The sequence below is a fragment of the Beta vulgaris genome, chromosome 3 (assembly GCF_026745355.1).
Source record: "Beta vulgaris subsp. vulgaris cultivar EL10 chromosome 3, EL10.2, whole genome shotgun sequence".
NCBI classification, from domain to species: Eukaryota; Viridiplantae; Streptophyta; class Magnoliopsida; order Caryophyllales; family Amaranthaceae; genus Beta; species Beta vulgaris.
The window spans coordinates 5,474,089-5,544,649 of NC_079204.1; the positions used below are offsets into that span (position 1 = coordinate 5,474,089).

At 35.3% G+C, this 70,561-nt stretch overlaps 10 protein-coding genes across 13 annotated transcripts in view; 7 read left to right on the plus strand and 3 right to left on the minus strand.

Annotated features, from left to right (window-relative positions):
* The first annotated feature begins 1,152 nt into the window (after positions 1-1,152).
* LOC104888322 (hevamine-A) lies at positions 1,153-2,559 on the plus strand. The gene is made up of 2 exons (XM_010673257.3): positions 1,153-1,614; positions 1,910-2,559. The coding sequence occupies exons 1-2, from the start codon at positions 1,264-1,266 to the stop codon at positions 2,495-2,497; spliced, it is 939 nt and encodes a 312-aa protein (XP_010671559.2). The 5' UTR covers positions 1,153-1,263; the 3' UTR covers positions 2,498-2,559.
* A 1,230-nt stretch (positions 2,560-3,789) lies between these two features.
* LOC104888323 (acidic endochitinase) lies at positions 3,790-4,880 on the plus strand. Its single transcript, XM_010673258.4, has one exon. It carries the CDS (start codon positions 3,877-3,879, stop codon positions 4,780-4,782), a length of 906 nt encoding a protein of 301 aa, XP_010671560.2. The 5' UTR covers positions 3,790-3,876; the 3' UTR covers positions 4,783-4,880.
* Positions 4,881-10,418: 5,538 nt separating this feature from the next.
* On the plus strand, positions 10,419-11,459 carry LOC104888324 (acidic endochitinase). The gene has a single exon (XM_010673259.3). The coding sequence runs from the start codon at positions 10,498-10,500 to the stop codon at positions 11,407-11,409; it is 912 nt and encodes a 303-aa protein (XP_010671561.2). The 5' UTR covers positions 10,419-10,497; the 3' UTR covers positions 11,410-11,459.
* Positions 11,460-22,085: 10,626 nt separating this feature from the next.
* Positions 22,086-23,277, plus strand: LOC104888592 (hevamine-A). Its single transcript, XM_048640894.2, has one exon. It carries the CDS (start codon positions 22,250-22,252, stop codon positions 23,156-23,158), a length of 909 nt encoding a protein of 302 aa, XP_048496851.1. The 5' UTR covers positions 22,086-22,249; the 3' UTR covers positions 23,159-23,277.
* Positions 23,278-29,501: 6,224 nt separating this feature from the next.
* On the plus strand, positions 29,502-33,831 carry LOC104888325 (hypothetical protein). The gene is made up of 2 exons (XM_048640895.2): positions 29,502-29,775; positions 31,374-33,831. The coding sequence occupies exon 2, from the start codon at positions 31,625-31,627 to the stop codon at positions 33,503-33,505; it is 1,881 nt and encodes a 626-aa protein (XP_048496852.1). The 5' UTR covers positions 29,502-29,775; positions 31,374-31,624; the 3' UTR covers positions 33,506-33,831.
* A 329-nt stretch (positions 33,832-34,160) lies between these two features.
* LOC104888326 (pyruvate kinase isozyme G, chloroplastic) lies at positions 34,161-42,526 on the minus strand. The gene is made up of 12 exons (XM_010673261.3): positions 42,140-42,526; positions 40,566-40,853; positions 39,357-39,522; positions 38,274-38,408; positions 38,018-38,128; positions 37,847-37,935; positions 37,153-37,215; positions 36,885-37,060; positions 36,642-36,750; positions 36,389-36,537; positions 35,512-35,620; positions 34,161-34,646 (listed from the first exon to the last, which is right to left on the minus strand). Exons 1-12 carry the CDS (start codon positions 42,368-42,370, stop codon positions 34,539-34,541), a joined length of 1,734 nt encoding a protein of 577 aa, XP_010671563.1. The 5' UTR covers positions 42,371-42,526; the 3' UTR covers positions 34,161-34,538.
* Positions 42,527-45,149: 2,623 nt separating this feature from the next.
* On the plus strand, positions 45,150-55,534 carry LOC104888327 (uncharacterized). 3 transcript variants are annotated; one of them, XM_010673262.4, is made up of 19 exons: positions 45,150-45,510; positions 45,609-45,761; positions 45,854-46,013; positions 46,853-47,162; positions 47,463-47,597; positions 47,673-47,865; positions 47,958-48,088; positions 49,023-49,235; positions 50,166-50,332; positions 50,582-50,660; positions 51,357-52,007; positions 52,126-52,487; positions 52,813-52,878; positions 52,964-53,068; positions 53,466-53,711; positions 53,873-53,941; positions 54,086-54,298; positions 54,661-54,777; positions 54,884-55,534. In XM_010673262.4, exons 1-19 carry the CDS (start codon positions 45,411-45,413, stop codon positions 55,362-55,364), a joined length of 3,951 nt encoding a protein of 1,316 aa, XP_010671564.2. In that variant the 5' UTR covers positions 45,150-45,410; the 3' UTR covers positions 55,365-55,534. The 3 variants fall into 3 exon arrangements, with proteins under 3 accessions (XP_010671564.2, XP_048496853.1, XP_048496854.1); XM_048640896.2 differs by lacking the exon at positions 45,150-45,510 and having other exon boundaries at positions 45,628-45,761; positions 45,859-46,013; XM_048640897.2 differs by lacking the exons at positions 45,150-45,510; positions 45,609-45,761; positions 46,853-47,162 and having other exon boundaries at positions 45,897-46,013.
* Positions 55,535-58,451: 2,917 nt separating this feature from the next.
* Positions 58,452-61,281, plus strand: LOC104888328 (hypothetical protein). The gene is made up of 3 exons (XM_010673263.3): positions 58,452-58,856; positions 60,035-60,115; positions 61,159-61,281. The coding sequence occupies exons 1-3, from the start codon at positions 58,487-58,489 to the stop codon at positions 61,182-61,184; spliced, it is 477 nt and encodes a 158-aa protein (XP_010671565.2). The 5' UTR covers positions 58,452-58,486; the 3' UTR covers positions 61,185-61,281.
* Positions 61,282-62,921: 1,640 nt separating this feature from the next.
* Positions 62,922-69,085, minus strand: LOC125495443 (receptor-like protein EIX2). The gene is made up of 5 exons (XM_048640109.1): positions 68,867-69,085; positions 67,718-68,419; positions 64,218-64,373; positions 63,399-64,152; positions 62,922-63,313 (listed from the first exon to the last, which is right to left on the minus strand). Exons 1-5 carry the CDS (start codon positions 69,083-69,085, stop codon positions 62,922-62,924), a joined length of 2,223 nt encoding a protein of 740 aa, XP_048496066.1.
* Positions 69,086-70,170: 1,085 nt separating this feature from the next.
* The window catches only part of LOC104888330 (protein trichome birefringence-like 13), a 5,492-nt gene continuing 5,101 nt past the window's right edge, over positions 70,171-70,561 (minus strand). For both annotated transcript variants that reach the window (XM_010673266.4, XM_010673265.4), the window contains one exon: positions 70,171-70,469. In XM_010673266.4, the coding sequence (XP_010671568.2) occupies positions 70,206-70,469 (264 nt within the window). In that variant the 3' untranslated portion in view covers positions 70,171-70,205. The remainder of the gene's footprint in view (positions 70,470-70,561) is intronic.

Here is a 70,561-nt window from a genome sequence, read left to right on the forward strand (position 1 = left end):
TTTTAAAGGTGAGATGAAGTTCCTTGCATGAAAAATTGAGAAATCCTCCTTGCAAGGGGTGAGACTCAACCCCAAAATCTCTGGGATCGGAGGTGATGCCAACACCACTAGGTTATCACCTGCTGCTGATGTAGATCCTTTAATTGGATGGGCATAAACGTTATTCTATTTTTGTTTTATCATTTTCGTTAAAGATATAAGTATAATAATATAGTGAGAAATGCAAAGTATTACAATTTGATATGTATCATCTATTAAGGCTAAGTAGAAGTGTTACAATTAAATTAGGTTGACTAGAAAAATGCAAAGTATTGCGATCAAAATCGGAAAGAGAGTAACATTAAGTTGCGTATTGAAACAGGGGCCTCAAGAACTCCACAACAACAATGATCAAATCGCAGACATGTATCATCTATTAAGGCTATGTCCGTAACTTAATCTATCCCACGTCATTTTAGTCAAACAAACAAAAAAGAGGGGCCTCAAGTGGATGCTAGTGTGCTCGAAAGAGCAGGCTTTATCCCCACCAAAGCATACGGGTTAAAATGGAACATAAATCTTGCCCAAGCACATTTCGTGCTCGACCAAGCACATTTTATATGTATACGCGCTTGCCTGGCCACGCACAAATCACAATAGAGCTATCAATGATGTCTTGGCCTAGTGGTTAAGGTTGATGTGCTGTAGACGATAGGTCACATGATCGAATCCCCCCTCTCCTTCTTTATACTTTGTACTGCCTTCGTGGCTCATATGAATCAACAAATCAAAATGGAGCTAATACTATGCCACATCTAATTGCCCGTGCATACAATTTCGTACGAGCCTCCAACATGATCCCCTTTAGATAGTTAAACATGATCAGGATGAGTTTACTGTTTACGCTCGATTAACAAGTCATAATACAATTGTAGGAGTAATTAACCAATTATTACTGTTGGTTACTAGGTACCATATGACCATCTATCACTAATAATTCTTATATTTCCACTAAGAAAAAGAAAGAAAAAACTGATTGGTCCACGTCCACCTCTTTAATTATAACCGAATAAGTTTCACCAGTTAAGAATCAAAATTAATATTGAATAATGTAGGACATTTCTTATTAATTTGTCATCCATAATTCTAGGAAAGAAAGCTGGACTAATTAAGTACATGACCTCTTTGTGGCTTGTGCATATAAATAGCTTACAACATTGTACATAATGAGCATCAAAAACCAAACATACATCCTTAGAAGATACAATACAGTACAAACTAAAGATGTATGTCCTTAAAGTCGCATTAATCCTCTTGGTATCCCAATTCATTAATCTCTGCCATGGTGCTGGGATTGCTACTTATTGGGGACAGCATGGTGATGAAGGCACCTTAGCTGCCGCCTGCGCCACCGGCAACTACCAGTTTATTAACATTGCTTTCCTAAATGTATTTGGCAGTGGCCGTACTCCTCAGCTGAATTTAGCTGGCCATTGCAACCCAAGCATTCCCGGAAGTTGTAGTAGCATAGGGAATGATATTGCAACCTGCCAAAGTCAGGGCATTCGAGTGCTTCTCTCTTTGGGTGGTGGCCTTGGTACCTATTCCATCTCTTCCCCTGCTGATGCACAACAGGTCAATTCTCTTCTTTTTCTACTGATATATGCATTTCTATTTTTGTGCTTCTAATCTACATATTGCAAAAAATGTCTTGCAACATTGTCACTTTTGCATTAGATGTTACTTCTATACTAACCATGAATGCGACATGATCAAGATCTTGTTATATTCATCTCAATGTGAATTTTTATTGATACGTAACTAACATTATTACATCAACAAGACCAAATGGTCTGTGTTCAGGTCCATATAGAATCTGTCTGTTGTAAAACTAATCAAATTACTGTTGTGTATATTTTATATTCAACAGGTAGCAGACTACCTTTGGGACAACTTCCTCGGTGGATCCTCAGACGCACGGCCATTTGGGAACGCAGTGGTGGATGGCATAGACTTCGACATTGAGCTCGGATCAGGACAGAACTGGGATGCCTTAGCAAGGGCACTCAACAGACGCAGCACAAATCTAAGAAAGGTCTACTTATCAGCAGCACCACAATGTCCTTTCCCTGATGCACTTCTTAGTAACGCTATAAACACCGGTCTTTTCGACTATGTTTGGGTGCAATTCTACAACAATCCGGGTTGTCATTATGCCAATGGCAATGCCAACAACCTTATAAGCTCTTGGAACACATGGAGTGGAGTCGATGCAGCCCAAATCTTCCTCGGAATACCTGCTGCACCAGCTGCAGCTGGCAGTGGGTACATTCCACCTGATGTACTTATATCTGATGTTTTGCCAAGTATTAGAGATTCCCCTAAGTTTGGAGGGGTGATGCTTTGGTCAAGGTTCTATGATGACGGATATAGTTCCGCCATCCAGGGTAGTCTGGATGGCGGATCTAGTACTGGACTTGATGTATCAATTGGCATACCAATCATTGGTATCCCTTAAGCACCAACAACTTACTCTTCATGTAATTGATTTTTTCTTTCTCTCCCTTTGGTTGTTTTGTCATGTATCTAAACTAAAGACATGAATTTAGCATGGCTTAGTTTGATTACTTGTAATAAGAAGCCTTAGATGCTTCCTTGAGTTGATAATTGAACGAGTTATTTTTATTACGAATATTGAGTTATATGGCTTAATGTCTTTTATATATCTTAAATGACGTATGAAAAGATTATTAGACAAGAAGGTAAGAGCAGATGAAGAAGTGAGAACAGTTGTGAGTTTAAGTGAAAAGTGTTAGGCTGGAGTGGGTGGAACTAGACAGAAGTGAGTTGAACAGAACTAAACTGAAACTGCCGAGGGCTAAGAGTGATCAAGTGTTTTTACTCTAATAATGAATAGAGTGAGTAATATAATCATAATGAATCATGTAAAATTAATTTTTTTTTGTGCAACGTATCTACTAACAGTAAGTCTTGGTTGAATTGTGTTCACAATGATTTTTTGTGCACCAGACTTGTTCAAATTATTTCTATCTCTTTTTTTTATCATCGGTATCATTTTTTTAGATATTTATCGAACTTTATTCTGACAAGCACAAATTATAAAAATTAGTAGGCCAATATGACTCAGCCCCGATCTACCAGGTACATGGGCCTGTTCCATGGTTAGGCTATGGTTTGGACTTCGTTATGCTTTAGCCGTCATAGGCCCAAATAAACTTTTTTGACAAAGCCCAAAGCTCAAAGCTCAAAGCCCAGTAATTACAGTTACAATTGTCATCTTCACACAAAAAAGAAAAAATAAAAAGAATATAATGGACTAATCACGCACTGAATGAATGAGCACTTGGAGATATAAAATGATATAAGCATATCTAGAAGGCCAAACTAAAACAAAACCAATTTGAGTTCCTTAAGCTACTATTTGACATTTTTACTTTTGGATGAGGAAAGTCAGCCATCAAATTTTGTAGAGTCTAACAAAAGTTTAGGCTATATTCTTATTTATTATTTACTACTATTTAAGTACTCTTTTAAATAAATAAATGAGGAAGAAAAAATTACCCGAGGTAAACCTACATGACATAATAAATAAACATTAAATCATCTACATCGATAACTATCGTCTAATATCACAACTCACAAATCACCTGAACTTATAAAATATGTAAAATTTTATTAGAAGTTTGGGAAAAATCAAAGTCAATACATGCAAAAGAATTGTATAACCACTTGATTACCATTTATCGTGAATCATGATGGTGTCTATAAATATAAGAGTCTCATCTATACCTAAAGTAAGCAAGACCATACAAACCATAGAAAGTGAAATAGTGGGCACTATCAAAACAACTTATCCAAATTGTACCTTGACCAAATATGTCTAACAAACTTCACCTCATTTTTCTTTTGATCATCTCCTTTACCTTCATCTTGTTATTCACAAAATCTTATGCTGGAAGCATATCTATCTATTGGGGCCAAAATGGCTTCGAAGGAACCCTTAATCAAACATGTGCAACTGGTAGGTACAAATTTGTTAACGTTGCGTTCCTTAACGATTTTGGTTATGGTCAAGTTCCATCACTTAACTTAGCAGGCCACTGCAACCCATCCGCCGGCGCGTGCACGAACGTAGGGCCGCAGGTCGAGTATTGCCAGTCCTTGGGGATAAAGGTCATGCTATCTCTTGGAGGTGCTATAGGAAACTATGGTCTGTCTTCTAAGAAAGATGCAATGAGTTTTTCACGTTACCTATGGGACAACTTTTTGGGTGGTACGTCGAGTTTTAGGCCTCTAGGTAACGTTGTGTTTGATGGGATCGACTTTGCTATTGATCAGTCTAAATCAACACGTTACTGGGATGACCTAGCAAAATATCTTGTACGTTATAATATAGTTGGAAGAAAAAAGGTGTACCTAACTGCAGCTCCTCATTGTCAATTTCCTAACAAGAAGTTTGATAAAGCTCTTAGGACAGGGCTGTTTGACTATGTTTGGGTCCAATTTTATGAAAGTCCGTCATGTCAATATAATGATGGTGATACTTCAAAACTTCTAAATTCATGGAAGATATGGTCTTCAACTCGATATATAAGGAGCCTTTTTATGGGGCTTCCAGCCGCGCCATGGGAAGCCGGAAATGGGTATATTCCGGCGGATATATTGATATCCCAGGTGCTTCCTATCATAAGGATGTCGCCGAAATATGAAGGAGTGATGTTGTGGTCAAAATATTGGGATGATACTACTGGATATAGTCCAGCTATTGTAAGCAGCGTATGAATTAAGTGTAATCTTCTTCTCAATTTGTCAAACAAATAATATACTACATGTATAATGATATATATATTGTGTATGATATATACTATATGTTTTATAAATTGTAATGTTTGACATGCTATTGCTATACGCTACAGCTACAGCTACTACTTGATTGTTCAAAGTTCAAACATACAACAAATGAAACGAAAGTCAACGTGGACCAGGTTAAGTGAAAACAACTTTGAAAATTCATTTAGGAATCAATTATTCTATGGATAGAGTCATAGAGATCATATTCATACAGGATATTAGCTACTATGAAATATGAATGATTCTAGCAAGTTCTAAATAGTGCAAAATCTTGTAGAAGAGGCCAAAGAAACTTACTTACACCCTATTTTTTTAGCTCTATTTCAGTTTAGTTCAACTCAATTCTACTCAAAAGAACATAGTCTTAATTCGAAAAGTAAATATAATCAATAAGGAGTTGAAAGGATTTTGGATGTGATCTTCTCGTCATTTTTAAAGTTTGAGCATCTAAACAAAAGTTTTGCAATAGTCAGAACATCGCTCAGACTACATCACTTCCTACAAAGTAGTTGCTTGATAGTAAACATTTGATATTCTCAAATGCAATAACGTATTGTGTCGGACTCGTCCGATCATAATCTTTGGTCGGACGACTTTCAGTTAGTATTAATTTTTTTTAGTTAGTCTTAATTTTTTTCAGTTAGTCTTCATTTTTTTTCAGTTAGTCTGAATTTGTTTTCAGTCAGTCTTCATTTTTTTCAGTTAGTCTAAATGAAAGTTACCTCTAAATGAAAGTAACTTAGGTCTAACTGAAAGTAACTTAGGTCTAATTGAAAGTAAGTTAGGTCTAAATGCAAGTAAATTAGGTCTAAATGAAAGTAACTTAGGTCTAAATGAAAGTAACTTAGGTCTAACTGAAAGTAAATTAGATCTAACTGAAAGTAAGTTAGGTCTAAATGAAAGTAAGTTAGGTCTAAATGAAAGTGAGTTACCTCTAAATGAAAGTAACTTAGGTCTAACTGAAAGTAACTTAGGTCTAACTGAAAGTAACTTAGGTCTAACTAAAAGTAAGTTAGGTCTAAATGAAAGTGAGTTACCTCTAAATGAAAGTAACTTAGGTCTAACTGAAAATAACTTAGGTCTAAATGAAAGTAACTTAGGTCTAAATGAAAGTAACTTAGGTCTAAATGAAAGTAAATTAGGTCTAAATGAAAGTAACTTGGGATTCTTAGTTTTATTATTCTTTCATTTAAATACTAACTAATATTAAAAAAAAACACTAACCTCTGCTTTCCTCTCACTTTCTCCTTCTTCTTCATTCCTCTTAGCTGATTTCTTTCTTCTTTGTTAGATCAATAAAGAATGGAGACTGAGATTAAGAATTTCATGAAAAATAGGATTTATGAAAGAACTTAAGAATTTCATGAAAATCTTCTAAGTCTTATCTTCATTAAGAATTTCATGAAGATGATGAGCCGAAGCTCAAGTATCAGAGAATGGGAGGAAGCTTATTTTTTTTGTTGTCCATTATTGACGCTACTTGTATTGCTGTGAGGAGATTTGGAGAATATAATTTCCTAATCCTATAAATAGTTGGGATCATTATTCCATGTGTTGCTTTGTCTTGATGTATTTGGGGTTAGCAAACTTGGAATTGGCAACGTGAGGTTGATCTAATAACGACAGACTTCCATTGTGGTGAGTGACTGGTGACCTAAAAAATGAAGCAGAAAGAAGATGTATTGGGCTCAGCCCGTCTGACAGTAAACAATACGTCAGACGGTCTGACCCAATACTTTCACTACAAATTAAATGCCCTACTAAAAGCATTGAAGATCAAACTATATACTACCTCCGTTCTTTTTTAGTTGCAACGTTTGACAAATTGCACTATTCATGTTCTCTTATTTGACCACATTTATTGATTTATATGTTAAACAAAATATAGTCATGGGGTCTTGTTTGATTCGTTTCGATGTAAGCTTTCATAATATCAAATTTTTATAATTTTTACTTACATACAATTAGAGATAAAACGATTTGAAATTGTACATTGGCAAGCGTGAAAGTCAAAACGTTGCAACTAAATAAAAACAGAGGTAGTATCAAAGCATCATGTTATATAGTTGTTCAGAAACCAAAGGCTCGTTTCATGTTTGAGATTAATCTTGGACGTCAAGCACCTACAATAGAAATTAGACAATTTTCGCCATAGTATAATCAAGAAGAGTTTCATCAGAAGAGATTAATAACCACTTCCAAACAATGACACAAAGAGAGAAGCAAATAAACAAAAATAAGCAACTTATACTTATATAAAGTGCATATATATTAATTATTTAAAATTAAGAAAACTACTAAAGAAGAACTTTGACTATTTCCAAAACAAAATAAAAAAAAAGGCTAAATTATGATGAACCGTTATGAGGGTGGTTTTGTAAGAGACTCTTTACTTTTAATTTAAAAGTAGGCGTGACCCAAGCCCAATATTAAAAAGAGAATGGACCATCTTTTTTAATATAGTGACTATTTTAATCTATTTAGTGATTATTTTAATCTATTTAGTAACCAGTTTAATCTATTCATTAATAACATTCTTTAATTTATTTAGTGACTGATTTAACCCATTTAATGACTAGTTTAATCCATTCTGTAAGACTGTCAGACTATTTTTAAAAATTGTTTTGTTCTAATTCGAGATTAAAGGGAAACAAAGGAAGGAGAAGAGAATGGACGACTAGGATAGTGCAAGATACCTAAAAATAGTGTTAAGTTAGAGAGAAATTGAATGGACTTCTTAGGATAATGTAGGCTTGAATTGTCCAATTTAAAATTAAAATTAGACTGTTTATTATAATAATTTATATATGAAGGGAAGGAGGTGCTTGTAGAGTTCGAGACGGTCTAAAATCTTCTAAAAACGGCCTTCAATCACTAAAATCAACCCTTTTTTTTTTTCTCGGTAAGAAAGAAGTTGTATATCACCAAAACTATTTACAACATAAGATCAATTGTCTAAACAACTAAACTTCACATATGCAAAATCAACCTTCCCACCCTTGACCATCTCCCAAGAAAGAAAGTAAACACTAAAATAATATTAAGGATAAATACAACTACTATCATGACCATAACTATCTATTATATACACAAATGAAACCTCTTCACATTTTGTATTGTTATTGTTAGCCAAGTGCAACACACAAAAAAATGCTAACATATTGTTCTGATGATATTAATTTGGTGATGTACTGCACTACATACTGCTGTATGAGTGGGATGCCAATACACCAATATGTTGTAAATTTGTGATCTATAATAAGTCAAACGTCTTCCAATAACCTTTATTAATTTTGCCCTAGATTGATATAATTTCTAGATAGTAATGATATTAAGATAGTTGAATTTACTTTTTAGGTCAACCTATTAAGCAATAGCTTATTTTTCAGCAACTTTTTAGATGAGAGCCTTTATTTTGTAATATTTATGATAATAATACTAAATACAACTTAGTCGAGTAGTTAAGACTTTAGTATTTGTACTTGAGGTCTTGGGATCAAATCCTATACTACACAATTTCTAAATTTTTTATTGTACATGGATTATATGAACTAAAACTTCCTAGGAAGAGCGCCACGTAGCACAGTTTCTTGTTCATGCACGTCTTTTGATATTTTTGTATAGATTCTCCAACATAAATCGTGGTTGAAGATACTGATAATACTCTCATTCATATTTAAGACATTTAGTGCATATCTTCCAATATATATATTTTTTGATCTATATGAGACACAAAGGCGGTACAAAGTACAAAGATGGGAAGGGGGGATTCGAACCTCTAACCTATCATTCACAACACCTCAATCTTAACCACTATGCCAAGACATCCTTGATGCATATCTTCCAATATATACATTATTTTTTTTTTGAGGGGACATTAATTATTGAGTTATCTGGATGTGTATAATAAAGGATATAACGTAGTTTTACTAAAATACATCTATAATAGTTATCATTATTTGATTTAATGTAACGTAGTTATCATTGAGATGGAAGTAGATGCACTCAACGTGGCTAAGGCGGTTGAGAGAAGGAAGTTTGGTCTATCTCCCATGGATTTTATGATGAAGGACATCTGTGTTTTAAGTGATTATTTTATTTCTTTTAATATTTTCATGTTAAGCGGGCAGACAATTGTATAGCTCACTTTATAGCTAAACTAGCTCTTGTTCAAGGTCTAGAACTGATGTTTGTGGATGATTTTCCGCAAGATGTGTTAACCTTGACGGACATTTGTTGATATTTCTTAATAATATTATTGCTTGTTCCCCTCAAAAAAAATTTATCATTATTTGTTATATTTTGGTGAATGATACTTTTATATCTTAGTTTTATTTCTTTTAGATTGAATCGAATTAAAGTAAACTTAATTTTTCAAAATAAAACTAAATTAAACTGATAAATTGAGTTTAACTGAATTGAGTTGAATTAAATTTAATTTTTTTATTAATGAAATTACTCGTTCAAAAAAAAAAAGATTGAATTTGTTTAAAATTGTCTAAACTAATAGAATTTTCATTAATTTGGTCTAAAATATTAAGGCCCTAAGGGCCAATGGGCCACCGTCCATCCACGGCCATATGGGTTATAACTTTGAATTGGTCTTTCTAACACAATTAAAGCATGTCCGACTTTTGCGCGTTGGACAAGAATTTCCCGCCATTTTCAAACAAGTTGCTTATTAGGTCCCTGTGTCAGTCGGTTCCTCACCATTTAATTATTTATGGTAATCAATGTAGAAAATCGACATTTAAAAAACTTGTTGACAAATATCTTAAAATTATAGACTAAAAGGATACAAAAAGAAAATATATGAATGATATAATGTAGAAAATTGTATAAAAGGATACATATAACAACTTTTAAATCCTTATCGAACTTGTTTACAAACTATTCGAGTCACGCTTGCCGCTTGTCCTAATTCGGCTCAACTCGTTAAGTTATCGAACCAAGCCCAAATTCAAGATAACCTTGAACGAATCGAGCTTTGACCGTGTCGAGCCCAAACTATTTGCGAACATACATACATAAAATTATAGACTAAATTCAAAAGTAAAATTAACTAAAATCAAATTTCCTAATATTTCTGTTTTTTAAAAGTATGTAAGAAGTCAAATATTCAGTCTTCGATCAGGATCATATTATTCATCACCAAATGTATATATTTAGTTTACACATTAGCAATATATCGTACTATAAAAATAATCTAGAATTTAAATATAGCATACTATTAGCATTTTTTTTATTATTTATATGAACCATATAGACAGTAGTTAAAGTAAAAAAGGAAAAAGAGATTCAAACTTGTGATCTATTGTTCACAGCACCTCAATATTAATCACTAAGCCAAAACATTCTTAATATACTACTAACAAATTGCATCAATAAGAAAGTCGGTAAGTGCTAAATTCATCTTAAGCAGGCTGCAGGCCGACGCGCACCAAACAGAAAAGCAGGCCCCACCAATAATTGCTCCCACACAAAGTCAAACGTTGACCATCCTTTGGCACGTTAGAATTTTAATAACCATAATAAACTCTATATAATGACCACTTGAACAAGCCTTAGCACATATACCACCTTATCTCCCAAAACATTATTTTTGTTATCCACTCTAAGGTGTAAGCCACAACCACAACCATAATAATGTACACTACAAAACTCCATCTCATTCCTCTCATCCTCGTCCTCCTTCCTTACCTAGCCCAAGCTCGCTCTTATGGTGGCCGTAACGGCGGCATCGCCATATACTGGGGCCAGAATGGTAATGAAGGACGTCTAAATGAAACTTGTGCCACTGGAAGGTACAAATATGTTAACTTAGCCTTTCTTAACATTTTTGGAGGGGGACAAGTTCCCTCCTTAAACCTAGCTGGTCATTGTGACCCAAGTTCTGGTGGGTGTGTTGGCCTATCTAGTGAAATCAAGTTTTGTCAATCACAAGGTATTAAGCTTCTTCTCTCCCTAGGAGGTGGTATAGGGAACTACTCATTCTCATCTAGGGAGGATGCCAAAAACTTTGCCCAATATTTATGGGACAACTTTTTAGGTGGTCATTCAAACTCTAGACCTCTAGGAAATGCAGCGTTAGATGGTATTGATTTTGATATTGAGTCGGGTTCAACCTTACATTGGGATGATTTAGCACGATTTTTACATATGTATAATCGTAGGAACGGAGGGAGGAAGGTGTATTTAGGTGCGGCCCCTCAATGTCCGTTTCCTGATAGATATTTAGGCACGCCTTTAGAAACAGGACTATTTGACTATGTATGGGTCCAATTTTATAACAACCCACCATGTCATTATAATGGTAACATTACTAACCTTATTGACTCATGGAACTTGTGGAGCTCACGAAAGTACATAAAGAAGTTGTTCATGGGGTTGCCGGCTGCCACTCAAGCCGCCGGACGTGGTTTTCTACCACCAAATGTGTTGACCTCTCAAGTTCTCCCTATAATTAAAAGATCACCTAAATATGGAGGAGTTATGTTTTGGTCCAAGTATTGGGACGATCAAAGTGGATACACTAGACAAATTGTCAACTTTGTTTGAAATGTGAAGTTGTATTTCATAATAGTAATATACTTATAATATTGTTTTTATTGGTATTTCTCATCATAAATAAATGTAAGTTTGGAAGATTTGAAAATATGATCATCTATATTCCATCTATGACAGTGTCTTTAGACTTCAGTAGTTGAATGTAGCACAAAACGTATAAGAAAGTTGACTTTTCCTTCCCCTCAAAAAAAAAGTTGACCTTTTCTCTATTTTCAAAGCTCTATCTTTTAGAAAGGATAATAGGGTTGCGGGTGTTCTAGCTAAGAGATTAAATAACTATGGTTGCATAAAAATATTTTGTAGTTTTGTTTATTACTGATAAAAGATGTATATAATAGGGCATAGACTATAGAGTTAGCTAAGAGATTTTTAGTTGGGAAAATATCATTTTGTGACTGAAGATCATTGAGGTAGGAAAGTCGTTGGTCTTTCAAAGAAATTTTGTCCTCTCGTGTTTTGGAAATGGTAAACATATTCTTCATGAGAGTTTCCATGCTAAATAGTTTTTTAGATTTTTTTAAAGTTTATTGATTTACACATCCTTAATTCCACTTCTGTAATTCTGTAAGTGAGGTTTTCTTTTTTCATGATGCAAAGTGATGGCTTCCAGGTTTATTTTACCAAGAGGGTTTATTCTCTAGTGGCTTCTTATTGTATTATGTCTTTTCCTAAATAGTAAGAGATCACGGGTTCAAATCTTGTTACAAGCTAATTTTACTTTTGTTAATCGACATGACTTATGTACACATTGGACAATTCTAATGGAGTAACAGAGGTGACACGTGGCGTGTATACATTGTCACACACGCCTTTTAATATATTTGTATAGATACTACTCCCTCCGATTTTTATTAGTTTACTCGTTAGAATTTTAGGAGAAATAGTATTGTGGGACAGAAAAATTAAAGAAAGAGAAAAATCTAATTTATATTAAATTCATATGTGTGTCATGAAAAGTTAATGAGCCCATTCCAAAAAAAAAAAAAAATGAGTAAACTACTAAGGGACAACCCAAAAAAGAACCATCTAACTTGTGTGGACCCGGTTTACATTAACATTAGTGTGCACCAAGCCAAAAAAATATATCGTTACTGAACAATCTACTATTTCATGCGAAAATCCAATATATCATTCAGACCCACACTATATTATGCAGAAACCCGCTATATTATTCATACATACTTACTATATCATTCAAACACACACACTGTATCATACATAAACTCACTATATCTTTCAGACACACACTATATATTGTGCAGAAACTCACTATATCATTCACACACACACTATATTAAAGCAGAAACTCACTACATCATTCAGACACTCACTATATCATAAAGAAACTAAATCATTCTATATGTTAATTAGAACACGTATCATGATATATACTACACAACTTAGATCTTCCTGTATGTCAAAATATTTTAATTAATTCATCCATCATATTGTATATAATTCCAATTGATGTTTTCCGTTAATAAAATAAACTATATTGTATATACGCTCACTATATCTCCGTAGAACTCACTATATGAAGTTAATATCAGTTACCAACTCGTCCATTTGAGTTTTTTTTTTTTATAAAAAGAACACGGATAAACTAATAAAAATCAGAGGAAGTATATCATAAAGTTAGCTCTCCATAATATATACATGAACTTCTCCTCCATCTAAGGAAGAGGGAGTCTAGGCGCCATATTATGCTTCCAAGTACTAAAAAGATGAGAGAGAAAGTTCTAGAAAGAGAACCTCTAGTCCCACAAGAAAACCCAGATTGCGATTTCAATTCCCCTAACCCTAAAAATTCCCCCAATTCAATTAGCTCTCCTCCTCCGTTAAAATCAGTTGCTATTAACCTTAATTGCTGCCGAAAAGCAGTAACCTTTCATCTTCTTCTGGTAATTCAATGTCTAAGCCTAGGCATAGGCAGTAGGTTTGCAGGGAATTATCTTTCCCCAAATCAATTGCATCCTCAGTTTTGTAGCTATAATCTAGCGAAATTATTTCAATCCCCTGTTATTATTCCTAACCTCTCTTATTTTTTGGGTTTCTAGTCCGAATTTGTCCACAAATCTTCTCAAAGCAACTTCATCTGGGTTAAAGGTTTCGTGTGCCCTCCAATTAAGTACAAGCCAGCTGGCTTTCTAGGGTTCTCTTTCTACTTTGCATTTATGGCGAGTGAGAGGTTTCAATGGGTTCAGAGAGTTTTTTGTCAGATAGAGCTTAAATTAGGTGCTAAAGTGGCGATTTCGCCGGATTTATTGTGTGCTTGGTTGGTAAAGCATGCAAGGGTTGGTAATGATTTCTTCCTCTCCTCTGGCGAAGCATTTAATGTGATGGAATGCCTCAAGTTTTTGGCGGGATCGAGTAATTTACCTCTTCAGATTTGTCTTCAAGTCCATAATCTCTATATAAGTGATTCCCAGGTGATATCTTTCTACTCACATGCTCTCTTCCTTCCTTCTTTTCGTTCTAATCTGATAGTCTTTCACTCATTCAAAAGTTGGTTTTCATTTATGATGGAAAAGTCTAGTAACTTTAAAGAAGCTCTTTTATCAAACCCTAACCCTAATAATGAAAATGTGTTATCTTCTGCTGATAAGTTAGGTTTCTCTAGTGAAGGGTGCTCCCAAAATGACCCTCCCCACCCCCCCTCTTTCCCTGAATCTCTTGTGTTAGACTCTCTGCCTCAAGTGCAGAAAGATATTGTGGAATTGTCTAAAACTTGCCTGTTTGGCAAGATGCTTTCTGCTCCTCTTGATATTCGTACCATAATTGCTAGGACTAAGGCTGATTGGAAAATCATCAAAGGTGAGGTTAATTTTATGCAAATGGGTAATGGGTGGCTGTTGTTAAGGTTTGCTAACCCTCAAGACCTCTCCCTCATCTGGGAGGAGCATCCTTGGCATATCCAGGGAGACCTATTTGTCCTATCCCCATGGAAGCCCTTCTTTGATCCCTATTTGGAAGAGATCAAATGGGTGGACTTGTGGGTAAGGATACCTAGACTTCCAACTGAGTTGCTGAATTTTGATTCCATTGCTAATCTTCTAGCCTCTAATGATATTGGTGCTCTCATAAAACTTGATCAAAGATCCCTTCTTCGTAATAAAATTAGGTTTGCAAGGGCGTGTGTCAGAGTTGACATTCAAGGTCCTCTTCTTGAATTTGCTGAAGTCAGTCGTATTGGTGATTTAGTGCATGGTTATATTATTTGGTATGAGGACTTCTCCTCTGGCTGTTCATTCTGTGGTGAGTCAGTGCATGTGATAGAAGCTTGTCCCCTCTTGAACTCTCCTAAGAAGGAGATTACTATACAACTGTTAAAGAATCCTAAACAGAAAACACTATATGATACTCTTGCCAAGGCAACTGGGCAAGCTTGTCATGCTACCACAGCTGAGCAAGCTAATGTGGTGCATGTAAAGCCCAAGTTCCTTGCTAAGAATTCTGCTGCTAAGTCTCTCTCTAATCAATTTGCTCCTGCATCTATTTCTGCTGGCATTCTTCCTACCCCGGCTGTGAAGGGGGTGGTTATTCATGATTCTGGTAAGGCTGTTCCCAAGTCATCTGTTGCTGTTCCTGCTGTCCAAGGAAAAGGAAAAGGTAAAATGCATGTTGTTGAGTCTTTCTGTTCAGATGGGTCCTCTGATGATGAGGCCGAGGCTGTTTCTACTCGAGTCTCTCCTCCTTTTGCTCCCATGATGGGAAAGAGTGTAGGAGACACTGGGTTAGCTCACCCCCCCAAAGCTCCATCCCCGATTCAGGTGTTTTCTGCTTCTGATTTATTTGATGAGAACCAATTTCTTGCTCTCACCTCTGCTGAGGCTCCTGATCTTGCTGGTATTTGTTATAATGTCAATGATGATGCTACTTTCTGCATTGAGGAGCAAGATGATATTTCCTCTGGTGAAAACAATATCATTGCTGGCTCTTCTTTTCAGTCTATTCACTCTGGTAGCTCTATTGTCAAGCAGATTGAAAGGTTGGGGGTGGATGCTGCCCACCCAGTGGAGCTCTCTTCCCCTTCTGGTTCAGCAAAAAGGAGGGTGGTAGACATGGAGGATGAGGACGATGCCTCTTCAGCCCTGAAGAGGAAAAGGAACTAAAATCTGATGATAGTTGTTTTTGTAGTCACTTCCCCACCCCTAGTTATTAATTAATAATGTCCATTGCATGCTGGAATATTAGAGGTAGTGTTAGAAAAAATGCATTGGCAGAAACGAGGGACTTTTGTAGGCATCAAAATATCAACATCATGATGCTGTGTGAAGTTAAAACTCAATCCCCCCCCCCCTCTCAGGCTATGATTAGCAAATGTGGTTTCCAGTTTTTTGATGTAGTGCCCACTGTCGGGTATTCTGGTGGGTTGTGGCTAATGTGGAAGAAATGCTTTGTTAATCCTTTTGATTTGACTGTCATCTTTAAAGCTTCTCGTTTTATCTCTTGTTTAATTCACTTATTAACCGCTGCTAATGTTAGTTTTATTATTATTTTTGTATATGCTCCTGCTCAAAAAGAATTTAAGCATGAATTTTGGTTAGAACTTATAGATTATGCGTTAACGTTATCTCTCCCGTTTATTGTAATGGGAGATTTTAATGAAATTTCCTCTCCCAATGATAAATCTGGAGGTGCCCCAATGAATTCTTCTAGATTCGATACTATGCATTCTATCTTAGCTCAGCTCCCCTGCATTGAACTTCCATTTGATGGGCAGCAGTTTACTTGGCGAAAAAAGAAATCTGGGCTGGGCAATATTTATGAGAGATTGGATAGGGCCTTGGTCTCTTCTTCCTGGCTTTCTTTATTTCCTCAAGCTAAACTAACGCATAATATTTTTACGTCTTCGGATCATTGTCAAATTACTCTAAATTATTTATCCACTCGACCAAACAAAGCTCCTCCGTTTAGATTTGAGAAAATGTGGTGTTTAAGAAAAGATTACGATAATTTAGTTAAGAAAACTTGGTGTACCCATTTTGTGGGGTCTCACATGTTCCGACTTGTTAGCAAATGCAAACTTCTTAAAACCAAGTCTAAACATTGGAATAAATATCAATTCGGAAATGTATTTCGCCAATTAAGAAAGGTTGATGAGCAACTTACTACCATTCAATCTCAAATTCTTGCCTCCCCCGATAGTCCTTCTCTACAAGAAAAACAAGACCGTCTGCTTACAAAACGATCTAACCTTCTGTCTTTTGATGCTGAGTATTGGAAACAAAAAAACAAATCTGATTACCTTTTATTAGGCGACTCTAACTCCTCCTATTATCATGCTCATGCTTCTATTCGCCGCAATCGTAACCAAATAAAACTACTCAACCTGGATAATGGGACTTCTATCTCGAATCCAGAAGAGATAGCTCAGGAACTAACGAATGGTTTTAAAGGCCGCTTTGTGTCTGATGTTAACTCGTCCTTTGATGCTACCCTTGATTTCTCACTCTTAGACCCTATTATCTCGGAGGCAGATAATGCTGTTTTAACAGCTATTGTCTCTCCTGAAGAGATTAAATGTGCTCTTTTTGACCTTGCGCCAGATAAGTCCCCGGGTCCAGATGGTTTTCCGCCCTTCTTCTTCCAAAAGTATTGGACGCTTGTTGGTAACAGCATTGTTCGGGCTGTCCAAGCTTTCTTTCATTCTGGACGAATGCTTCGAGAAATTAATCATACGTTTCTGGCTCTTATCCCCAAAATAGATAATCCCTCTTCTGCAAATCACTTCCGCCCTATAAGCTTGTGTTCTACTATTTATAAAATAATATCTAAAATTCTCACTAATCGACTAAAAGATGTGCTTGGTCAAATTATTCATCCTCTGCAAGGGGCTTTTGTCCCAGATAGGCTAATCCAGGATAATATTTTACTAGCCCATGAAGTTTTCCAATCCTTTAAAACTAAGGCTGGTTCTGCAGGTTGGATAGCTATTAAGCTGGATATGGAAAAAGCCTATGATAGGCTAGAATGGAACTATATTTTTACAACTCTGGAAAAATTGGGTTTTGCCCCGACTTGGGTGCAGTGGGTCAAGGCTTGTATTACATCTTCTTCTTTTTCAGTTTTGGTTAATGGAATCCCGGGGGAACAATTTTTCCCTTCCCGTGGGATCCGTCAGGGTGATCCTCTATCCCCTTATCTGTTCATCCTGTGTGCCGAACTTCTTGCTAGGCTTCTCTCTAATGCTTCTAATAGCCCGACTAAACCTATAGGAGTTCCTGTGGGCAAGACGGGTATTAGAATTCCCTTTCTAACGTTTGCTGATGACACTATGATTTTTGCGAAAGCTTCTAACTATAGTTGTTTGGTTATTCGACAAATTTTAGACAAATATTGCGCTATGTCAGGGCAAGTGGTTAATTACCATAAGCCCGCTTTTCAGTGCACAAAGAATATCCTTCCAGAAAGCAAATGTGATTTTGCTTCGATTTTAGGAATGTCGGAATCTAACTCTTTAGGTGACTACTTGGGTTGTCCTATTATATCCTCAAAAGTTTCAAAAGAAACTTTTAGCCCTGTTCTTAATAAAACTATTAACCAACTTCCAAAATGGAAGGCTAATGCCCTTTCCCAAGCGGGACGATCTGTCCTTATTCAATCAAATTTAGCCTCTAAAGCTAGCTACCAAATGCAAAGTTTCCTTCTTCCGAAGTCTATTCTGTTGCATCTTGATAAAACTTATAGAAATTTCTTCTGGAACAAGGAAAATTCTAATAAATCCCCGAATCTTATTGGGTGGGACCGGATTTGCCAACCAAAAGAAGTTGGGGGTTTGGGTTTCCGGAAAGCTTCGGTTAATAATCAAGCTCTTCAAATGAAACTTCTTTGGAGAATTATTAAGAATGATAGTAATCTTTGGGTTCAATTGGTGAGGAAGCGCTATATTAAGGATAAAAGTCTTTTTACAATAAAAATTTCTAAGTCCGCCTCCTGGCAGTGGCGTAATTTACTTACTCTTCGTGATCTCTTCAAACAAGGTCTAAGGTGGCAAATTGGGGATGGGAAAAGTGTCAAGTTCTGGTCTGATAACTGGTTATTTCAATACCCGATTTGCTTTGTTGTCACCCCAACTCCTGATACGGTCAATATTCTAGTCAGTGAGTGTATCACTGACGATGGTTTCTGGGACTCTTCCCTGCTGTTATCCCTTGTCCCCCCTCGACTAGTCTCTCTTATTACTTCCCTCTATATCCCCTGTAATGGGCAAGGGGACCTGCTAGTGTGGGGCCTTACAGCTGATGGTGAATACTCTGTTAAATCAGGGGCTCTCCTTGCTCAAGGGAGTCTGCCTGTTAACCAAGAAAAGATTGAATTTTCTTGGATTTGGTCCTTATCGGTTCCCCCCAAAATCAAAAATTTTCTTTGGAAAGCCTGTAATGATGGTCTTCCTTCTAAAGTTAGGTTGGAAAAAAGTCACATTTTCCTTCCTCAGCAGTGTGTTTTCTGCAATTCACACTCTGAATCTATTGGCCATCTTTGTTTTGCGTGTCCTTTCACTTTAAATATCTTTCTTCACCTCAATGCTAGTTTTGGTTGGCCTGTCCTCCCCTCCTGCCTTCAGACTATTGACCTTACTTCGTTTCGGTCAGCCCTTGAAGCTTGCCTCTCTTTGTTCTCCAAATCCCAGATAGTGCATTTTTCTTTCGTTTGGTGGTTTGTTTGGTTTTTTCGAAATAAGCTCATTTTCAACGACGAAATTGTTTCTTCTAGAAAGGCTAGCTTTATTGTTAGTAGTTTTGCTGCCACCTGGTTTAAGGCTTCTTCGTCTGATTCTGCTTCTGCGCTTTCTGTTAAGGGTAAGTCTAGCATTGTGTCTAAGAAGCGTTCGGGTCCTAATCTTTGTTGGGATCCTCCACCCCCTGGCTTCTTTAAACTTAATTTTGATGGCTCTAAGCGTTCTAATGGTTCGGCCTCTCTGGGTTTTGTTATCCGGGACCATGCTGGAGATGCTATTGTAGCTGGTGGTCGGCATCTGGGTTCTAATGTCTCTATTCTCCAGGCGGAAGCTTGGGCTCTTAAAGAGGGTCTCTCTGCAGCGTCTTCTTTGAATATTTCGAAAATCTTTATTGAAGGCGATAATCTCTCTGTAATTAATGCTATTAGGAAGGTTTGGAATATCCCATGGGAGATTAAAAATATCATTTCTGATATTATAACTAATTTAGCTTTGTTTGATGATTTTCAGGTTCGCCACTGTTTTCGTGAAGCTAACAAGGTTGCAGATGAGTTGGCTAATCGGGCCCATAGCTTTCCTCAGCCTCAGTGGTTTCACCCCCCTTTTGATATTGATTTCTCCTTGATCATCCGTAAGGATGTTTTAGGTTGGCCTCCTGATTGAGGAGGTCTCCTAAGTTTCCTTTCCTTATCAAAAAAATAAAAAAAGGAAGAGGGAGTCTAGCTACTTTGAAATCTGTTGTAATTAAATTCAAAGTATTCCCAACAAACATACATTTAGGCGCTAACAAGTAACAAGTAACAAGTAAGAAAAATAACAGCTCCTAGTAAGTATACTTGCTAGACAAACCATAAGACCTACATACATTAATTAAAACACCACTTTATCAAATTCTTATGAGACTTATGATCAAACCTTTAGAGTTTAGAGGCTACGTTAAAATATATCACATTGATCTTGATTCTTGCAAACCCTACGTAATAAAATAACACACCATCTTCGTTTCATATTATTTGCAACGATTTAACCTAAAACATGAATAGAAAATGTCTAATCGTTGCAAATAATATCAAACGACACTTGTTAACTCATCTCAGCAACTTGATCAACTCTTCTAGTAAAAGCAAAAAGAGATGAAACGAAGCCACTAGGAGGAATATCAGAACACATTGATATATAATAAAGCTGATCAATAAGATAATGTTCCTCTTCAGGAACCCTAAAAGTTGCATGAATACATGAATCATAATTCGATTCATGGCCTTCATCTATCCCATGATTAATGAAAACCTGATTAATATTATCGACACGAACAAAAACACGATCGTTTTTCGGCTTTTGAATGTACAAAGAATCAGAAGAATAATAATCTTGTGAAAGCAGTTCAAATGTTGCTGGTTTTTTTTTTTGTCAAGAAATTAAAGAAAGAGTTTCACCGTACCTGGAGCTCCAATTCTTGCAGTGTGATTGTCAAGATTCGAGTAATTAAGTAGAGACAATGGATACATAATGATGATGATTATGATGACTATACATATATGTAGATCCAGGATCATCATGTATAGTCATCATAATCATCATCGCTATATATCCGATCCATATTCTTGACTTTCAAGCATATCAAATAGCCATGCTTGAAGAGAAAGATGCAATCTTCGAGTTCTCATCTTCGAGTTCGTCATGGAGACGGGAGATGAATGGGGTGGTGGACGGTGGTGGGGGTGGTGGTTGAAAGGAGCTAGTGGTAAGGTTGAGGAATCCATTGATTTTAGGAAAAATAATACGAGGGAATTGAATTTAGGGTCTCAAGTACATATACTAAAGTTTTAACCATGAGGCTAAGTTGTATTTAGTGTTATTATCATAAAGTATTATATTAATAAACGAAATTTTTTCTTACCCGGGACATAGCCCGGACCTAATAACTAGTTTACTTATAAAAGGAGTTTTACCATGTAGGATTAGGACTTAGGAGTTTGATTCCTAGTATAATTCCTATTTCCTAAGAGTATTGTGTTACTACTCGTGTGAGTGTCTTCTATTTTGAATTTTGATTGGGTAAACTTTCAGACAAATGTGGCGCACGAGACTTGTAAACTAATTTTTTTTTTAATGGTTCACCGGTTTGGCGGTTTAGTACCACATTACCACCCTTTTATTCTTTTATATTAAAACTAACGATTTATGTACGTGATACGTGCCTCACTTTTTTAGTACATAATTTATAACTTTTTTGGACAAACAAAGTAAAATTTGAACATCAAACATGTTTTTTGGGCTAGCTAATTTTGTTGATAAACCTCTATCACTTAACCAAACCCGTCTTTTATTATTTATTTTATTTATACTTTCTTTAATATTTTCTAAATTAAAACTGGTGAGCGATAAAAGAATGTTACGCAGATTTATCAAGGATTTCTTTTTTTTTATCAACAAAGTATTTGTTTTAATTAAATCATTTCACTTTGTTAATTGATTGTATTTTTCTTTTTGCTTTACTACTTGATTGTGTTTTTTAATTGATCAAATATTTTATTGATACAATTTTCTTATATAATAATGTGAGATAGTTTGACAAAGTTGATTGATGAATATGACACAAAACCAAATGATGCAACTAAAAAAGTATGGAGGTAATATATCATAATCAATTCCTCGTTATCAAGATAGGTTACTATTTACCAAGAATGTCTTGGCCTAGTGGTTAAGATTGAGGTGCTGTGAACGATAGGTCATAGGTTCGAATCCCCCCTCCTCTTCTTTGTACTGTGTACTGCGTTCGTGGCTCATATGGATCAAAAGAAAAGATAGGTTACTATTTACTTCACACATTAGCAATATTCGTGTAATAAAATTATAGTATAATCTAATTTAAAAGGCTTATTTTAAATTGAAAAATAGCACCAGCAAGAAAGCCGCCGGTTAATGCTAACTCCATCTTATATACATGTCGTCGAGTCGTCGTGCACCATCCGCTAGTTTAGGCACCCACACATGTATCATGTTGCTGCTGCACTATATCAAACGTTGACCATCTTTAGGAGCACTAAAAAAAACACATACACTACAATCTATAAATATTGACCACTTAAACAAGCCAATGCAACATACCATCAAATATTTTGTTATACACAATACTTAAGCCATAACATGTACACTACAAAACTCCATCTTCTTCCTCTCTTTCTTGTTCTCCTACCTTTCCTCGTCCAGGCACGCTGTTATGGCGATCGTCGCGGCGGCATAGCCATATACTGGGGCCAGAATGGAAATGAAGGACGTCTCAATGAAACTTGTGCCACTGGAAGATACAAATATGTCAACTTAGCCTTTCTTAACATATTTGGAGGGGGACAAGTTCCCTCCTTAAACCTAGCTGGTCATTGTGATCCAGGCTCTGGTGGGTGTGTTGGCCTATCTAGTGAAATCGAGTTTTGTCAATCACGAGGTATTAAGCTTCTTCTCTCCCTAGGAGGTGGCATAGGGAACTACTCATTCTCATCTAGGAAGGATGCCAAAAACTTTGCACAATATTTATGGGACAACTTTTTAGGTGGTCATTCAAACTCTAGACCTCTAGGAAATGCAGCGTTAGATGGTATTGATTTTGATATTGAGTCGGGTTCAACCTTATATTGGGATGATTTAGCACGATTTCTTCATAGGTTTAATAGGAGGAGAGGAAGGAAGGTGTACCTAGGTGCGGCCCCTCAATGTCCATTTCCTGATAGGTTTTTAGGCACGCCTTTAGAAACAGGACTTTTTGACTATGTATGGGTCCAATTTTACAACAACCCACCATGTCATTATAATGGTAACATTACTAACCTTATCGAGTCATGGAACTTGTGGAGCTCACGAAACTACATAAAGAAGTTGTTCATGGGGTTGCCCGCCGCCCCGCAAGCCGCCGGAAGTGGATATTTACCGCCAGATGTGCTGATCTCTCAAGTTCTACTTATAATTAAGAGATCACCCAAATATGGAGGGGTTATGTTTTGGTCCAAGTTTTGGGACGATCAAAGTGGTTACACTCAAGAAATTGTCAACTTTGTTTAAATTGTTATTTTGTATAACTACAATATCTGTATTCTCTTAATAATTGGATGTAATAAGTTTGGAAGATTTGATCATCTAGCTATGAATGCGACTTCAATAATAGTTGAATATTTATGTAACACAGAGATTACAAGGAAGTTGACTTTTTCTTTAATTTCGCACCGCTGACTTTTTTTTTTTATCTTGGATATACTGTAATTCAAAGCGTGCGCAACAATACCAATTACCAAGTGGATATAACTTTTACTGGGCTTTGTAACTTGTTAGTATTCATGATGGGCCTACATTAAAACTGTGTGTTATGACTGTTATCCCTGGGCCTGGACCTGGACTGTAAAGGTCAATCGGGCCCCTATATACACATGGCACACTGTTCCAACAGAACAAGAATTATGGATCTCTGACTTTTAGTGTGGTTACAATTTCCTTAGGTGAGAGTGGAACAACACGTTTTCTGTGTTTTTGGCGCGACGAGTGGATGAATAGAAATGTCCTCATTTAATTTATTTTCGGAAATTGAACAGGCGAATAAAGGGGATAAACAACATGTTACACGGCAATGTTTTGGTTGTATCTTGTTACTTCTATAATTCTATATAGTACTTCATATTTCATAATATATTATATATCTAATGGTTCAGGGTTACAGCCTTACATGATTAATTAGCTACCTTATTTTGCCTTCATAATCTAGCAATCCTCAAGTCATCTCGCTTCATAATTAATTATCAATTTGTTTCAATGTGTATTTATTATAGATAATTATCTTTTTTCCATTTTTTGGTTAAAAGGTAAGTATTTCCAATTATTATATCACATAAGTCTTTTTAGAAAACGTAAAAACAGCATTTCCAAACTACTACATAAATCTGTACAATCGTAACCAATGAAAACATCATCATTTCCGAACTTAAACAATATATTCCCATAAGTACATGTAAATTTGATAGAAGTAAAAAATGGGTCTGGGTTACCCAATAAGGAGGAGGAGAGTTCAGTCCACATACAAATCCAAATGATGTTCTATAATAAAACCAATTGACAATAATAGTAGTAGCTCCTCTATCTTATATTGTGATACTTTTTTATATTTTTCTAATGTGACACAACTCACATGTGCACAACATATATAGAATTCAACTGCATATTTTACCAACTAAGCAGTCTAACGTACTACACCACAATCCTTAAGAACACAGTCTCCTAATCCCAAGGAAGCACTTGGAATCCTCGAGCATGATATTATTAGTATTTGTCCCATATATGTTGGCAACAGTAATAAGTTATCTCCGTCAAAAGGTTCCTTTTCCGATCCCAATATACTAATATAGTACAATCCGACTTGCGTGGACCCGGTTCACACTAAAAATAGTGTGGACCAGGTCCAGTCATGTGACCCGTTATATCACTTTAACATACACTATATCATTTTAACATACACTATATCATTATAACATACACTATATCACTTTAACACACCCTATATCACTTTAACATACACTATATCACTTTTAACATACACTATATTACTTTAACATACACTATATCATTTTAACATACACTATATCACTTTAATACACCCTATATCACTTTAACACACATTATATCACTTTAACATACACTATATCATTGTAACATACACTATATCATTGTAACACACACTATATCACTTTAACACACACTATATCACTTTAACATACACTATATCATTTTAACATACACTATATCATTATAACATACACTATATCACTTTAACATACACTATATCACTGTAACATACACTATATCATTTTAATATACACTGTATCATTTTAACATACACTATATCACTATAACATACACTATATCATTTTAATATACACTATATCATTTTAACATACACTATATCATTTTAACATACACTATATCATATCAATATACACTATCATAAACTCAAGTGATATGGATCGGGTGCACACTAATTAGTGTGCACCGGGTTCATATTAGTCTTTTTAAATATAGTATTATAACATATAGTAACTAATAGTGCTGCATTACAATTATAAGCTCAAAGTTAATTAATAACATTACCAATAATGACGCTATGATGACTGATGAGGCTATTTGAGGTATTATCACATACTTATAGGAAAAAACTTTGTCGATCCAGTACGTAAATGATCCACTACAAATACACATTTAGAATAAGTTAATTACAAATGATCAGTTTAAAAATTGTTTATTAATTAACTATTTGTCTCTCGTAAATAGTGTGTTATCTACCCAGTGGGTTTACTAAGCATTCTCCTAATTCATATATATAATCACATGACAAGTACTTCCTCGTTCCTACCTCCTGGGGAAGTACATACGGAGGTCCTCGAGCATGCATGACACTAAATTATGTTCCTCTTGGACAACACTAGTACATTATTATGCCATGAGAAGCTTTTTCTTTTTACCAAGTTGGTGTTGTTTACTCATCTTATATAATTTTTGACCTCTTTTCATATTGATATTCTATATGCTTTACCCTTTAATAATTAGGAAACATATATTTATGATTTATGAACCAAGTGTGTAAAATTAACTATGATTGAGCAGTTTATGAATATCTTCGCAGTGGACTTGATTTTACAAAGATGATGAAAACGTGAATTCCAGTTGTTTATGCGTTGGAGAGACCGTTTCCTATTTTGTGCCGAAACTATGTATAAAGCACAAGTCGAAACGGGATTAAAACTTTCCACCATGCATCCTTGTACATGAAATATAAGAACGAACTTTGATATAAGACTGGTCATTATTGGCATCATTAATTAAGATTATGTTTGTTCAACTTATTTTAACCTATTTTATAAATAAAGTAAGATCTTATAAGATAAGATCGATCAGATAAGATAACATGAGATAAGATCAGATACATCATACTATAATCAATGAATTAAAGCTCCACTCATTGAGCACTTAACACTACTAGTTCGGAGTTATTTGGTGGTTGTGGGCATGTGAGCGTGCATGTTTAGAAGCATATGTCGGGTGGAAGACGAATTTTAAACTCCTACTTGTTATAATTCTATTCATTCTACTATAAGAATGATTGAATTAATACTCGTAACGTACGTTATTAGATGGAGCCTTAAAATAAGAATTCTTAGTAGTCATTAAATAATGAGTTTTACTCTTTTAGACAACTATAACTACGTACTATTAAGTAGTAAAGTATTTTAGGAGGAAGACATAGAATAGTGTCTAAGCAATTAAGCATATATGATTTCAATGTAAGCACACAAGAATGATGTGGAAAAGATACTAATTATAATGATATACTAGTTTATTACACAGTTGACATCTTGTATGGTTGTTTATTTGATTCCGATATAAGTTTCTATAACTATTGGCAATACATATAACAAATATTAATAGCATAATTTGGTTGGCAAAATTTATCTACATTTAATTATAATTAGAAGACATGCAATTAATTGCATGCTATCTTACGGATTCGGTGCCCATATCCGACACAGGTACGTATTTAAGCGTCCGACTCTGTAATTTTATGGAACTTTTCAGTCAATTATGTCTGAGTGTCGAGGATCTAATACAGATACTTAACTTGAAATGAAGAATCCAAGTAACCGGGGTTGTATATTAATTATTATACGCATGCAAGATAATCTCTTATGTACGTGGTTGAGTTATATGCTAATCGTTGCTGAATATTTTAAATTGAATAATCTCTTTTCCTTATTCTTTTATTATATTTTTCCCGTTATATAAAAATTGAAGTTCATTTTTTCATTAGTCTTTTCCGATAGATCAATGTAAAATTATTTTTGTAAATTCAACCATCAAACTAAACTTTTCATTGAGTTAGTAATTCGACATTATCGATATTAGAAATAACATGATATAAAGGTTATGAATTCAAATATTATTCAATATCCATCCATGTAAGCAATAAAATGACAAACATAGAGCAAAAAAGGGCAAAAAGGCTAATTAAAAAGGAGATAAATCGAAGTTATAATTCCTTAATGAACTAGGAAGGCGGCAAGAAAGTAAGAAATGAAGACAATTATTGACGTGGCCAACATTTTTTTGACTTACTTTATTGTATCATACACGTAAGAAAAGATACCTCTTTTATTTCTGATTTCATTATCAGAGGTGGAAATATGGAAAAGTTGATAATATATGACACATTGTCAATATTTAATATTTATGTATTTCGCACCTTCAACGGTGGCAAGCCGCTTCTTGTCATATGCCCACGTGTTCTTTACCATCAATCTAACTTCGTCATTGCTGACGTGTATTTATTTACTGTACTTATGTAACACAGTGATAGTACGGAGAAAGTATTGCCAACTCATAGTAAAATGTCAAAATGGTATCTTATAAAAATTTTCGTACCAAAAGTACTCTATTTTGATATCGAGGTTACATTTTGGTATCAAATGACTCTATTTTGGTACCACTTTGACTTAACTTTGGTATCAAATTTTTATAAGATGTCATTTTGACATCTCACTATACGGGAGAGGCCTATCAGCCTATCACATTTCAACAGTATATGTACTAGAAAGTTTGGATCTCAATATCATTGAAACGAGGAAAGCCTCTGAGTTAATGGCTATGTATGGACAACTCAGAAAAAATTCATCTTACGATGAGTTCTTGAAAAAGGAAAAAAAAAAAAAAAATTCAAAATACCAAAGCAACTTATTGTACATTGCAAGACTTCAATGTCATTTCGTCTTGTTTTTTTACTCATGGGATAGTTGACACATTATCTTTAAGAATAGGTTGGTTCACTTTATTGATCAGGAAACTAAAATTTTCATTTGTGAAATTCACTTAAGGTCTAGCCTCTTCATTTTATTTTTAGTTCAATTCAATTGCAATCGATTCAGTTCAGTTCAACTCCGATTATCATTTCTATGGAGTATAATTTAATTCAGTTTAACTGCAATCTATTCAGTTCAATTGTTTTATGCCGAAAAGAATAGGCTCTTAAACATATTTTTGCCTTTTTCTAACTATTTTTACCTCTAAAGTCCAAAAACATCAATTTATTCTCTATTAATTTTCCATCTTCCTCACTTGTGTGTTTTTTTTTTTAACAAGGCCCACACTTGTGTTTCACAACTGAAATTTGCTCATCACTTCCATTATTACTTCAAAATTTTGGAGGGTAAACAACCAATTTAAAATTATTAGGTTCAAACTTAGCGTATTTCACTTACATTAGTCAATTTTCATCATTATTCTCATCATCAAGAAAAAATAAATCCTCTGTTTTTTTAGTTACTACACCTTTTGTTTTCACATTATCCAATGCATTTATGTTGATGAATAATATCTTTAATTATGCATAGTCAAATATATAAAATTTTGACATAATAAAGATATACATTAAGATGGTTTCACTTGATTATGTTATTTCTTATACATAAATAATAACAAATCGAATCAGGTTAATGGGTAAATAATAATTATTAGCAAACGTAGCGTCTAAAAAAAGATACAAAAGAAGTGTATATTACATAGTCTATTAAAAAAAGGCAAAATTGGTCTCAACACCCTGAACTATAGCGCGCGTGCACCAAATAGCCCCAACTACGGCTTATATCCAGAACACCCCAAAATACGAACCTCGGTGCAGTATGTACTTTTGCCATAAATGAGGCCGGCGCCCGAAATTCTCACCGGATTCTCCCCCTTTCTTATTTTCTTATTTTTTAACCTAATTTTTTTACTTAAACAAAAAGTAGGCATGTGCCGTCATTTTTTCCTTCCTCAACTGAACTCAACTGAAGACAAAAACTTTATTCCCCAAATTCCCTCTTACTTCCCCAAAATCCCTTGTTTTCCCAAAAGAACCCTAAATACTAAAAGATTGAAATTTGCATAACAACAATGAGTTTAGCTTCAACTTCAAGTTTCAAGAAGAATTCAAATACCAATTTAGATAACAATAGGGTTCACTATTGACATTGATTGTCCACAGTAGTCCAAATTACTTGGAAGTTCAACAACAATAAACGAAAATGCTTCTATGACTGCCCAATATCTAGAATTCGACTTATAAGCGATAACGGGCACCGATCTCATTTATGATACAAACTGCATCCAAATTCTCACTTTCACGTATTCTGCCTATAAATCTTTATTGAAACTATTTGATACACCCGTGCTACGCTATAATTCAGAGAATTGAGCCTAATTTAACCTTAAAAAAATGTTAGCATATACTAGTACAGTAGTACTACTCCTATCATATATTCCTATGTAGTTCCCCACACATATTTGATATTCCTTAATTTTTCCAAACAAAAGCCCCCTTCATACCGGTCAAAAAAAAAAAAAAAAAACCCCCTTCATATCTCTGATTACACGACACACAGCCACCACAATACATCCCCAGATTCTTAAGCTGCTTTTTTTTCTCTCTTCTTTTTTCTTCTTCCTCTGTAAAACCAACAAAAATACTCTCATCACTCTCACCGTTTCTCCTCATCTCTCTCCGTATCATCTTCTTCCGCCGCTTAAAAATCGCAACTTCTGATTCGAAATACCATTTTTGTTATCCTATTTTCTCTCGTATATCTTTCAAATCTTTCTTCTCAATTTAGGTACTCATTTAGGTACTCAAATTTCTTATTTATAGCTTTTTTTCATATCAATTCACTTATATTTGATTGGAATTTTTTTTTTTGTTCTGATTCTTAAGTTCTATTATATTGTTTTTTATGTTGTTCTTTACGAGAGATTTGTTTTTGTTTTTTTAAAGGTTTGGTTATTGTAATTTGTAAAGTTTAATGGCAAAATTTGATTGAATTTTGTGGACCTTAAGTGATTATAATACTCCTGTTTTTTAATAGTACTTTTGCTTATGTAGTGATTGTGTCTGATTGGGGGAATATATTTATTTCAAGAAACCTACTCCTTCAATATTGACAATGAAGTAATTGTCATTGTATGTAGTACACAAAGATAGACTTGTGGTATGATATACTCCCTCTGTTTCCTAAAGATCTTCCCACTTAGTGTTCCTACAGATATCAAAGAAAATCAAATTGTGTGGGGCATGATGTGAGTAAAGTAGGAGAGAGAAAGGGGTTAAGATAAATAAACAAATAAAAAGGGATTAAAGTAGGAGAGAGAAAGGGAGTAAAATTGAATTAATAATGTAATGGTGGACCATATGATAGTGACATGAAGGGTAAATAGGAAAATTTGTTTTGCCAAATAAGGAATAAAGCAAAAGTGGGAAGATCTTTTGGAAACACCCTTAAACGGAAAGTGGGAAGATCTTTAGGAAACGGAGGGAGTATAACAATAACAATAACAATGTCAAAGTCTTAATTGCGTAAATTGAACTTGTAACGTGACAACTAAATCCATACGAAGTTAGTAAACTAGTAAAGTAGTATGTTTAAATGTATAATAAGGGATCTTGTGGACTGTTGATAAGATATTCTTTTCCGGTTGTGTTTGGTTTGAAGGAAAACATTTAATTTTATTGGACGTTATATTGTGATGGAAAAATAGCTATGGAACTTTGCACAAGAAAGGAAGAAGAGAGGAGGAAATGGGAATTTTTTTTCTTATAATTGAAAACTTCTTTAAACCAAAATATATGTAATTTCATGTTTATAGATGAAATTAAATGACTTCTTTTTGTGAAAAGGATTTTCATTCCAACCAAACATAGCCTAAGGAGTAAGGAAGGCCAAATATGAAACCACAGTCCTTATCTTCCTCCACTTGATCCCCATCCCTTTGTTTGAAATAGAGCCATACAATGGAGAAAAAATTTGGAAGTTTCAAAGAGGAATTTGTACGAAACGAACACGGCCTTCAGATTTTGTCTTGCTTACATTTCTTTACCTAGCTAGTATTCATACCTCTTGGTTAAACTAATGTGTATAATCTTGTCTGAAGTTTGCTTTTAGGTGCTTAACTATGGATGATTTTGGTTCGATTGAAGGATTTCATTGCTTTGAGTAACTGTGTTTTTGGTGTTCTTAAGTGGGCATGATTAGTTGTCATTTCATAGTCGTAGGATCACAAAAAAAAAAAAAAAGAAATTATCTTACACCACCATTGTACCTTATAACATTGAATCGAAGCACTTTCTGTGTTTGTGCTTCAGTTTCTTCTGTTTGGTCCCTTTCTTATTGTACTTCATACCTGTGTGTTTAAAATTAGTTGGTTTCCTTGTTGACAGAATGCTGAATGCAATTTGGAGTACTCTGAGTCTCTGTTGATGTAATCTGAAATATCTCTTGCTGGTTGAGATTGTTGTCATTCAAGACTTGATCATGGACCGCAAGGATACATCGGGTTTTGTTAGTGGAGGAGGTCCAGACAGTTTCTGCACATAATATAATCCCTTCTTTGTTTATACTAGTTGGAGTGGCTTATAAATTTTATGTTTAGACTTTAGTTAGATGAATATATTCTTTCAAATAAAACAAGATGGACGATATCCGCATGCCTTTCATGTGGAATTCTTTCTTGATTACTTGCAACGATTCAAAGGAAAGTGAAGTGGACTCGAACCACTCTGCAGATACTTCCTTGTGCCTAAATTCCCAGAACTTTGTGGCTGTGGGACCTTATCTGTATGATGCAGGAGCTAGCAAAAGAAAACGGAATGCTGCTGATGAAGGTCTGAGTTTAAAGCATGAAGTCTCTCTGGCCCTTGAATTGGGTAGTTCAAGTAGTTCTTTAGGTAGCAAGACGAAGTGCGCTGCTGCTGAGACTGCCACAATTTCTCGAATACATGTTGAAAATCAATCTCCAGTTGATATCTGTCTCGACCTTAACATTGATTTGGGTTGTAAGAGAGTATGTAAGGACACAAAAAACTCTAGTAGCAGCCTTGAAGTGCAAGACAAGGAGAGAGCAAAGGTTGACCTTGAGTTAAGCTTGTCTACTGGAGCAACGGAATCTGATCTGACAAGTATTACCCTGAATTCATCACTTGTTCAGAATGTTACATCTGGAATCGAGCAACTTGTGGACGAAGGATCAACATCCTCAAAATGGAAACGAGGACCCATTGTTCCCCTTATAGATAGGTTAAATGCAAATCTAAGTTCAGGTGTCACAAATGTCCCAGCTGTCTCGATCTCTTCCCCACTGCTTGAAATAGATGCTGCTACTTCTTGTTTGAAACAGCAGCGCAAGACCTCAGTTAAGACTTGTCAGTTTCCAGGTTGCCAAAAAGGCGCTAGAGGTGCTTCAGGTCATTGTATCTCGCATGGAGGTGGACGGAGGTGTCAGAGAGATGGTTGTCAGAAAGGAGCAGAAGGCAGGACAGCATTCTGCAAGGCCCATGGTGGTGGTCGAAGGTGTGAACACTTGGGATGCACCAAAAGTGCTGAAGGGCGTACTGATTTCTGCATTGCCCATGGAGGTGGAAAGCGATGTGGTTTTGATGGAGGTTGCAATCGCGCTGCGAGGGGGAAGTCTGGCTTTTGCATTCGTCATGGTGGTGGAAAGAGGTGCAAGATTGAAAGTTGCACCAAGAGCGCAGAGGGCCTTGCTGGTCTCTGCATTGCTCATGGAGGTGGTCGACGTTGCCATGTTCCTGAATGTACTAAAGGTGCTCAGGGGGGCACAAAATTCTGCAAGGCTCATGGTGGAGGGAAAAGGTGCACCTTTTTAGGATGCAACAAGGGAGCTGAGGGAAGCACAGCTTTCTGTAAAGGACACGGTGGTGGGAAGCGATGTACTTTCCAGGGTGGCGGTGTCTGCACCAAGAGTGTCCATGGAGGTACCTTGTATTGTGTTTCACATGGCGGTGGCAAGAGATGTGCTGTCCTTGGATGCACTAAGAGTGCAAGGGGACGAACAAATTTCTGTGTTCGTCATGGTGGAGGAAAGAGGTGTAAATACGAAGGATGTGAAAAGAGCGCGCAGGGAAGCACTGATTTCTGCAAAGCACATGGAGGAGGAAAGCGCTGCTTGTGGGGCCTGCAAGGTTCAGGATACAATGAAGATGGCGATAGCCCTTGTGATAAGTTTGCCAGAGGTAAAATTGGTCTTTGCGCTGCTCACAGTGCACAGATTCAAGACAAGCGAGTCCATGGCAATGGTACTGTGGGCCTGAAGATGAAAGAGATTGCCTCTGGAAACTTTTCCAAGTGCACTAATAAGATCAACACAGAAGCTACATCAACTGTTTGGGATGGTTTCGATTTGCAGATGGTCTTGCCTGATGACGACGAGCCCTTGTTTCATTCTGGTCAATCTTTGAATTCACAATCCCTTGAAGGAAGGGTACATGGCGGTGGTCTTATCGCTTTGCTTAGAAGTTCTGATCTCGACCAGTCAGAGATGCCCATTGGATGAGATAGTTAACAGGTTTACAGGGGATGGTTATTTCTCTAAACATGTGATTTGAGACATTGAACAACGTTCAATGGATTCATTGCTCTATAGGTGTGTTGGTAGGTTGATCCCCAATTAAGATAGTTGAATATTAGTCTTAGTACTTAGGTGGTGTTACCGTGTTAGTCTGTTGAATTTTCACTAAGATATGTTATTAAACTATTAATGTCCCCCCAACAAAAATGGCGTTAGTGGGACTTTGATATTGTGTGTAATGATCAATATGTATCTTCGACCTTTGTTCATTGTGATTGTAAGTGTGTGTGGATATAGTTCTTCAATTTGTAGTCCTTTTGTGAATACAATATCTACTTGAAAACCTGGCTAGCTATTGTATTGTTTGTTTTACCGAAGAATTAAGTTCACAACTGCAGTTCATTTAGATGGTGTAGGATTATGGCGTTTTTTTGAACTTATTTTTAGTTTTCAGTTCAGATTCTCTCAATCCAAAGGAACGGAACCCATATAGTAGAACATTATTCTTTCGTCGAGTATAAAATTACATTAATGATCAAATATGGGCTATCTGAATTTAATTCACACTTTTTTGTGGTTAAAGCTGAGTAAGCAAGCAAAATTTTCAAGTGTAACGATTGAAGTTGTAATTTCATATCAATTTAAATAATTATGAAGGCTCCATATCATTAACAGCTATAATAAACAAAGTGCAAAAAACTTTGCTCTTTACTTCAAACATATAGTGAAAGAATGCAGTTAAAAGTATGGTCACAAAACACAACCAAGACCTAAATTAGCTATTCCATGACATGAGGCAAACTAAACACTAAACCCTACCTAGGATATGCCTGCGGTGCATACATCTCAAACAACAGCAGTTACAACAGAAAGCACAATGATTATTTCCGGTGCATGTGTCACAAAGCTGTGCCACATAACGGATGTTGCCAGCTCGAGAACTTCATATCTTTCATTTTTCTGCCCCTTTGTGCACGTTTAAAAGCACGATTGTTTGATGTGTCCTCTCTGCTTATGTCTAAACTTTCCTAACCTGAATATTGTGGGTTGAAGGGGATCGCCATATAGGCTGCTTTCCACTTTGAACAATAGCAATCTCATCCCCTTCCTTCACCATTCCTTGCTTCTGTAAATAGATGTTTCTATATTAGCAATACGCAAGTAATATAGATCGGAATTATCTAAGAAATATGTCAAAAACACAAAATGCAGGGCAAACAAGATTTTGTACAGGTGAAACAAACATGTCAAAAACATCAGTTACTTAGCCTAGATAAGATTTGTTTAGTCTTTCAATGAAAATCAATATGTGTATGTCACAATGTCAACTACGCAATAGCAAAGCCTCAAAAAGTTGTCCTATACTCATGTTGGACATATATTCTTCGTGAGGAGAAAATTAAAGGGCATAGGAACAGGATGCTGCACTCAGAAAATGTGGATGATAGTTTTTCCAATGAATGAGGTAAAGGTTGCTTTGGTTAAACCATTTGTAGTTCCGAATCGAAGTATAGTAATGGAACAATCATGTTGTGGGACCTTTCCCACACAACCACAGTACAGCATATATTTCAGCAAGTAATATTCCTTCATCCCTATATTTGATGAGTGTGGGTTTCTTTACAGAATTGAGGTAAAATACCATAACTATCCTTTTTTAATTTCTATGTAAGATTAAATCCATTCCATAAGCTAGTTTTTGGTCAAAGGTATCATTATAGTAATACAGATGAGTTGAAATTTTATCTTAATCTAGTGAGTTAACTGATGGACTAAAATTAAAATGTGGCCCATAATTTAGCCATATAGAGATTCAATAAAATGGAAATTTTTGATAGGTCAAGGGATGGAAGACTATCAGAAGTTTGACAGACACGTCTTTGTCTCTCTTACAAATGGATCCGAGTATGAAGAATTGAAGATAGACCACAAAAAATCAGACATGTCGACCATTGACAGCATGCCTAGATAGTAGCAAGGAATTTACTTACTTGTAGAAGAGTTAAAGCCTTTGAGAATGTTTCCTCAGCATCATCGGAGAAATTAATATGTAGGGGACATACGCCTTGGTACAATGCAAGCCTTTGTTGCACCCTTTTACTGTAAAATGTAATGGAAAGACGTAGTTACCATGTCATTCTGTACAAAATTCATGCAGTACAAGTAAAAATAAGAGGCTCCAATCACAGGCAAGATAAGTAAGTACGTAAAATTAGTTGATCAGGATTATGTTCAAACTTTACAGAAAAAAATAACAGAAGCATATAGGCGTGGAAAAGAATCTGAAATAATCCAAAACCTTCATTTCTAGGTAACAGTGAGCAAAAGCTACAACATTTCTGAGCTGGAACAAATCTTATATGTCCTCCATTCTACAAATACGAAACACTTACTAGTTTAGGCCGTTTCAAAATAATGAAACATTACTTTATTTGGCATTTACTGCTCTCTATCTCTCTCTTCAGTCTTCATCACATGGGTCTCTCTATTTATTTCTCTCTATCTCTAACCTCTCCTAAATCCCCATGCCTTCCCCCCTACATTTTATTTAGTTTAGAACAGAGGAAGTATAAAAAACATAGACCTCCTTTATGCTCTTTTGTGACAAAGAAAGTCATTAGAATACGAGGTGTTTCACAGAGAAATTGAATGGTGAAAGCCTGAAAGGTAAATGATTTTCTGGTAATCAGTAGCATAATAATAAAGTATAAACCAACATAGAAGCATTACAATATAACTGCTCATTTAGGTATTCCATGCATCACTCAAACAAGAAATAGTCAATATCCCTACCTGAAACTTCCATCTGCAATATATGTAACTTTGTCAATATTCCCAGATAATTTTGATCGGTACCAAAATACTTACTCATTTGTGAATGCAAATATTGTTCCAGAAGGCCGATAATGGCTAAGCAGGATGGCCATAAACCCAGATCTGGTGAAGACTACAATCGAAGTCCCGAGAGTATTAGACATCATGGTAGCATGGAATGCAAACATCTCACTCATATGGTTCTGCAAGGACCATACGACACACTCAGATGATGCACCTAAATATACTTAGACAATTCAAGATAAGACAAAAAGTAAACGAAAATGCATCGGCTTAGTTCAAAAACCTTGAAGACTTGACCAAGGCCCAGTGATGCTTGAGCACCAGCACCACCTAAGGTTGCTTCAGTTCTCAATGAAACAGTGTGCATGACCCTGACAGCTTTAAGGGGAAATCTGGAGAAAAATTGCATGAGGATCATTCTTAATGAGTTCAATCAAAGTTAGAGCTTCTGGAAAGTTAACGAGTGGAAAATGAAACTTTCTACTGCAATTAGTCAGAAGATAGGTATCAAAAACCAAATACATACTTCCCATGAGCAGTTTCTCCAGAAAGCATAACAGAATCAGCACCTTCTCTAACAGCAATGGCAATATCAGACACCTCAGCTCGTGTTGGTGTTGGGTGAAGAATCATGCTTTCTAGCATGTTTGTTGCTACAATCACTGCTTTCCCCATGCTGCGGCACAAGCGTATTATCTCTTCCTGCATTTAGCAAAACAAAGGTCATTCCCACCCAGTAGCTTGGTTGCCCCAGCCTTAAAAAGGAATTTACACATTAAATGTCCAAAAACTACCTGTAGAAGAGGAACCTCCTCTATGGGAAGCTCTGCACCTAGATCTCCTCTTGCAACCATAGCCTTTAACATAAATACAGAGAATTGTTAGGTAACCTAGCATTTCAAAGCAGCACAAACAACTAAACAGTACGAACTATGAAGTGTCTAGTCGGGTCAATCCTCCACCACCCACAATTTATAAGCATTGTCTGTTCTTTACTATTTCCATCATCCCAATAGATGGTCCTCAAAATTATATTTTAGCCATTACTATCCAATCATGTGCAGTAATGTACTGGGAACCGAAGTCTACACATCTTTTTATCCTGATGAACAAATAGAAGACATAATAGCCTCAAATTCAGCAACTGATGCTTTCGCAGTTGGTGGATCAACGTTTTAACATTACGCCTCTAGAGGGACTCCTTGGTAGGATAGGAGAGTCAGATATACTCAACCTTACCCCTATTATGATATATAGCCGTCAATTGAACATTAATCTAATATGGATCTGCAGCTTGCTGCTTCACATTAACCAAGTGCAGGAAAGTTTTTAAGCCATTATAAAATCATATTTTGAGGAAAGTGTACCACATTATCATAATTAACAACATGATCTTGGTCAGCAAATCGCAACCTTATATACCCTGAAAAGGTTTTGTTATTTCTGCCTTCCAGATACTTTACTAAGGACCAATAACTGAATGCTCACCCCATCAGCAGCAGTAATGATAGAATGCAAATTTGGTATTGAGTCTGCACTCTCAATTTTTACTGTGACATGGATATCAGCACCGCAACCTAGGAACCAAATAATAAAATTATTAGTTAGCAACTAAAGGACAATATCCACAATCTGATAATACTCAACAAAAACATTTACTTTTAAGATAGTTCTTCAATTCATGAACAACAGCTGCATCTTTGACAAATGAGACAGCATAGAAATCAACTCCATTATCTACTCCAAACTTAATGTCGTCCCAGTCCTTCTCTGCAGCATGCACAAATGGAAGTTGCTTCATCAAAAAAAAATACAGAGTTCCAATGCTATGAGGCTCAAGCACATACAATGTGTAACAAATATGGAAAATATGGTCTATATAGCAGAATAGTAGAAGTAGAATCACGTCACCAACCAGTAATGGATGGCAATGTAGCACTCTTTCCCCTGACATTAAGGTGTCGCCTAGACTTGAGCTCTCCACCGTCAACAACTTCACACTTCACAGAATCTTCAGTCTTTGACTTCACCAGGAATGACATCATACCACCTAATCAACAGAATAGAAGTATTAACAATGATTTGATTCATTTAAATAGAGTCAAAACATATGGTAAAAAATATATCATACCAATATCATTTAATCGATATTCTTTACACACTTATGACATCAAACATACATCAGGGTAATTAATTAGAAAACGGAGACATAAAGTGGAAATATAGTCTTCAAAATTGAGATCAAATGATCCATACTTAGACTACACCATAAGACCTTGAATCTTGATTAGTAACATATAGACTTTACTTGGACCTAAAATCCTTGACATACCATAGCTTTCCTTATCCCCTTTAGAAGCAAGGAGACATAATTAAAACTCCCAAAATTTATGCTAAACCAAATGGTTCCTGACCCTGAAAAAGGCCATAATCTGTTCACCTTAAATAATGTTACAAGCTGATAAATTTTAATCAGTAAAACTCAGTTGATTATATAATGGAAGACAATAGAGAATCAGCAAAAATAAGTTTTAATCTAGTAAAAATAAATTTAGTTACATAAGCAAAGTTTCAATCAGTAAAAATAAATCAGTTCACAATAATTCAGATGAATTGAACAGGCACTCACAAAGCGGTATGCACTATGCACATGTAGCCACAATACATGTAGATTTTATCATGCTCTACCCCTTTGTTTCATTCTAAGGAGGAAATGCGTTCCAGTATCCTGTAAACAAATGGATGATGTGCTACCATACACCCTCTAAATACACTACAATGAAGACAAGAAACCTCATGTATCAGAATTGTGAATTTGTGATAATATATATGTTGGTTATCCAACTAGTGACAAAATCATCAAGACCTGAGAGGAGTAAATAGTTCAGAGCTCATACGTACCCACTATCAATATAATTAGACCATATCATAATTTTAAATTTTGAAGTTTCTGTATGAACAACTAATTACTAGGAAACGGCATGAATTGAGTTGGTACCATCAACAAGGAGCATATCATCAACTTCTACATCATTCACAAAATCATCATAATTGACACTAACACAGTCTGCTGTGCCCACTCCTCTTTGGATTGTGAAAGTGAATTCTTGACCACTTTTTAAGTTGATCGGTTGTGGTAGATCACCACTCCTGACCTCAGGTCCCTGGAAGCAAGAAACCAAACATCAGCATAATCACTCATCAACACATCAATTGAAAATTTACACATCCAGTCTCCCATATGTCAGTATTTTGACTATGCGTACTAGTATTCTAGACAACAACACCATTAATATAGCTATTTGAAGTGCAGTCTCCTCCTTGGGCATGTAAATCATACTTGTTTACTAATTCCAGTAAAAGAAGATATGAAATGATAAGGAAATTTAAAAAGCAGGTAAACGAATGTGAGACTCTAACTAAGATTGCTTCAGTCTATCTCTGGAAGGGGTGAGGGCTGAGCGCTGAGTTACACTTCAGCAACCTCTAGCTATGAATTAAAGATCTGAAATATATGGACATGATATCACCAGATAAAGCCGACAAAAGTTAGACTTACAAGACAAGATAACGCATATTGGACTGAAAATGAGCAAACATTGAGGTTTAGGTTTCTTCTAAGCATTTGAACCTATCAACTGATAAAAAGAATATCAGCATTTCAGCACAGTGAAAAAGTATAGAGTTGGCAAATTTAAAACGGCAGTTGAAATCTTCAATACACTAAAAGCACGGGAATACCGAATACCTCAATTAACACAACAAAATTAAACATGGAAAAGTGATCAATGGCTGATTATTTATCATTTCTCATTTAAACAGGTCGACACAACTACTTAGCGCACACACACAATTATGTAGCACTAGTTTGTCAAGTATACCCATGGGCCAGGTTAGTGTCAAGGGATTTAATCCAGTTTATCTTTCACAAAAACCCAATACATGGTGACTCCATTGTCACTTTTACCAACAGGCAGCATCAAGTATGCCATACGAGATCACATTCCTTACATGAAATTATAAGGAGAGATGCAGCCATGCAGGTTACACTTGTATTGCAATCCACAATAAGTAGAATGTAACATTTGTAACAAGTTCCGACAACTACATAACTTCGTCAAAATGAAATCAGTAAGAAGAAAACAATAAACCAAGACACAACCATAAAGTTCATATTTGTAGCCAATATATGTGAAGCTATGCGCACCTTTGTATCGAGCATGATAGCGATGACATTGTCCTTTGACTGAGCATTATATTCTTTAACCAAGTCGATGACTTTCTTATGAGATGTGTGGTCTCCATGGGACATATTTAGCCGAGCTACATTCATCCCAGCTTCAGCAAGCTTCCATATCATTTCACGTGAATCAGTGGACGGACCAATGGTGCAAACAATTTTTGTTTTGCGCCCTACAATTGGTTTGGACCACACTCCAGTGGCTGCTTCCCCAAGATGATGAATACCAGTTAGGTAGTCAATTTGCTCCTCTTCCTGAAAGCTCAAGCAAATATTAACCATTAGCTAAATCCAAAATTTAGAAAATCTCCATTAACACAATTGCTTGCTGCAATCCTTTCACATGGTTCTCTCAAGCGCCCTAGTATACTCTACTTGTTCACCTGTGTCGGTTTGGGGTCCAAATCTGCAAGCCTTTGGTTAGCACTAAACCCAATAATTTACCAATACCCACATGTCATACAGCTTTTTGCTTAAAATTAAACAAAAAACACTAAGAATAATACTTCCTCTATTCTGAAATAAATGAAACCCATATCATTTCAGGCCATTCTAATATAAATGAAACTTTACTTTTTGGTATTAACTTCTCATTATCTCTCCTCATCACATGCGTCCCTCTTTTTCTTTCTATCTATCTCTCTCCTCTCCTAAAACAACGTATCAATCCCCTATGTTTCATTTAAACCATAACGAATAAGTATATGTTATACATAAGACTGGGATGTAAATGTAATGCTAAACATGATAGAATTTTTAGCGCATGCGGAATTGCAACAGACCCAAATATATAACATTATAATTTTATTGATTACAAAAAATTGATTATATCTCACAATTGTAAAACAATATTTTGGTGGGACACTTGTTCCTCACCTTAACAATTGACACTCAATATTTTGTGAGTTAATGTCTCACAACTCTCTCATTATTTTTCTTATGGTGAGCTCATGTCTCACCCTTACTAATTTTTGCGGGTGTATGTTTGATGAGAGCTCATGTCTCTCTCTTATTTTGGATTTCACCACTTACAACAAATGCTCATGTCCAATTGAGTTCTTTTCTCCAAACTTCTAGATTCTTCTTCTGTCTTACTCCAAGTGTTATCATCTAACATCGTCTAGATTTTTCTTTACACTTGAAGAACATCTAATTAGTTTCTCTTTTATAATATTTTAACTCTTTTGTCAAATGTTCTTGATTTTTCTAAAATTGTTCCAACAAAACATTTAACATCGCACTTATCAACAACACTTTAGAGATCAGAAATACAGAAATGTTCATAATCTTTACTAAAATTAAAAATTTCCCACCCAGATGAAACTGACCTATCCACAAAAAAAAAGGCAAATTTTGCCACATTATACACAACCACCAAAACCCAACAACAAAGTACAAATATTTAAAGTAAAATATAGTAAAACATAACAAAACAGTGCCAATTCCCTACATTACAAGAGATAACAGTTATAACACAATGTGATAAAGAGAGAAAAATCAAAAAAATGAAGTATATGATATGAATAACTAAAATTGGTGACCTGGGTATCGTCATCAGGGGAAACAGGAAGAAGTTCAAGGTGAGCAGCCCTCTTAGCGGAGATGGATGCGGAGGTGCGGCGACAAATGCGGCGGGTGTGAGTTGTTTGGAGGTTGCGGAGTTTTTGAGGAAGAAGATTGAAGGAGCTTAAAGTTTCAGATTTAGGAGAAGAAGAGTGAGAAAGGGTGTTGTGTAAGGAGCCATGGAAGATTGCTTGAGAAGAGGCAGCCATTGAAGAGTTGGAGAGAGAAAGAAGCAAAAAATTGAAGAGGTGTTGAAAATGGTGTTGGAGTGTAAGAATAAGAGTTTGGATATAAAGAGGTTCTTTTTTTGCTTCGATTGTATCGAATAAAGAACAGTGTGATGGGAATGGGAGAAATGTTGTTGAGCTTAAATGCTTAATGACTTTTTTTTTTTGGTAGAGGCCTAAAGGGTGAGACTTTTTTATTGAAGGTAAGAACTAAGAACTAAGAACTAAGAACTAAGAACTAAGAACTAAGAAGAAAAAAAAAAGTTGGGAGACGATCCGTACTAGGAGAACTCGTAACGTATTGTTTATCGTAATAGGCGGAATAGGATATATGTAGAATTACTACAACTGTTTATATGGAAAAAAGAATCAACTAGATAATCTAGATTAGCTATTTAACTTAGTTGTTTTGTTTGCTTCTTCGTACATATGTCTCATACTTCATTTATCAAGATTGTAGCACTAATTTGATGTCTTTGAATCTTTGATGATGTGTGTTATTTGTCCGGAGGGGGGGATATATTGAAAAACAATAACGAGTAAGTTGTCGCCTTCTTTTGTAGATTTTGAATCTTGTCTTGGTTAGGAGGATACCTTGATGAAGACTTTGCTGCCTCCGCAATGAATGTTTTGTTGGTAGAGGATAAGACTATAATAGTTGAATGTTTTGTTCACTTAATCATACAATACATAGTATAAGACTATACATAAAGGCAAATCTAGCAAAATTTCTAAGTGTGTCCAATATAATAAAAAAAAGATTATTTGAATTGTTAAATATAAAAAATAGGCTCTTAAAAGACTTAAACTTGGAACCAAGTGGGTGCCCCCGGTGCCATGGTGCTAGATCAGCCACTGAGTACGACTATTTTTCATAAAGTGGAAAATCTTGTTTGGTTGAATATGGGAAATTTCACTCGCCTACAAGGACCTAGGTAAATAATTTCCTCCATTTCATCAAAAGTGATGGAACTTCCTAAGGAGGTGACTTCCAATGTTTTTGTCAAGCATACAATCCACTCTCTAGGAAATTGTACTTCTTATGATTTTTACAGTCAACCAAACAATGCGTAATGCTTCTACAAGTAAAAGGAATATTTTTCATTTTTGCCTATTAAACTAATTTTCCAGTGTTGCCTATAAACTAATTTTCCACTCTACCATCACATAAAAATCGGTTATATGAAAAAAAGTTTTGCAACAAAACTAACCTTCTCATAACAAATTTGCTAATTTAGTCTGCGATTATTTGGGAAAACCCCATATTTAATAGTGATTTTGTGAAGTAAGCATCTTTTTTTTAAAAAAAAAAGTTTTAAATGTTCAAGAAGTTCTGAACTAAATCAATAACTTGTATAGTGGCTTCTTCCAACGCATAGATTGCTATGTTATTAGTTAGTAATCTGGTTTACTAATAGAAAATTGACCGCTTTTGTTTTTTTATGACCACATTTAATCTTCCTTAAGAATCCACCAAAATATACTCGTAGGCCCTTATAGTAGTGTTGGCATAATAATTTGGGTAAACAAAGCATTGTCTCATATAATTATCCTTTGTTCATGCGTTTGTTCTTGATACAAAGAAACCATGATTGCACATCTTAGTAGTTGCCATGGAATCCTTGCTTTGATTAGATACGTTCCGTCTAATTTTCTATAAGTACTACAGTTTACCCACTCATTATAGCTCAAACAATCAATATAAGTATGGAAAAGGACCAGTCAATGTGTCTTTTAGTTAATTAAGGAAAAAGTAGTACAAGCGGGTCTCATATTACAAGGGCATTGGAGAAAAAAATATGAAAAAAAGTTTCTCATACAAAAGAATGTAAAAGTAGATATAACTGAAAAAGATGATGTTACACGGTGGGTAGAACTTTAAAAGTAGAGGGTGATAGTTCGTATTGCACAATCATTAACAACTAGTGATTTCAAACTCAACTAGTTCTTGTCCCGGGTGATACGCCCTGTATTATTTACCAACTTGCATTTGAAGTCTTTAAAAATAAAAATAGTATCTTGTCTTTATATGATTTTTCATCTCACAAAGACCAATATGAGTATTGTAGTGTTGTTGGTTAGTGCATTAGCATATCAAATGAGAGGTCATGAGTTCGAGTCTTTAAACAAACATTTGTATCGCTTAGTGTCTCATTTGATTGTGTGGAGGAGGGGAGAGCACATGTGGGCTGTGGCAGCATGACATATGTTTGTAGTTTTAAATATATATATAGATTACACTTGATCTAGCCATAAATATCCATTATTTTAACCAGAGTAAACTATAAAATTAAAGTCCCTAGCTTTTTTTTTTTCAAATCGACAAGTCTCCATTTCGTGTGTTGCAATTTTAAAAACCCTAAACGTGGTTAGCCACAAAATTACAATTGAAACAAAAAGGAAAACATAATTAAAAGGAACCCTCAATATAAAAGCTTAACTATTACCATTATGCCATTTAACTCCTTTTAAAACTTTATTTAACACAATAACGTTAACTTTATTTTACAATGGTTAAATAATAATACGCTAAATTGTAGGGTCATTTTCAACAACGTTTTACTGAAAAGTAGGTTTATTTAACTATTTAAGTATCACTTTACAAGTATGTAAAACTTTCGAGGCTGCAATTCGATTTTTTTTGGTTTTTAGAAGACTCCAATTGTTTGTAAATTGTAAATTAGTGAAACTTTTGAGGATGGTATTCACAATTTCTTATTTTTCGAATGTGTGTATTTTGCAAGATTTCCAAAGAATAATAATTACACAAAGCGCGGGAGATTTGGAGAACAGTTCCCGCCAACACAATCCCTAAACAGCTTGAAATTCTTCACTATCCCCAATTTTTTTTTCCATCCAACAAATTTCTCCACTAAAAATCTTTTTCCCCTTTCACAAGCTGACGATCTGCTTACTTTCAATAATCAAATTCGATCTCAATTTTGCCAAGAATTAAATTATCATAGGTGATTTATACCTTTTTGAAAAACCCTAATTTTCGGTGGTCCGAAAGTAGTAATCAATGGACACTGAAGGTTTATCGATAATCTGCGCCGGGCTTGGCTCTATCGATAAAGATGAAGAGGGTAATGCTGATTACATCAAGGAAGAGTTTTGTTTAGGTAAAGAAATGATTTATGAAAAACCCTAATTTTGTTTGTAGGAGCTGATTTTTGTCATTCATTGATTTAATTGTTTGCTGAATTTCGTTTTTTGTTAGATAATTTGAAGGATTTGTTGAGGTATTTGCGCCGTGATGATCCGTCGACTAGGGATGTGTTTAAACAAGTGTGTAAATGGGATATTGTATCTAAGGATTTGATACCCATTATTGAGTATTGTCAAGATGATCATAATTTGGTCTTAAATGCAGGTATATGATTTATCTTTGATGAATAAAAGTCTGTACTTGAAATGATGTAGTAATGGAATTAAGGTTAATGATGGTGAATTTTGGGTTTGTAGTGAAGGTTTTGGTGTTTCTTACTATGCCGTTGGAGGCCATGTCAAAGGATTTCAATGAGCAGCTAGAGTACCTCTGGGGTATCAAATTTGCTATCACTCTCAGCAATGTTGTTGCTGTTATCGTCTCGTTACTCGAGAAGCCACTTGAAAATTTGGAATGGTATGTAGTAATTGGGTGCTTTATTCACAAGGTTGCTTTAATTTTGAACCTGGAAAATTTGGAATTGTATGTAGTAATTGGGTGCTTTCATTTTGAACCCATATAATGAGTATGCACACGTTAGTAGTTTCACATAAATCACTAAGAACTAAGAAGCAGTGGGAATTGCTCCTCCCGCTTTAATTGATTACAGGGTGTAAATTTAAAAGAGCTCATCAGTGGATTGATTTTCCTCCTCCTTCATGGAGTGGCCTTGGTTCATTTTTATTGTTATATTTAGACATAAGGGAGTTGTTCCGAATGGGAGAGAAGGGTATCTTGTTGATGCCCTTTGTTGTACATAGTGCTACCTAATTACCGGTACACTTTAGGTAAGTGGTCGTATACTTATAGCAGCACCTACTAGGGAGGATGTCAACTGACTTCATTATCTAGTGATGATTTGATCGTATGGGATTGTGCCATGTGCTAAAATTCTTGAGGAATATATTCATGTTTGCAACAGTTGAGGTCTACAAAGATCATCTTTGCTTTAATTAACTGGCTTGCAATGCCTTTGTTTATCTTTTTGTTGCTGTTTTGCCTCAATTAATATGTTGACATGTGCGTTTACTGGGGGTCTGTTGAAAACAGATTCTATTAAGTTTAGATTAGATAAGGGTAAGGTTGAGTAAATTGAAACCTTCCTAGACTTGAATGTGCTGGCATTTACAGTAGGCTGTTGTTCAAATTTTAAACATACAGGCTCAAAGATATGTCTTTGATTTATCTTAGGTATGTCTTTCGTTTAGTTGCCATGTGACTTGGTATTAACTTACTAATGCTTCTATGCTGAACAGTAAGGCATTTTCAGAGGATGATTGGAAACTGGTCCAATTGGTTCTGACTTTATTCCGGAATATCTTAGCTGTCCAAGACATCTCAGCACATCAAAAGGCGTTGGGTTCTGCCACTCAATATCTATCCTTGCGGGATGACTTTGTAGACCTATTGTTCAGAGAGAATGTAATGGATTTGATTATCGTCATAACTCAGCATGCTGGTGGTTCTTGTCGCTATCTTCGGCATGATAATTTGCTTCTCTTAGAAATATATCACCATATATTTATGGGTCAGGATGCAGAATCAATTGTTAAAGTCTGTATGAAGGTTGACTTCCTTGCCTCCTCTTAGGATTATGATTAGTAGTTTTGCTTGAATTTTAGAGTTCAGATGGACCAATTCATTTTTGATGTTAACTGTAGTAAAAAACAATTACCAATGACATCTGATTTTTTTTTTTTTTTTAAAGAGATACAGAAGCTTCTCAAGTTTAAGAATTGATGGTTTTAGTGCATTTAATACGCAAGTTAGGATTCTCATGTAACTACATGATTTGTTGTAGTTGATCTATTGCTGTACCATCATCCTTACAGAACTGATTTAATTGTTTTTATCTGAGTTTGCTAGGTGGATGGAGAAGCTAAACCTTGTCTTGAAAGTCTCAAAAGTATCATGCAAGAGGAGACAGAAAAGAGAAAACTAACCAGATTGCATGCTAGTCGACACTCAAAGTTTAGTGGGACCTTTACACGACTTACCTTGGTAAGGCCCTTCTGTCAAATAATGCTCCTATGTAGTGGTTCAAGCTGTCTACTAAAAGAGCCTTCTATCACATAGGATGGTTCTAAAACAACATGCAAGGGAATCCCCAGTTCCGCGAGTTGTGATAAACTGCTAAAGCCAGAGAAAGTCCATCGTGGTCCATCTAAAAGGATTGTGAAAGATTATGCACCGCTACCCACCACAAAAAGAAGCATTTTGGAGAGGCTCCATGACTTTCTCAACCAGTTTCTAACTGGGGGATACAATGGTATTGTATTGAAAAAATATTTTCATTTTTTTTATGATATTCCCATTTCTTTTCGTGTATTTGACCCGAATATTGATTGGTATACTCTTCAGTGCTGATGCAGTCAATTATCCGGGATATTGAGAAGGAGCATCATGCAATACAAACCAGTGATGTGCTTATGTTCTTTCACCTTGCCCAGTTTGTTACATCTTTTCAACATCATAAATGTCAGTTGACAAAGGTGAGACACAATTCTTTTGTGACATGTGCATGACTCGCCAAGTGTTGCATATTTTGTAGCTTCACTCTTTCCTTTCTCTCAAAAAGAATGGATGGTGAAAGCAAATTTGTGCTTCTAGATGTCCGTAAGTTGCTTACTGAACAGGTGTGCACATCAAGATAGAGAATTGATTAACATCACACCCTTTAAAGAGTGACTGAGTATTTTAGTTCATGTGTTTGAAATGGAGAAAAAAATGGATTGGGGCAGCTTTGATTGTAAATGCTGTTTAATAAATTAATGCCTTTTATCTCCTCGGAAGAAAATAAAAGTCGGTGCCTTTTATGCTATCAATTACTTGCTGCATGACTTTGGTACTTTTAGCAAATGTATAAGTTGTTGTTTGAAATGGTCAGTGATCAACATTTGATTATTTTCACATTGCTTTGATGGAATGTTTATAGTGTAGCTGCTATCAGTATGTCCTGCACTAGATTATAACTTATTAGGTTGGTGTACTTTTATATATCTCTGTTGGGTAACTCTTATTTGAAATTGCTATTAGTGAATTAGGATGTAAATATATACAACAAGCTAACTTGAACTACTTTGCGATCATCTCTGGCAAACTTAGTAATTCATGAGTAGCTATCCTATCAACTAATATGCCAATTTGCGAACTCAAACTGAAAGGAAGCACTGTGAGGTATGAGTACAAGGAGTGTCTTAACATATACTCAGTTCAGTTCATTTAATAATGTCAACCATTTGTTTTGAGAAGTCCAATTTTGCATACATGATACAGCAAACACCCTTTTTACTTGCTTGCATATGGAATGTTTATAAGTATTACCTTTCTTGAAAACAGTATTAGCTTCAGAAATGGTAGTTGCTTTATAAATTTGTAATGGACTTTTTATCAGTTTCCTTTTGTTAACCAATTTTTCTCTCACAGTCAAATGCAGATATCAAACATGAACACTCTGCCAGCGATGATGACGATGATAGCACATGGTTTAAAGGTGACATATGTGGTCCCATTGCAGCAACGATGAACGATTCAATGTTTGCATTGGTAGTAGCAAAGTGGCAATTTGCTTTCGAAGGCTTGAAGGAAACGAAGAACAATGCATTTCTTTCAGTTGCTGGATCCCTTGTAAAAACTATGGTAATGTTCTTTCTGTTTGTGTGTGTGCGCATGTGTGTGCACAGTGCATATGTGTGTGTGTGTTTGCGTTGCGTGTGTGTTATCAGCTTCTCAATTTGATTTAAACCAAAAAGGGTAAGAAAGGACTTGGTTTTCTTAGAAGATTTATGAACTCTGGAATCCTGAGGAAGGCATTTATTTGCTGATGTGTTTGTAGATACACTTAAATGTGTGGATAGTACATGTGCGTGGATTTTCTGTAATACCATAGTCTCCCTTAGAAATGGAGATGCGCCCACACACACACACGCACACACACACACAAGCCAACTTGATTTACATTTTTTTTGGTGTGCAATGTAACTTGAGTTGGATATTGAATTTTTTTTATCAAGCAGCAGATTACATTGCTCTGCTTTCTACTGGCCACTGAAAGAACTACTGTATTTGGTGCGAGAGATGTATATGTTATGTGTACACAGTGAACAGTAGTAAATTACAATATTGGGGGTGATGTGTTGTCCAAAACCATTAAACTAGGTCTCGAGTCTCGTAATCCTTCCATAACATGATCTTTATAGTTGGAGGGCTGTCTCATGAATCAACACATGTATTTAGCTTTACGTCAGCTTTCATCACTAACCTCTCCACAGCTTTCAATGGTTTATTCAACTTTTCACAATATTGCACTTACTTTAATTGCTTTTATTTCCTGTACTGTTTTAATCTTGATTTTATGTTCGTAAGTCTTAGTTTTGGAGGTGCTATAGTGCGAAATATAATGAATTGTATCATTGCTAGCTTTGCATAATCTCTATGTATAATATTATTATGAATTAATATTACGGAGAAGATGTGTTGTATAGACTATAGAATCCATCTGGTCATCATAGCTATTTAAAGATTAAGAATTGTATAACCTGTTATATATTTGTGTTGGTGCTCAAACAGATCCGGATGTTAGATTTGGTGCTCAAGGTGATGCCTGAAAAATCAAAGGAACCACAAACTGCTCGAATTATACTTTACAAATTATTCTATGATCAAACTGATCAAGGGTTGACCCAATTTCTTTTAAAGATGGTTAGATCATTTGATGCTCATAAGCAACCTAAAAGGTAACTTTCATCCTCTTGTTTTGGGGACAGTTTTTTGTATTATCTCCTTTGATGTCTTTCTTAGCCATCCACACTTTTAGGCAGTAACTTGGGGTTGGGAAATTATTTAACTCTAGTCTCCAATTTCTATTCATATTTTGTATGCTTAAATTAGGATCTACTGCTGTGTGTTATGGAATCTGTTTACAAATGGTTTTGTATCTTTATTTTACAAGGTTTGTAATTGCTTCTCTTCTATCCTTTTGTTAGTGATCTTGCAGATTTAGTGGAGATAATACATGTAGCTATAAGGCTTATGGAGAAGCTGCAAGCACATGGCACATTAAGGGTAAATAATACAACACGCCCTACTTCAAATTTGATGTTCCACTTTTTAGGTTTGCAAGTTGCATATGCTAATTTAGACAACTGATCTGCTAAACCTGGAAAGGGAGCAGCATGCACTACCTTCTTCTCAATAGAATCTAGTACACCTGTTTCCGAGACATGTATTATCAATTTACATTACCTTTATATGTTTATTATACGGATTAAACGGTCACTTGTCCGAATTGGTAAACAGCTGAACTAGAGTAAAAGGATTGTTGAACATCATGCTCTATCTCAGCTACTATGTTGTCGACACAAGTTGCACTATCGCAGACTTGCAGTCAATGAATTGCTCTTGCAGAACTGGCAGATGGTTTGCTTGAGCAGTATAGTGAAACACTTTTTTTTTGTATTGTTGTAAATTGTAATGAATTGCAGGCATGCTATTCTTTAGGTATGCTCGTATTGTCGTCACTTGATCTTACCCTCTCTCTTTCTCACCTCCTTTCTGCTCTATTATTTTCTTCATCTCTAAAGAGTTTCAAGGACATTTTTAGATATAAAAGCTTAAACCTTTTTTTTCCACCACTTCCACAAGCAGACATATATGTCATGGCTCTTGGTTATCATGGACTCTTGATCTTCATTCTGTTGTGGCCTTTTCTCTATACATTTGTTCTAATAAATAATGCTCCTATTGTTCTATGTTACTAAGGTTGCCAGGAAATCCAGGAAGGCCAGGAAGAAAAAAGATGCGAAAAATGCGGAAAACAAAACTGTTGAAGATGATGCCACAAAGCAGAATGAAATCCTGCGCTCCAGCGGTGAAGACCTGTCTCCTAAAGTTGCAAATTGTGATAAGGAATTGTCAACACAGACAGGATGTGATGAAAAAGAAGAAAATGTTAATGGTCGCCGTCAAGTTGATGAGATTGAAATGTGTATGGATGAGAGACAAGACTCAGGCAGCCTCCCTGTGGGTGATCATGAAGAATCTGATAAAATTCATGATCCACTAAGTGATAAAGAATTAAATCAAATTCCTGATCCACTAGACGATACAGAATTAAATCAAATTCATGATCCACTGGGTGATCATGGCAAATCTAGTCAAATAAATGACGACTTTGTTGTTGCTGGAGCAGATGATTGTGATTCCTCTGCAGATGAACAACCTTCTACAACAGATGAAGTTGATTTTAGGATGACGTCCTTGCTATTTTCACTGGCAAATAGTGCCATAATTAGTAACCTCTGCTGGTTACTTAAGTTTTACAAGAGCAATCCCACTACCACAAACCACTACATTTTATGCTTGTTTAGGAGGATATCAGATGATCTGGATCTTGCTCCCATGCTGTATCAGGTGATAATCACAAAAGAAATCATCAATGAATATACATAGATTTTGTTTAACAAAATATATGTATTATATTGAAATTCTATCTTATCCTTGTTTTTTATTTCTTTTTGAAAATTTGCAGCTGTCCTGCCTTGTCATATTCTATGAAATCCTAAGTGAGCAGAAGACATCCCCACGTAAAGACTATGAGAACATTGTCCAGTTTCTGACTAGTCTTGTAAGGAGAATGCTGAGAAAAATGAAGGATCAACCCCTTCTCTTTGTGGATGTTTTATTCTGGAAGACACGGAAAGAGTGCCAGTACATCAACGTTGAATCCATCCAACGTGACATTGGTAAAATGCAGAAGGAAGTTAGGAATTGGGGTCATGATGATGAAACTGGTCAACCACAAGGGAACAACGGCACTCGGAAAACTGTAGCAGAGGCACTCGGCGATGATGAATATGATGTCATTATTCCCAATCAACATTGTTTCGAGGAGTAAGATATCTATGTTAAACTTCAACTTGAATACTTTATCATCACTCTGTTTCTGTATTGCATCTGTAGTCCCTCTGATACTTGGATGGGTGATAAAAATGAAACAAGTGTTAAGAAGCCATAAGAAAAATAGAAGTGTTGAAAAGCTACAAATTTGAATGGCAGTCTCTGTTGCCAAGCCTTAAATTCTGTCTTGGTTAAGAAGGAGACTGCTTATGCCTCCCAATTCCCGGAAGATAAATTGCAAATAGAATATAATCTGATTCCTCTGTACATTGAATTTGTAAGAAATCCTTCTGTTTTGACTTACACTCTCCATCTATAGGGACGAAGACTCTGATGAAGCTGCGGGAGAGGCCCTTCCCACCAATGGTCATGAGGATAATATCATGTATAGTTTTTGGAATTATGATCATGTCAATAATGATTGTTATGCTTAATTTGCAATTTTCTTAGTGGATACTTCTCTATTGCAGCAAAGATAATACTTTGGAGGGTGATCTTCAAGGTGTCATAAAGAGGAAGAGAAGACTGGTTCTCAGTGATAAGCTGGAGGAAGAGATAAGGGGCCTTTATGAGAAGTACGTATACTTGATGGGATCTTTTGTCCTAATAATATCATAAATGAGTTTCATTTGGTTTTCCTTCCACTCATTATTCAAGTAAACTAGACCTGGTTTTGTTTTCAGTCCAAATTTAAGTGGATACCTGATTAATTCTTAATCCTGTATCACATAAATAGATGCTTCATTGCTGGCTCGTTAGTTAGTAGAGATCCTTGTACTGAAACTTGATGGACTTGATTTTAGGGTGATGATGAGCATAATGTTGTAAAAGAAAACAGAAAAAAAGTTCGGAGTGAACTTGTTATCTAAAATGCCAGTGGTAAGAAAATCATAAGCATGGTGCCCACGATTTAGTGTCGTCACTAACTCACTGTGATTGTTATTGCTGACGTATCTTTGCTTTGATTGTCAGGTATAAGGATAAGTTAAACTGTGACCAGCTCATTGCAGAAGCTCTTGATCCTGATGGAAATATTTCTTCAGCTCAAGTATCCCGCAAATGTAAAAAACTAGGACTACAACTTCCTTCAAGAAAGAGCAGCAACATGGCCCATTTATCTAATGATAATGATCAAGATAAGGAAGGCCGACTTGAAAAAGATAGCAGTCTGCAAGACTTAAATCATGCAGACGGACCCTCTGATCTGGGGAGACCAATGTAATTATAATCTATAATTTCTGATACTTGCTACTATAATTTCCTTCAAAGGAAACAATTATTGAATCTTGAGACTACTAACGATGGCTTGCAAATTTTAAAATACTTCTACTATTTAGGATGCATTTAGCTGACTCAAGTTGCTTATTGGGTCTTCTCAGGCAAGCTAGAAAGAGAGTACGTGCCATGGATGAAAATCAAGAGTTGAAGATCAGAAGTTTATTTGAGCAGTGAGTATTTCTTTTGTATATTAAAGTGATGAATATATTATATTTTGAAAAGATAAGTCTATGTATTAGTATCACGTAAAGTTAGAACTGTAAAGGGAAAAGGCGTCTGAATCTGAATAGTTCAGAGTTTTGTGTTCTGGACAGTTTTAAAGATCATAAGAGGTGCAGCCACATGATTGCAAAAGAAATGGACCCGAATGGAGCACTGACGGCAGCCCAAGTCTCTCGTAAGCTCAAGAAACTTGGCTTACAAACTTCTCGAATGAGAAGTGAAGTAAACAAGCAAAAGAAGGATGATGCTTCTACCGATGGTGAAGATGATTCAGACAATCAGACTCTGTCCTTGGTTAGGAAAAGGTGACCGTTGCTGCATTATGCTGTTCTTACTTATTGATTCTAGTTGACTAATTATTTGGCAATAAATTTCTGTGCTCCTAAGAGTTTCCAAGGATCATGATTCATGGGGACCAACAGCTTAATCTTGTCTTGAACTATTTTGGTCAGAACTCCAGTATTTTCCACTTTTTTTTTCTTTGAGGTTCAATGGTTTGCAAGAATGAAGTGCATTGAAGTATTGACTGTGGATTTCAGCAGACAAGTTGGGCTGATGGTTTCATGATTTCTCTGTTGCATTAATTCTTGTCTACCATGTAGAGTTTTTTGTTATTTTTATATCAAGTATATCTAAATGTACTCCCGATTTTCAATGATTTCCTCAGGAGCAAAAACAAAAAGGTTACTTCATCTTACAAGGACTTGGGCAGTTCAAAATATGATCAATCACCAGGGTCTACTAATTCAGATGATGATGACCTAGCACTTAGCTCAATATTAAAGTAAGTGGCTAAGTTCACTCTCTTCCCTTTCCCGTCCTTGAAAAGTTATATGTTCCTCTCTTTCCTCCTTTTCTTATCAACCTCTGTATTAAATCTCTGAATACAGGAAATCTAGAAGAGTTCAGACACAACCAGTAGACAAGAGTGCAGATGCTTCAACTGATAAGGATAATGTTGGAGAATCTGGCAGCCGAATTGCTCAAAGTCTAGAAGAAAGAGGAGAAGCTATGGATGTACATTTTGATGCTCAAAGGCCTAACAGCCCTCGTAGTAGTTCAGCACATCAAGCTGCTAGTTTTAGTGACTGGGTTAAGAGAGATAATGAGCAGAAGCATGACAAGTTGTCTGACGGTGCCTCAGATGATGGTAGCCCTGGCAGTGATCCAGAAAATGCTGCTACTCTCGACACCAGTTGGGAACAGAGAAATCTTGAACTGAATGACAATGTAGATAGTGTGCAGGATGAGTACAAATATAATGAGTTGGAAGATTCAGAGGATGAAGAGGGACCTAGTGCATCACTAGAGAGTTCCATAAAGAGAAGGAAACTAAGGATAGTGATGGATTTTGAGGATGATGATGAGTAGGACCTCTATCCAATTTATGCAACCAATGTAAATTAACAATTGATCCACACAAATTGATCCGGGAAGTAGTTGTAAATAATAGTTTTGGTTGGAGTCCCAGAAATAGTTTAATACTCTATCGGTAAATGTTTGAGTGTACCAAGTCTAATAGCATGTTTGTTCCTCAATGACATATACTTGCCAACCCTCTACCATGACATCCATGAAGGATCTTCGCAACTCAGTCTGACAAAAATATATATCTAGGTCCATTGAACAATAAAGCGCTATTTGCGACGAACCAACTCTAGTTGAGGTTTGATCAAACGTTGATCGGATCAAGTTCGACTTGCGAGCTACTCAACTTGATTAACCCCTTGACTTCGATATTATACATTCACCGATGTACAATTTTAGCCCCCACTGTATTTAGTCCTTTATTTGTAGAAAACAAAATTGAAATGTATATATTTATTGAGAAAAATCCAATGATATACTTGTTACTTGTATTACATATAAAGTTTGTTAAGACGACCCTAGAGAAGCAACAAAAGTAGACTGCAAGAAATAAAACAGGCCTAAAGTTGTTCATCGTGGTCGGAGAATTTCTTGGATAATGACTATGACATAAAGTTAATATTAGAGGCCATATGAAATGATGTGTTTTTATTTTCACTTAACAGATACGAAGAACTATATACTTCAAGGACATGAAGTATAAAAGATTTTAACTATCTTTAGTTGATAAAACATTTCATAATAGTACACATAATTGGGATTGATCCCAGTACATATCTTCAAATACAAAAAAGATCATATATTACTACACTTAGGGGGTGTTTGGTTCACTAGTTTTAGGTATGAGGTATGGGTTTCGAATGAACAAAACCCATACCTAGTGTTTGTTTAACTTATTTCTAAATTTTAAACCCATACCTCAAACCCATAAGGTATGGAGTTTAGAAACCCATGGGGGAAGGTGGGTATGGCTCATACCTTACCTCTAGGTATCAAATAAAAGAAGATTTTTCATTCCTAAATGAAACCAAATACAAGGTATTAAGTATCAAGTTCCAAACCCATACCACTTTGGTTTCATTCCTAATTCCAAACCCATACCATAATATGAACCAAACGCCCCCTTAGCACTCCAAACAATGCAACATTCCGTAGTACGAATTACACACACGAGCTCGAAGTAAATGCAATTTTTTTTTATCAAGATTTGTTTATTCCAGCTTCATTAGTAGCTCCATATATAATAGGGCCATAGCCACTTCCAAAATAGATAGAAAAAAAGGAGAGAAAATGATACTAACGCAAAGAAGACAGAACTTGCAATCTAATTACTTAGAGAATTGAAAATTTGTTACAATAATTACCTGATACTTTAGCATGACATAAAATAAACACAATTTTTTTAAAAAATATGCCATGCTAACAAGTAACAACAGCAGACTCCTGCACAGAGTAAGACAACTTTGGTCTCTAAATTTTTGTTTATTTTAAAGAGCCAAAGATGGAGAAGTGGTAATAAAATAATAAACGAGTTAAGAGTTTAGAATATGTAATAAGTAATCAAACTAGTTATTAGGTCCGGGCTATGCCCCGGGTAAGAAAAAAATTCATTTATTAATATAATACTTTATGATAATAATAATAAATACAACTTAGCCTAGTGGTTAAGACTTTATTATATGTATTTGAGGTCTCGGGCTCAAACCCTATACTAACTAAAACTCCCTAAGTGTAATACTGTGGTGGTCAACACTGCTCTTTAAATGGTATCATGCATACATAATTAATTTTAATGAACTGCAAATTTATTTATTTTTAAGGATGCAAGGGATATGTTTAATAACATTAACTAATTACAACATATATTTATAATTTTGTGGAAACATGGATCACTAAGAGAAGTTAGATGAGATGGCGATTCTTTAAAAATCCTTACATAAGGTCAGGGGTTCATTAGTATGTATGTTTGAATATGTGTGTTACTATTAAAGGATTATTATGGAATATGACATTTATTGTGATTATTTACTTTTACTAGAGTTAATTAGTAAAAAAAAAACACAATAATAAAAATACCATAAAATTCCTTTGAAATAAAAAGAGAATTTCGAAAATCGGATTTTTCTTATAAATAAGCAATAATTGAAAAATATGATTTCTTATGGAAAAGAAATTAATATCTTGTCGAATATATCTTGCAAAAGATAACTTTCTAAAAATATAATATTTTGAGAAGATTTAATAAAAGTATCCTTATTAAAAGACATAATAAATCCTCTAAATATGATCATATCGTTTAACAAGGAAATCAGTCTTCAAAAATCTGTTTTAAAAAGGAGATCATCACTTAAATACTACCTCTATTTTTATTTAGTTGCAACGTTTTGACTTTCACGCTTACCAATGTACAATTTCAAATCGTTTTATCTCTAATTGTATGTAAGTAAAAATTATAAAAATTTGATATTATGAAAGCTTACATCGAAACGAATCAAACAAGATCCCACATGACTATATTTTGTTTAACATATAAATCAATAAATGTGGTCAAATAAGAGAACATGAATACTTGAATAGTGCAATTTGTCAAACGTTGCAACTAAAAGAGAACGGAGGTAGTATTTCCCCTCCCAACCTCTTTATTTATTTATTTATTTTCCTCCTATTGATTTTCAACAATTCGTTGGACTTTAGGAAAGTTTTTATTCCTTGGACTTTAGGAAAGTTTTTATTCCTTGGACTTTAGTCTTAACCCCACCCCACCCCACATTATGTATCAGAGTTTCAAAATAACTCTACATGGTAGAGTTCGTTAAATATCAGTCGTTGAATAAGAAATCAAAGGCTTGTATTTTTTTCCCAAAAATCCCCCCTACTTTCCCCCGAATATCCTGTTCATATCTTTTCTTTTCCCATTAATCATGAGCCCTTGATTTTATAATATATGGTCAGGATTCAACTCTATTTTGTAGAGTTTGCATAAAACTCTAGAGGATCCCATCCCTATTACATACACACTTTACGTCTTAGGAGTACTATATATAACACCCACCCAGCTATCGACCTACTCACTTCAATTGGAACCCTCGAAGAGAGAGAAAAGAAACTTGAGAAGAAAAAACAAGATGGAAGGCATAATCAAGCAGAATGAGAATGAGAATGAGATTAATAATAACGTAAAAATGGAAATTGATACAGCGAAGAAGAAGAAACAGATTAATAATAACGTAAAAATGGAAATTGATACAGCGAAGAAGAAGAAACAGAAGCATAAGCAGAAGTTGAAGCTGAAGCAGAAGCAGAAGCCGAAGCCAAAACGGAAGAGTGAGTTTGAGTTGGAGCGGGAAGACTATCATATGAGATGTAGAGCCACTGATGCTCTATGGAAGCAAAAGGCTGATCGGGATCAACAAGATCTCGTGAAGAGGATGAAGATGAGTAAGAGGCGACTCATTCAACAAGAACTCTTCTTATGCTTCGATATTGATTTTAACAGTATGTATTAATTCCTATTTTCTTTCTCTTGTTTTTGCAATTCTTCATTCTATTGATTTTAGTTCCAATTATTACTTGCTTTTTATTGTATTGTATTGTATTGTGGAGTAGTGATATTCTTAGGGTTAGCGTTTAGAGTTAGGGCTTCTAATTTATATAAATATTTATTTATAATATTAATAAAATAATACACTACGTGAACAGTGAATTGGTTGGGTTATAATGGATGGTTTATATCGGTGATGATTGACTGATGATCAATATTTTAGGATTATCATCATTTGATCGATAGGTTACATTGCTTGTTTCCTTGCAATTTGTACCAACTAGTTGCATATGCACACGATGCGTGCCTCGACAATTTTATGTAGGTATATACAAATGGACATGTTTTTTATCTAAAATTATTTTGGTAGTGATCTAGATTATTGAGGTTATTTTGTAGATGTTATTATGTTTTTAACTTTAAGGTGAATGATTTTTAACTGTTTAATACCGTCACTAAAAAATTTGGTCGATAATTTCTTTTCAGCGTTTAGTGTAGTTCTTTTATAATTATAAAAATAAACCATATTGTTTGAACTTTGTAAATAAGAAATATTATATTATCACAATATATTGCTAACTATTTTTGGTTGAAGATTCTAATGGATTTCATGAATTGATTGTTTCAATCTAGTTTGTCAAATTATTAATGGTATTACATATTCCATTTTTGAATTATAAAAATAAATCATATTGTTTGAACTTTGTAAATAAGAAATATTATATTATCACGATATATTGCTAACTTTGGTTGAAGATTCTAATTGATTTCATGAATTGATTGTTTCAATCTAGTTTGTCAAGTTATTAATGGTATTGCATATTCCATTTTTGACCTACTCATGTGACAACTCATTTCTATTTTTTATAAAAAGAAAAGCATTGTTTTAAATTATTAGAGGGTATTTCAGTTACTTCAAAAGAGGACACCACACCTCCTCCCTTGACTTATATAATAGAGATTAATATATGGGATTGGGATATTGAGAGTGATTCTTATATTCATAACTCTTTAATTTGATGGTTGATCGACGACGTATATATATGGATATACATTATCTTGCTCCCGCTCTAATTAAGATTGTTTCTGTCAAATTACTGAAATGTTTTTCTTTCTTTTATAACCAAATCAGGGATCAAGTTATGTGATACTACTCCTAACCAGAAGCCAAAGAAAAATAATCCTACACCTGTTCGACAAGAAACCCCATCAGGTATTATTTCTTATCATGTGCATTCTTATTGCTTAATAGTGTTGAGGTTGCAAGATGTATGGATGTACCATGATTATCGAAAAAAACACTTTTATTCAAACTTCACCAAGGTTTTTAATTTGCGCTCTTTTGGTTGGATAACAATAGTTCGTCATGGTTGAACATCTCTTCAAAGCTCTGCGTCGATCATGCTGTGAGGATTTTACGGTTGGGACTTGGGAGGGAGCTATAGTACATAGGGCCCTTGGTTTGGCTTGGTGTTGGATACGAGTGACAAAATTTGATAGCTCTCTAATTCTTTGAATTTTTTTCTCCAACAAATTATTTGTACACTTTATTTAATGGTTGATCCACAACTTTTGGATATTGGAAATGATGGCATTGTATGGGTGTTAAGAGAAATCTTGCTTGCTTCTTGTGACTGTGCAAGCAACTTGGTGGTTTGGTACTGAATTAAGATTGTTTTGTGTTTTCTGGGTCAAAGTATCTAATGATTTATTGATTTTATTTCTTTTGTAACAATTAGGGATCAATGTATGCGATACTGGATTGCCAGCTCCTACTCCTACTTGTCAGAAAATGATACAACCTGCTCTTGCAGGAGGAGCAACCTCTCCAAGTTTTTTTGCTTATGTGATTTTATTTTAGGATTATACAACTCTTGTTCCCAATTTATCTGTCTTTAAATCATCTAATGATCTATTGATTTTACATCTCTATTGCTGATAATTTATGGAGAATGATGATGGGTTTGCTAGATGTACCAAGATAACTGGAGAAAACTTTTTTGACCCACCAGCTTGCTTAGCCTTTCAGACTTGACAATGATAATTCCGCTTCTTATAAATGGGTCGGGTCCTGGCGGGTCTGGGTCGGGTCCAGGACCCATTGCCATCCCTAGTTGTGTATTGTGTACAAGAGTGTGCATTGGTGCAAATCATTATTTTAATTATAGGCATCTCATCTCAAGGTTACATTTTTTTTTTTTTACTCCATAGAATTGATTGTTTGTCTAAACTTGCATGATATTTCAATAATTGCAGCTTCATGCTTCCCCAACAAAGATTAGCTTTTGTTGCTGGAAGAACCAAGCTCTACTCTATTGGCTACTAACTGGCTACTCATGCAGTGTGCTGCTGGAGAGATTAATACGTAGACTTAGTGTTTATTTGGCTCGGATTATCTAAATTTTTAGGAATTAATTTGTATGCACACTGTATCGAGTATAAGCCTCTAATAACTTGTCATAATGGATGATAAAGATAATGATAACTTGTCATCTATTTATTATTTACTCAACGACTCTTGTGTTTTTTATTTTTTAATTAATTCATGCTAATATGCATCATGATTACAAACATGTAAGTACTTTTTTTTTTGGAACATAAGTAAAAATTAACAAAGGAAGTTAGGAGCCCTTCCTCTCGAGGAGAGCATTCATCGTACAACCGGTTGTACCATGAGCATGGTACAACCTCATTCATTGAGTAGAACCTCCATCGAACTTATGTAACCAATGTAAATTAACAATTGATCCGGGAAGTAGTTGTAAAGAATAGTTATAGTGTACCAAGTCTAATAGCATGTTTGTTCCTCAATGACATATACTTGCCAACTAACCCTCTACCATGACATCCATGAAGGATCTTCGCAACTCAGTCTAACAAAAATATATATCTAGGTCCATTTACCAATAGTTTAGTTTAGTTGTAGTCTTGTAGATAACACAGATAATGAAGTTGAATATGCCTTATGTCAGAAAATTTAGATAATGACAGAAATACATATATAAATAGATGATGAAATTATAATTAGTTGTATGCATCATGTTAGACAATTTAGATGAGGAATTCCTTGGGTTAAATAACCATTTATGCTACAAAATTATTTAAATTCTCTAGATACCATCCATGTAGGAGAGGAAGAGAGAAAATTGCAATTTTTTTCAAACTTCAATGCAAAACTGTGATTTCAGGTAGCCATTTTACTAAAATAAAGCGCTATTTGCGACGAATCAACTTTAATCGAGGTTTGATCAAACGTTGATCAGATCAAATTTGACTTGCGGGATGCTCAACTTGATTAGCACCCTGACTTCGATATTATACATTCACCGATGTATAATTCTACCCCTCCATTGTGTTTAGTCCTTTATTTGTAGAAAACAAAATTGAAATGTATATATTTATTGAGAAAAATCCATTGATATACTTGGTACTTGTATTACATATAAAGTTTGTTAAGACGACCCTAGAGAAGCAACAAAAGTAGACTGCAAGAAATAAAACAGGCCTAAAGATGTTCATCGTGGTGGGAGAATTTCTTGTATAATGACTATGACATAAAGTTAATATTAGAGGCCATATGAAATGACATGCTTTTATTTTCACTTAACAGATACGAAGAACTATATACTTCAAGGACATGAAGTATAAAGGATTTTTTTTTTTTTTTGACGGGAAGTATAAAGGATTTTAACTATCTTTAGTTGATAAAATATTTCATAATAGTACACATAATTGGGATTTATCCCCATACATATATTCAAAACAAAAAAAGATCATATATTACTACACATTTAACACTCTAAACAACGACACATTCCGTAGTACGAAAAACACACACGAGCTCAAAGTAAGTGCAAACACACATTCCAAGTGTAGGCTTTCAAGTTGATCAAGTTTCATCCAACAGTCTGGTAGCTCTCCTGACAACAAGTTATGTCATAGATCAAGAAGTTCTAGCATGATATAATTGTTTGTTTTCGGACACAGTAGATGGGAGGCCTCTGTAAATTTGTTGTTATTTAAGTATATGTAGGAAGCATTATGAAATCCAACTTCAAAAAACAATGGGATTGCACCCTCAAGGTAGTTATGTCTAATTGAAAGGGAGGAATCCAGCCAGTACTGATATTGAGCACCAGTGCTGAGTTGTCTGACAAGTACAATTCACGTAACCTTGAAAGATGTAAGAAGTGGTTGTGGTTGAGAGTATCTTTCAAAGAAGAATTAGAAACATCCAATATCTCAAGCATAGAAAGTTGCCCGATACCTTGACTTACCGTGCCATTCAGATAGTTCCCGCTTAGATGTAATTCTCTAATTGAAGAAAATGTGCTAATTATGTCAGGAGCAGAACCCCAGAAGTTGTTCATACGCAAATCCAGATACTGTAAACGCGGCTTGTTTGCACATCCTATTGACAGTATATGGATAACATTGGACAAATCATCAGAGGTTGTTATTATCTAAGTGGAGTTCTTGCAAGTTGCATAGATTACTGAGGTTTTTTGAGAAGGAACCATGAAGGTTATTGTAAGACAGAGAAAGAACTCTAAGAGACCTTAAGTTTGACAAAGCATAAGGAAAACCATGAATATTGTTATAGGAGAGATTAAGAACTCTAAGTGAAGTTAAGTTTGAAAAAGAGTCAAGAACGAGTTCAAGTTGATTATCATGTTCACCAAATTCACTTGGAAGAGGCCAAGAAAATGAGTTATGAGAAAGATCAAGATGAACAAGTTCGTTACCTTTTCTACTCAAGTTGAACAACCATTGGAATATCCATGTGTGATTGAGATGGTTGCCAGAAAGACTAATGTCCTTAAGAGAAGTTGAAGAATTGATGTATGACAAGGGTGATGGAATTGTTGAAGAAAGCTGACAATTTTCCATGTAAAGGGTTCTTAAGAAAGGAAGGTTGTTAATAATTTGGACCCAATTTGTGGCTTTACTAAGATCAATATCACTCAAATTGATGTACTCTAAAAGCGAGAGATGGGAAAGCCACCGCAAGCTGGATTGGACACGACTGTCATAGTTATAATTACCACTGAGATCAAGTGATGCTAATTTTGTAAGGTTTCCTAGCGTCTCAGGAATTCTACCCATAAAGCCGGAATATGACAAATTGAGGTGCTCTAAATTGGTGAGATAATCAATGGATTCAGGAATGAGTTGATCAGAAAAGTCATTCGAACTGAGGTCCAAATATTTCAAATGTTTTAGCTCAAAGATGGAGGTAATCCCCTGACCCTGCAGAGAACAAAACATCTGATTCTGATAGTACCCACCTGGAAGATGAAGCATGATGACATTGCCTGTAAGGTTGCTGCAGCGAATGCCACGCCATTGACAGCAGTCTTGTTGCTCTCCCCAGGAAGTGAGCAGATCACAAACATCCAATTGAATACCTTTTTTGAATTGAAGCAGTGCTTCTCTTTCGTGATCAACGCACTTGATGCTACTGTGAACAGCTGCAGCATGAGGACTCATGTGGTATAACATTACAAGCCATGAACTTTGTAGGAAGAGAATTACAAGGTGATTGACATGGAGGATTTTCATGTTGGTAGGTGTATGTGTGAATTTTAAGTAAGCCAAGAAAGTTGTGCTTCTAGTTCATTACATGAATGGTCAGTATATGTATACACTCTTTCTGCTTTAAGTTTTAGTGGAGATCAATGAGTGGGTTAGACCATAGACTTATACTTTTGCACTCTATAAAGTCTTTGCAAGTAGTTTAAGTCCATCAATGGTCATATTCCTACCGAGTTGGTAGTTGCTCCATTATACATTTGTATCCACGGGTAACCTTTCACACTGATTTCCAAATGTTTTTGCCGTATCTTTTGGGTCAGGACTTTAAAAAAAAAATTGGAAGGTAGAATCATACAATAAGATTACCATGACATTTCTGTTTTGGACTTTAGTCCTTTAATTGTACTAAGACTCTGAGAGTAGACAAAGTTTTTTCCGTTGAGGAGATCGATTATCCAATTTTGATCTCCAACCTTCTAAAAATACTTCCTTCGTCTTTTAAGATGTTACGTATAGCAACTATTTCATCAACTAACTTTGTTCGATTTTCATTAAAAAAATTCTTGTTCGATTTGTTGTTCCTTATGTATAAGAAATATCATATTTTGTTAAGTGAAATCTTATTTAATTCATCCTAATGTATATTTTCATAATATCAACTTTTTATAATTTTTTGCTATGCGTAACTAAATATTATTAATCAAAGTAATACATTGATGACATGAAAAGAAGAAGTGTAACTCAAAACAGCTAGCTTATTACTTGTTTATCATACTAAGACCTTGTTCTTTTGAGAGCTCACTTCGGTTCAGTTCAGTCCAACTCAGTTCAGCTTTGCTCTTTCAGTTCAATTCAATTATAAGTTGATGGACATGAACTTATGAGACCTTAGCTTAATGGTATCTCTCTGAAATTGATCCCTTATCTTCAAATACAAAAAAAATCATATATCAGATATGGGTTCTTTTTGGAATTACTCCTACAATATTTTCTCGATAGAAATACTAATGAGTACTCCAAGATAAGCAATTGGAAGTATTACAATATATCAATATAACAAGATCCAATAATATCAAATTTGGCTCTATATTCAGCTTTGGCATATCCACGAAAATGACGTATAATGATCAAATAATGATAGAAGTATTTTCTTTTTACAAATTGTGATGATAAAGTAATGGTTTTTTTGTGCTATCTTTTTTGAGTGCGGTTTTTGAAGTGGTCATATCCTAGTTCTTTCAATACCAAACCCAATACAAAAGTGGTCATATACTACTATAAAGTATCAAAGGTTTTCAAAAAAACCTAATGGTCCCAAATCCCAATTACTTATAGAAAAAGAAAACGTTGGTAATGTGTTTGGACCAAAGCCCACGTCTCCCCCATTAATTAAGCCATGGTGCCATGGAAAAAAATAAAATCCAATTCTTTTTTCTAGAGGAACTAAAAAATCCAAGTTGAATCAAAGAGTAAGTTGAATTAATAATAATTTTATAAAGATTCTCAATCTTACTATTAGATTAACTATTTTAAGGTGTACTAAATTTGTGTGTCCTTTCAAAAGATCTCTTTGTTAGTAAATGCTTATTATTAATGGTCCGTTTGATAGTTGGTCATAAATGGTGGTAAATGGAATGAATTTGTGTGTAAATTTGTAAAAAATATTATTGTCCATTTCCATGGTAATGCTAATTTATCCTAAAGTGTCCACTTTCCTTCTTGAATTTTCATTCTCATCCAATACTACCTAGTAGGTGGTAATGAAAATTGCTTTTCTTTGCAGACAAAAACACAAGTTTAGGGGTGAGATTCCTTGCCCGTGGACAAAAAATGCCTCCCCATGGAGATTTTAAGGGTGATTCCCTAATAAAATTACACTTAAAATTCATTTCTTACCGCAATTTATTAACAATTACCAAACGGGCCGTAAGAATATACAACGTTTATACTCTATGCAGTTTTATTAATTTATACATTTATTTGGCCATAGAGTTTTAAGTAAATTAGGTATGTGAGTCATAAAAGAAAAGATAAAGTATTAATCTATTGCATATTATATTTAAGTGAAATGCTTAATATTTAGAGTACAAGATGTAAGTCATAGTCTCATAGAACGACAGAGTTTTAGCACACCATGTACGTGCCGAATCCATTAATCAACCAAAATAATAAGAAAAGAAAGGATATGTGTAGAAAATGGTCTTTGATGATATACTCTCAGCAATCAAACATATTACTTATAAAATCATAAAAAAAAGAACCAATGCCATGCACTAACCTGGCCGATATTTAATGGAATTACTCCGCTCAAATTGTTTCTCGACAAGTCCAAACTAATTAATCCTGTGAGATTTGAGATACCAAGTGCAGACGAGAAAGTCCACCCAATTTCATCCAACAGTCTGGTAGCAAATTATTTGATAGATCAAGATCTACCAGCATCATATTCGTTTTCGGACACAACAGATGGGTTGCCTCTGTAAATTTGTTGTTGTTTAAGTATATATAAGAAGCCTTTTGAGTATCATATTCGTGTGCGTGCCTACTGGCCTCCTGAGGTAGCTGAATGTAAGGCTATTTATATGGCATCCCGATTGGCCAAAGCTCATGGGTATGGCGATGTGATTTTCGAGTCCGACTCTCTTGTAGCTACGAAAAGATTGACAAAAGCAGCAATTTTCTTCTCAGATTTGGATGCTATACTTGGGGACATTCTTTCTATGTGTAATGCTTTTTCTTCTGTTTCTTTTTCTCATGTTAGAAGGGATGGGAATTCTGTTGCCCATAACCTCGCTAGAGTAGTGCCGTTTGGTGTTGAGCAATGTTGGGAGCGTCATTACCCTAATATTGTAATGTCTTATGTACTTATGGACACATTGTCCCTTTGATTACTGCACTTCTCTTTCCCCTCAAAAAAAAAAAAAAAAAAAGCCTTTTGAAGTCCAACTACAAAAGACGATGGGATGACACCCTCGAGGTAGTTTGAACTCAAGTCGATTCCTATGGCTATGAGGTTGTAGGTGGCTGACAAATTAAGATGAGGCAGCGCCCCATTGATCTTATTGTGAGACATGCTGAGAGATTGTAAATTGGATAACAATGATTTAGTCCAAAAATCAGTGGGAATAGAGCCTAAAATTTGTCCGTTGGATATATCAAGGTAAGAAAAATTGGTATGAGTTAGAAGCCAATTTGGAAAATAAGGGCCTAAATTGCAAGATCTCAAGCTTATGATGTCTAATTGAAAGGGAGGAATCCAGCCAGTATTGATATTGAGCACCAGTGCTGAGTTGTCTGACAAGTGCAATTCACGCAACCTTGAAAGATGTAAGAAGTGGTTGTGGTTGAGAGTATCGTTTAAAGAAGAATTAGAAACATCCAATATCTCAAGCATAGAAAGTTGCCCAATACCTTGACTAATCGTGCCATTCAACAAGTTATCGTTTAGACGTAATTCTCTAATTGAAGAAAATGTGTTGATTATGTCAGGAACATAACCCCAGAACTTATTCATACCCAATTTCAAAGACTCTAAACACGGCTTGTTTGCACATCCTACTGATAATATATGAATAACATTGGACAAATCATCACCAAAGTTGTTATCATCTAAGTGGAGTTCTTGCAAGTTGCATATATTATTACTGAGGTTTTTTGAGAAGGAACCATTAGAGAGAGCTCTAGGAGACCTTAGCTTTGACAAAGCAAAGGGAAAGAGACCCTGAAAATTATTAGAGGAGAGATCAAGAACTCGAAGTGAAGTTAAGTTTAAGAAATAGTCCGGAACAAGACCTTCAAGTTGATTATAAGAGAGACAAAGAGATGAAAGAGTGTACATTTCACCAAATGCACTTGGGAGAGGCCCAGAAAGTGAGTTTTCAGAAAGATCAAGATGAACAAATTTGTTACCGTTTCTACTCAAGTTGATCAACCATTGGAATATCCAAGTGTGATTGAGATCGTTGCGAGAAAGACTAATGTCCTGAAGAGAAGTTGAAGAATTGATGTATGACAAAGGTGATGGAATTGGTGAAGAAAGCTGACAATTTTCCATGTAAAGGACCTTTAAGAAAGGGAGGTTGTTAATAATTTGGACCCAATTTGTGGCTTTATTAAGATCAATATCACTCAAATTGATGTAATTTAAAAGCGAGAGATGAGAAAGCCACCGCAAGCTGGATTCAAGACCGTCATTATTACTGAGATCAAGTGAAAAGGTTTCCTAGCGTCTCAGGAACTCTACCCTTAAAGCCGGAATATGACAAATTGAGGTGCTCTAAATTGGTGAGATAATCAATGGATTCAGGAATGAGTTGATCAGAAAAGACATTCGAACTGAGGTCCAAATATTTCAGATGTTTTAGCTCAAAGATGGAGGTAATCCCCTGACCCTGCAGAGAACATAACATCTGATTCTGAAAGTACCCACCTGGAAGATGAAGCATGATGACATTGCCTGTAAGGTTGTTGCAGCGAATGCCACGCCATTGACAGCAGTCTTGTTGCTCTCCCCAAGAAGTGATGAGCAGGCCACAATTTTCAACTTGAAAACCTTGTTTGAACTGAAGCAGGGCTTCTCTTTCGTGGTCGATGCACTTGAATACTTGATGCTACTGTGATGAACAGCAGCAGCATGACATTGACTCATGTGGTATAACATTACAAGCCATGAAATTTGTAGGAAGAGAATTACAAGGTGATTGACATGGAGGATTTTCATGGTAGGTGACTAGGTGTACGTACTTGTAAAATATTATTAAGCCAAGAAATTTGTGCTTCTATTTCATTACGTGAAAGATCAGTATATGTATACACTCTTTACTGCTATAAGATTTGCCGTAGACTTGTACTTTTCCACTCTAGAAGACTTTGCAAGCAGATTAAGTCCATCAATGGTCATAATCCTACCTAGCTGGCAGCTGCTCCATCATGCATTTGTATTCAACAATCACCATAGTAACCGAGTGATTTCAAAATGTTTTTGCCGTTTATGTTGAATCATGAATTTTTCAAAGAAACAAATATTGAAAGGTAATGAAGACAGGCGGTCCAGTTTTGGTTTCCAACCTTTCAAAATACTCCCTTTCGTCTTTTAAGATGCTATGTATAGTAACTATTCACCAACTAACTTCGTTTGATTTTCATTCAGAAAAAAGCCTATAAGAAATAGCATGCATAGTTACGTGAGATCTTATTTGATTCATCCTAATTTCATTTGTATATTTTTATAATATCAACTTTTGATAATTTTTTGCTATGCGTAACTAAATATTATTGATCGAAGTAATACATTGATGGCAGGAAAAGAAGTGTGACAATTAAAAAAACGAGGAAGTATATATAATGTTTCATATAAGACAATGGTTAACTTAAAACACCTAGGTTATTACTCATTTCATCATACTAAGACCTTGTTCTTTTGGGAGCTCACTTCGGTTCAATTCAGTACAACTCATTTCAGTTCAGTTCAGTCCAGTTAATTTCCTCTCACAGTTTTAGTTCAATTCTATTTAGCTTAGCTCAGTCCAGTTCAATTCAGTTCAGCCTAAAAGATCAGCGTCTAAGAGACTCTAACAAGAGGAATATAATCAATGTGTTTATTGATATATGTTTTAAATGAATGCCTTGTAATGTATGCATAACACACGTCAGCACGTTGCTATATGATACAAAACACATGTATTGCATAATACTAATGAACGCTAGAAATAGAGTGAAGGGAAACCACCAAAGAATACCAAACAATGAATTGATAATGAAAGAAAATATCAGCTTTGGTCTTTTACATTATTCAAGTATGCAGCAAATAAATCGTTCCAAGTATCTGTAATGCCAGGCAAGCACCAATGCATGCAATCATCATGCTTCTTTCCACCAGCGTTTGATGGATGAGCATCTGCTCTATATTCACTCATATGAGTTATGTTCAAAACATAGAAACTAGATCCTTTGAGGGCCTTGTACAAGTGATGGTTGACTAGGCGTGTTTCTACATTCGTTCCATTATTCTCCACTGCGAAAAGTTCTTCAACCTGGACCGATCAAACTACAGTTAGATTTTGCAGATAAACTCTCTGTCGATTGCATGAAGAAAGACGGCCAAATGCACGTACAATTCAGCAAA

Excerpts from the sequence above, each read along its gene's own strand:
- LOC104888322 (XM_010673257.3), top strand. The coding sequence starts at position 1,264 with ATGTATGTCCTTAAAGTCGCATTAATCCTCTTGGTATCCCAATTCATT. Across the intron at positions 1,615-1,909 it reads CCCCTGCTGATGCACAACAG|GTAGCAGACTACCTTTGGGA; the intron begins GTCAATTCTCTT and ends TATATTCAACAG.
- LOC104888323 (XM_010673258.4), top strand. The coding sequence starts at position 3,877 with ATGTCTAACAAACTTCACCTCATTTTTCTTTTGATCATCTCCTTTACC.
- LOC104888324 (XM_010673259.3), top strand. The coding sequence starts at position 10,498 with ATGTACACTACAAAACTCCATCTCATTCCTCTCATCCTCGTCCTCCTT.
- LOC104888592 (XM_048640894.2), top strand. The coding sequence starts at position 22,250 with ATGTACACTACAAAACTCCATCTTCTTCCTCTCTTTCTTGTTCTCCTA.
- LOC104888325 (XM_048640895.2), top strand. The coding sequence starts at position 31,625 with ATGGACGATATCCGCATGCCTTTCATGTGGAATTCTTTCTTGATTACT.
- LOC104888326 (XM_010673261.3), bottom strand. The coding sequence starts at position 42,370 with ATGGCTGCCTCTTCTCAAGCAATCTTCCATGGCTCCTTACACAACACC. Across the intron at positions 36,538-36,641 it reads GCCTTGGTCAAGTCTTCAAG|AACCATATGAGTGAGATGTT; the intron begins GTTTTTGAACTA and ends TGGTCCTTGCAG. Across the intron at positions 35,621-36,388 it reads ATATTTGCATTCACAAATGA|TAAAAGGGTGCAACAAAGGC; the intron begins GTAAGTATTTTG and ends TACATTTTACAG.
- LOC104888327 (XM_010673262.4), top strand. The coding sequence starts at position 45,411 with ATGGACACTGAAGGTTTATCGATAATCTGCGCCGGGCTTGGCTCTATC. Across the intron at positions 50,661-51,356 it reads AAGCACATGGCACATTAAGG|GTTGCCAGGAAATCCAGGAA; the intron begins GTAAATAATACA and ends TATGTTACTAAG. Across the intron at positions 53,069-53,465 it reads ATAAGGGGCCTTTATGAGAA|GTATAAGGATAAGTTAAACT; the intron begins GTACGTATACTT and ends TTTGATTGTCAG.
- LOC104888328 (XM_010673263.3), top strand. The coding sequence starts at position 58,487 with ATGGAAGGCATAATCAAGCAGAATGAGAATGAGAATGAGATTAATAAT. Across the intron at positions 58,857-60,034 it reads CTTCGATATTGATTTTAACA|GGATCAAGTTATGTGATACT; the intron begins GTATGTATTAAT and ends TAACCAAATCAG. Across the intron at positions 60,116-61,158 it reads TCGACAAGAAACCCCATCAG|CTTCATGCTTCCCCAACAAA; the intron begins GTATTATTTCTT and ends CAATAATTGCAG.
- LOC125495443 (XM_048640109.1), bottom strand. The coding sequence starts at position 69,085 with ATGAGTCAATGTCATGCTGCTGCTGTTCATCACAGTAGCATCAAGTAT. Across the intron at positions 64,374-67,717 it reads TGTCAGACAACTCAGCACTG|CTGTTCACAGTAGCATCAAG; the intron begins GTGCTCAATATC and ends CTCATGCTGCAG. Across the intron at positions 63,314-63,398 it reads TTCCTTCTCAAAAAACCTCA|GATGTGCAAACAAGCCGCGT; the intron begins GTAATCTATGCA and ends TACTGTCAATAG.